Below are 72,089 nucleotides of genomic sequence, written 5' to 3'. Positions count from 1 at the left end.
ACCCTGGGGTCCCTTTCGCCAAACCTGCAGGCGGGCACAATTGTGGGCTTACAAGCGCTTCCACACCCTTCATTCCCCTTCTGCTCAGGCACTTTCCTTGAGGTCTCACACTCAGGCTTAAAGAGTTTCCTGCACCCTTCATCTCTGGACCTCTTTGGGAATGTGCTCCTTGGCTCTCAGTCTTGCGTTAAAGGGGATCCCCAATCCTTCTTTTCTCAACTTTTTGGAGGTTCTCTTCCTTGCTTATCAGTCTTGGGTTACTGCTGCCTTCTTCTCTGATCTTCTTGGGGTCTCTTCTCCTTGGGTATTTGCCCTGTGTTAAAGGCTTTCACATTCAGTTCTTTTCTGGTCTTCTCCGTTGCCTTCTCCTTTCCGATTCACCCACTCTACTCAGTGGTCGAAGTGAGCGGGAACGGTTGGGAGCAGCATTCCACTACTTTTACTTTTTACTGTTAACAGTTCCACCTCTTATTTTCACACTTCTCCGCTTTAACACGCAGTAGCATCTACAACTAAAATGAAATATGCTTCAACTCAATTGGCTGTCAACGAGCATGGCTGCAACCCTTGAAAAATGGTTGCACGGTGCTCCCTTACTGCCTACTCTGTTCCTTGTCGGGGTCAGAGCTTCACTACATTTTTTGGTACACTTCTACCACTGACTCTACTGAGGCAACATAATTTGCCTCCCTTGAGTTGCCCCAATGATGGGCTTAAAGGTTATCTCTGTCGCCTCTACAGACTGAAGCGATTTGACCATATCAAACCAGCATTACATACTCTCCACTGGCTACCCATCAATAAAAGGGTTTATTTCAAAACATTGTGCATCGCCCATCGTTCATAGCACTGAGGGGGCCATTCCTCCTTCACAAATTTATACACTACACTCTTTCCAGAACACCTGTGTCCAGAAATACTGCACTAGTGCTAGTCCACAGCTTCAACAAGAAATGACAAGGAGGATCCATTTTTCAGTTCTGGCCACAAAACTGTGGCGCACCGTACCCAAACCTCTCCACCTGGAGGTGAACAACCTGATTTTTAGGAAATAGCTCAAGACAAGGATTTTCAACCAACCACTTTGAACGAAAGGAAAATATTAGCAACCTACGAAAAACTGTGCACCAGAAACTTGGGCTAATTTACGACAAGCATTCTCTGAAACTCTTGGCACTACCAATTTTACTCATGGAAGCTCGGCTACGTGACAGTGGTCCACACTATTATATCAGTGAAATATACCACCAAAAGCCAGAAAGTGACAACAGCCACAACCCCCTCCCCCTCCGCCCCTCTGATTCCTCAAGTAATCGCTCACTACTAAAATCTTGCAACCTTACACCTCCCACAGTCCTCCAGATGACCTCCTAGGTCTAATGTTCAAAACAGATTCAGACCCTGTCCATCTTCTATCAACAACCATGCTGTGAATTTGTTCACTCTGCAATTTGTGAGCTCCCCATATGGCTAAACAGCCTGGTCGGTACCAACTACAAACAAACTAGAGATTTTCATATCGACACAAAGGTAATGGAAACTTCTGACCTGAATCCACCAAAACCAAAGGTTTCTGCATCTGCCTTCCCGATATCCGACTAACTAACCCTGCTCTCCTTTCTCACATAGCCATGGGAGGCAAGACCAACATTATTGTTAGAGTGGTGTTTTATAATACTACTGCACACTACATTACATTACCCCTACGCAGGAGTCCTAACTCCTACCCTCTTCACCATCCATCTAATCAGTTCTATGTGTAAATGTCACCAGGAAAATATAGTCAAGTGAACAAGTAGTCCGCAAATAATAACCCATCTAACCCCTATTCCTGCTTAGTTTATGGGAAACTACACCTCCCATTATTCCTCCCCACATTATATTGACAACAGTACTGAGCCAAGGAAGATGAGTAATGAGGTCAGAAAGATTACCTCCCTTGACTACTATTGGCTCTGTCCCTGTAATGGGCCCAGGCAGAGTCACGCACGTAGTCCTAACAATACACACCTGCCACTTGTTAACACTCCCTTTGAGAATAAAAGGTGGCGAACAGACACGCTTTGTGCGGGACTGGGTACGAGAAGGAACATCTCTTTCTGGGCTGATGCGAACCAGGCTGTGCTGTGGAAGTTGGACGGCCAACGGGCTGATCCTCCGTTGCAAGGATCGAGAGAAATCCAAGCAAGAGTTCCACACTTTCAGGAAGCCATAAGCCTTCCGAGACCGAAACCGAGTGAGCGGAGGAAAGAAACCTTCAAGTTGCCAGGAAGCTGCCCGCAACACTCCCGGGTCCAGGGAAGGAGCAAAGGAGGTGTTGGTAACAGCCTTGACTGCTGCATAAATAAGATGAAAGAAAACCAATTAACATGATCGGAGAGTTATCGAAGGCAACAAAGTCTGGTTTGTGTTAAAAGCAAAAGTAACTGTAATCTGAAAGTTAAAGGATGCGCGTCTGCTGATAAACCGTAAATGGAAAGGACAATTGTTGAATCACAAAAGAAAAGGATACAAAGAAACAGAGTGGTCCTGCGAGGCAAAGTGGAACAATTGAAAGTCTCGGTGAAATGTTATGAGAGTTGAAAGATATTACAGCGTGGACCAAAGGAAAGAATGTAACCGCGATAAGGAAAGAAAGTTGAATAAGAGGAACGTGAAGTATGTGAACTCTGAATATGCTTTCTTGGGCAAAGTATATGAATTTTTGGGAAAAGGCCAATAGGGCAAACTAAAGAGAATAAGAACAACAATTACCAAGAGGCGCTAGTGAAAAAAAATACCAAGAAGTATTGGTGTTGCATATGCACTTTGAAAAAAGGCCAAGAGGGCAAACTTAAGAGAATACGAACTACAAGTACTAAGAGGCATTGGTGTTGCAAAATGAGGAAGATTGTGAATTGTAGAATTGTTGAAGTGGTCATGCAGTGGTCTATGTAAAATCCTTGCAGTTTCCAAAGTCTTCGACAGTGAAAAGATATCTAAGATAAAAAATATATGGGAAAGGGAACCCCTACAAGAAAGAGAAAGGCTCAAGTCCGGCAGAGGGAAGCCTATTTAGAACTATGTGATAAAGTGAAAGAGGAATGGACAGGCTTGAGCCTGAAAGAGGGAAGCCTGTACAGAACTGTGTGAAAGAAAAGAGACAGCTCAAGCCCGGCAGAGGGAAGCCTGTGCAGAACTGTCTGATAAAGTGAAAGATGAATGGACAGGCTCGAGCCCGGAAGAGGGAAGCCTGCGCAGAATTGTCAGAAATTGATAAAGTGAATGTGAACGGAGTATTGATGACAAGGCGGGCAAAGCCTAAGGAAGTGATCGAACTACCAGATGTTTGAAGCCAAGATTGAACAGTTGAATTGTGCCAGTAAGCCAAATTGTGCAAGACTGATAGAACTGTGCCATCCACCTATCCTTTATAAGATACTCCTCTCTAGACCCCGTGGGGATGAACATGGGGAAGGGAAATGTTACTGAAGCCATTCTGACATTTCTTTTGAGACACTATTTTTCGTTTGTATTCCCTTAACACATTTGTCATTTTGAGAAGGAGGGCAAGGTTAGGTTTTCTTAGTATAGGCCTTTTTATTTTGACTAGACTGACTTGGACATGTTTGTTATTTGTTTAATGGTCGAGACTACTCCCATTTTAGAGTTAGGGCCAGTTAGGAATTCTACCAACCCAACTAAAATACTAAATAAAGGTTTTCAGAATGTGTATCTATTGTGTCTGCGTCTACTACTCAATACCATGCCTTCCTTACAAAGTCCCTGTGGGCAATGCAGAGTGCTTTGAATTTGATAAACTTTTTTACTGGTAACCAGACCAGTGTAGGCTTTTCAGTGCTGGAGTGATGTGGTCTCTTCTGTTTAGTCTTAATAGGATCCTGGCTGCTGTATTTTACACCCTTTGGAGTTTCTTGGTAAGTCTTTCCGGCATTCCTAGGTAGGGGCTGTTTGCGCAGTCAATTCTTGTTAGTATCAGGGATATGATTGTGAGGGTTCTGCAGGGGAAGGAAAGATAGGGGAGTAATCTTCTGGGCATTCGTAGGAGGAAGAAGCATTTTATGGCAATTGTGTTGACTTGCAGTTCCATTAATAGTCCGTTGTCCATGAGCAATCCTGGTTTATTTACTACACCGGTAGTTTCTGGTTGTGTTCCCATGCTGATCCGCCAGTCTAGTTGTGGGTTCCCTGCGTCAAATCCTGCGGGTGAGAGCATTATTTCTGTTTTTGCCAGGTTCAGGTTAAGGTTGTTCGTTGTCATCCAATTGTAGATGTCTGCGAGGCAGTTTTTAAGGCTGTTATTTTGTTCCTGGGTTTTGTTTGTTTTCACAATCAGTTGAGTGTTGTCCGCATAGCTGTAGGCAGTAAGTCTGTGGGTTTGAATGATTTTCATCAGTGGACACATGTAGATGTTGAAAAGCATCATGGAGAGCATGGATCCCTGTGGGACTCTGCAGGATATATTTTTGGTGGTAGGCAGGTTCTTTCGGTTCGGCTTGTTAGAAATGAGGTAAGCCACTTTAGTACGAATTCCTTTTTGCCGCATTTCATCAATATTTTTATTAGTATTACATGGCTGATTAGGTCAAAAGCCACTGAAATATCCAATAGTATGAGGACCGATTGGGCATCGTCGTCTGCATTTATTTTCAGGCCTTCCCATATCGATAGAAGTGCTGATTATGTTCCTCTCATTGGTCTGAAGCCAACTTGTGACCGGTTGAGTATTTTGTTTGTTTTGACGTATTTAAGAAGGATTTTGTACACATGGTTCTCCAGGATCCTTGCTGGGTAGGGCAGGATGGATATCGGTCTGTAGTTGCTCGTGTCTCTGTGCTTTGCGGTTCCTTTTTTTATCAGTGGATTCATGTATGCTGATTTGAAGGTGGGCGGAACTATTCCTCTTTTGAGTGATAGATTTATTAGGTTCTGAAGCGTGTCAATGGGGTTCTGTGGTTGAGGATTCCTTTGAAGATGTTCAGCAGGCAGGGGGACCCTTGGGGATATTGCAAGGTTTGTATCCTTGATCAGTGTGGTGAAGGTTTCTTCTGATATTGGTTCTAGGCAGGTGAGTTTTGTTGTAGTCTGTGATTCGCACGGTGTCTGTGGTCCGGCAGTCACGGTTGTATTTGCCCGGGCTAGGTTGATGGTCTCCTGGATTGTGTTTATTTTTGCTCTCAGGTGGTTGGTAATGTTGTTACAAAGTGCTTGTGTCAGGGTGATGGAATTCTCGCATGAGGCGTAGTAGAACTTTTTTGCTTTGTTGATTTGTACAGTTTAGGTTGTCTTTGGTGTTTTATTTTGTCTCATCGTGTGTATTGTTCTCTGCATTTTTCTTCCATTTTGCTGTTCTTTTTTTAGTTCTTTCAGTTCTTCTGTGAACCATTTTGCTGCCAGTTTTTTTGGTGTTGCTTTGAATATTTTAGCTGGTGTCAGTTGGTCAAGGGCCTTGGTGATCCAATTGTTGAGTGTGTCTTCTGCCGAGTCTATGGTTGTTTCATTGGGTGTTGTTTCACTTGGGATGGTCGAATCTAGTAGGTTTGTTAGGGCCTCTAGGTCTAGGATCTTCCCGTTTCTTTTCCTGCTGGTATGGAGTATCTCCTTTCCGGCCGTTAGGCAGGTTTGGGATGTGATGTAGACTGGTATTAAGTAGTGGTCGTTACATACAATTGGTGTAGGTGGTGCGGATGTGCATAGTCCTTCCCTGCAGAAAATTGCATCCAGGGTGTGAATGGGCATCGTGGGTGGATCCATTTACTATTTGCTTGAAATGCAAAGTTTCTAGCAATACACAGAGTGAGTTTGCTGTGGACTCATTTTCTTTTTTGAACCATATGTTGAAGTCTCCCAGTATGACTAAGTTGTTGTGGTGGGTTGATAGCCTGGAGGCCGCATCCCCTAGTTTTGTTGCCAGGTTAGGGTTGTAAGAAGGTGGTCTGTAGATCAGGAGGAATACTATGTTGGTTTGGCCGTTGAGTTCTATCTGGATGAGGAGGGGTCATAGTCTTCTGCATTGGGGGTTGTTTGGCTTTTTACCCACTCACTGACTACTCTTGGCCATGCTAATATCTTTGGCCATTCCCACTCTCTCCACCTCACACACTACCCTGGGAGCTCTTTCAGGCAGCCCTGTCATGCAGTAACTGCAAAAACTGTTTGCAGCTATGAAGCAGCGATTGTACATTTTCAAGCAGTCTTCTGAAAGGCAATGGCTTAATTGCAGACGTAATACCGGTGTAATAAAAAAGGCTTAACTAAGTGTCTGAAACGTCAGCTCACCAAAATGCCAGGGGTAATGGACAAGGCATCACTCACTTGATGACTTCACAGGATTTGACATCACACAACCTCTGACCCTGGCAACATCACAGGAGGTAGCATTGCAGATACAAAGCTATAATACGTTTGAGATTGATTTAAAAAAACAGCTAATTACAAACCCTTTTATAGCTAGAGTAGAATTTAATAGGCTAGAGGACACACAGACGAAGCATCTTAAGCCTGAGGTACTGCTTTACCTGCCAATGTAGCCTTTTATGGCCTAGTACTGCTACCTTATGCCAGTTATTGCCTCAAACACCAGGGTTAATCGTCATACGCTGAATAGTGCCTCACATTCCGTGCTGAGGCCATTATACGCTGAGTTTAGTCGCGTATATGCGCATACAGCGAATGTGTTCCATTTATAGCGCCACATGCCATGTGTACTCATATAATGGACAGCCTCATATGTCCAGATAATGCCAACATATGGCAAGTGCAGCCTTAATGATCTAGTAATGCCTGTTAATGCCTGATAGGCTGGCTATAGTCCCCAAATGTAAGGGAAAGCCTCACAAGTACAGATGCTGCTAATATTTGCTAATCGCTGTCTCGAGTGTATAGTCATCAAGTGCAAGGTATGGCCTTGAATTTTCCAGTGCCCCCATCATGACCTCTCTTCCACTACTCTGACCTCAAAGTGCCTCTTAAGCGCCCGCTACATGCCGCCGCATAAAGCAGCTGACAAAGGGGCACATTTTTGCACCACTTGCAATATTGTGCAAAACAATAGTGTAAGGACAAAGGACTTGTCGAACTTCAAGTACAACATTCAGGTTTATAGATACCTCTGTATGTTATAAAACTACAATAAAGTACTTTGCATGCAAATATTCTGCTGTCACACTGCATTCCTTTTACACTGAGTTAAGGGTGTGAAGTGACAAGTCATTATGGAGTTGCCATAGTGGCTTTGAAATGCGTGTAATTTATGAAATGCTTATCCAGTCCCAAATTTTATTTGCATTTTGAGACTTGTAGTTTTTCTTTCCCCATTTTAAATCAAGGACCACGAGTCCCAGAATGCAAAGAAAAAAAGAGGACTGGATAAGCAATTCCAGAATGACAGGTGGCATGTAGGCAGCAGAAAATATATACTTGCAAAAAACATACGTACACTCCATCAGATCCTTACCAGTCAGGGAATATTTTCCCCAACACACATTATTGATGTTTAAAATATAAACTGGGAATCTTTTAAATCTGACGAGTGAAGCTCTGTGCAAATACATGTTGTCAATAAAACAGGAACACCTATACTGACATTGCATAAATGGGAATGAGCACTCAGGTTTATACGAAAGCTTTTATTGTGCCTTTCAACAGTGATTAATACATGATCATGGGATCGTTTAGTACTAGAGCTAATAGATCTCATGCTTCCTTCAGTACATGGGCAGGGCCATTCTAGCAACACTTTAGCCCACAAGCTCATAGAAGTCAGGCAAGGCTACAAGAAGTCAATCAACCTAGCCCATGCGTACCACACACACAGCTTTCCTCTATGGATGCATGAGCCGTGTTCTACCAGCTCTCCTTGACAGGCTCTCTCATCGCAGCCTCTATCTAAACCAACGGTCGAAAGACCAGAGTCAGTGGTACTACACAGGCAGCCATGGGTCGCAGCTGCAACCCGTGGCGACCCTCAAATGACTGCCATGCTGAGTGTGCATTCAGCCACTCGCTTTATAAACTGCCTCTTCCTATGTGCAGCTTATGGAAATCATGTTATGTCATCTTGCAAAGCATAACGGGTTAACTGGACGTAGGCCAGTTCCATTTGTTCCTCACGAAACCTTACATGACTTTCTGTTTCACTTCTGGAGCAAAGGTTGAATGTGCCTGTAACATTTCTTCCTTCCTCTTTCGCTGGGAATTTAGTATTTAAGTTCATTAACATGTAGACCCAGCAGCAACTTAAGGACACCACTTTTAAGTGCTGATGGAATTTTAATCATCCACGCTTCTTTTTAGTGCCTGTAGTTACTGGGTAAATGTGTGTAATTGCGCAGGAACTACAGGCACTAAAAGGAAGTGCGGATGATGGAAATTCAACAAGTACTTAAAAGTGATGTTCTTAACTTGCCGCTAGGTCTCCATTTTTTGGAACTTAAAGATTGAACTCTCAGCGAAGGAGTAAGGGAGAAATGTCATATGCACATTCAACTTTTACTGGGAAAGTCATTTAAGGTTACATATTTTGTTTTTAAGGTTTAGTGCTTAATTGAACCATAACACATATATAGATTTGATTGTTTTTTGTCTCATTTTCATTGAGTAATAAATGTATAGGTATGTCTTATTTTGCACAGAACTAATCACCTCATTTTAGAGAGTGGAAAAACGTGGCAAGTGGCAACCAGTGCTGCAAAATTGCCACGCTTGATCCATTCCTTGCTTTTCAACCAACACCCCTTTGTAGGCTAACATTTGTAGTTTAGTTGTCCTCATATTAAGTGTGCACCTACTCCCAGTATGTATTACACTGTGGGGCTGACTCAAGGTGTCACAATGTGCTGTCCATCTTTGCTGGCCCATATACGTGTTCCCATATGCATCCTCCCCTCCACAAACTGGCTCACACCCTGATCATTCACCATCATTTATTCTGAAGCACCCTGCAAGTGGATGGTTCTGCATGGGTGTAGGACATGGGGGGGATGGGCGGGACAAATCCCCCCCACAATTTTAAGTGGGGGGATATAATAGCTTTTATCCCCCCTAGAATTTGTACCTTAAAATAAACACATTATAGTGTGTTTTGTGGCTAGTTTCCATGTTCAGGATCGAACCCTGGTTGTCCCAACTGTGGGCGGGAAGCTTGGCTGCAGTGCCATGTGGAGCTGCTTGTAAATATGCTGACAGATTCTGCTGCAGGCCGCCTGTAGTACCACATTTGGCCTTGTGCGCCCCCACGAGACTGTCTTGCTTAAGCAAGCTGCTCTTGTTTGCCAGAGATGTCAGCAGGGTTGGGGCAGGATCAGGATAATTGTGACCACGCAATGAAAATATCACAGCAGCACTGCCGCTCGCCTGGAAATGTTCAAAATAATATTTACAAAATGGTGCAATTTCTTTCATGTGGCTTCTTTCCAAACTCCACACTGTACATTTCCACTTTAAATCACTTCCATGACCAGGTACACCCACTTTTAGTACATTAAGCCATCCGTAGACATGCTGTACAGTAGAAGCCTGCCAGGGTAGCTCAGCAGGTTGACAGACCGATGCTGAGATGTTATATATTCAAAACTACAGGTTGTTAATCGTATGACTTTTTACAATGCCTCATAAAAAAAAGTGTTAATGTGTTTGGCCAGGGTATGGGTTAGGCTGGTTTGCCTGCTTATATTCAGGGTGAAGGTGGGGATATTTCTGCCCCTGTAGTGAAAATTAAAAGTTGCCACCCATGAACCCACTGTTTAATTTCCTAAAAACTGCTGTCAGCACAACAGAAGCATTTATTTGTGATTAACCAGTTTGACAAGCATATACCATCTTTATAAATATAACCTGTGCTAAAACACAGAGGGGCACACAAAATAACAGTATATGTGTTTTGTCTGACAAAAAAACATTTCAAAGAAAACTAGTGAACACAAGCAGCATTTATTAATTTGGAAATTACTTTTGTTTTTTTTATGGAAGTGTGAAATGCACATTTTGGGAAACAATAGTGTACCTAGCATGTAGAAAGCCTGCATAAAACGCAAAGGAAGGAGCACACAAATTACAGGATATTTGTGTGGTAGTCCAACAAATATCTGTCTTTTTGAGACAGCTACTAATAAATAATAAAGCAACAAAGAAGTTTTTGAAGTTTTTAATATAATCGTGAAGGCATATGTTATTCCATCTTTTTATAGAGGGGAAATAACCAGGCCAAAAAAATATGGGTAAAAATTCTGAGGTTTATAAATATCTCCACCTCGATATCACCTATTAGTAGCTCTCCACTGTGGGCCTCCACTACAAGTAGCTCTAGCTAACGTAAAGGTTGAAGACGCCTGCTCTAGCGCCTTCACCTCAATGTCACGTTTGTGTATCTCATTCCTGTGGTGCCATAAAACACCTCACTGGGTCCAGGACCAGAACGCCCCCGCCCTTTGCCCGCAGTTACAGAGCACGCTGGGTGTTCTCCCTTCTGCCCAGTACACACAGTGCCAGAACACACACACCTTTTCACCGGTGTCTTTGTCGCTGTAGTCCTGGGTCAAGGGCTGTGGCGAGGAAGGGGGCGCATTGCTGACTGCCCCCCATTCACATTCGCTCTATCTTCCTTGCTCGCATGCAGTGGCAGACAACACCATATTTTTACCACCGCATTCAGTGCCCCAGCAAACCCCATCTTTCTTTCCACAATGCATACAGTGCCAGCACACATACCATATAACGTTCTTCCCCCAACGCATACAGTGTTAGATCATCCACACTCCCCAACATAATGCATGCAACGCCTAAAGAAAGCACCCCCAGAACCCACGCACCCTAGCTCACTTTAACACTTGCATGCAGTGACGAAACACAGCCCATCTATTTCACTGCACCCCACTACACGCACTGTATGAAGACACACCCTTTCTCTCCCCCATCAAGTGCATGAAATGCCAGAACACACACCCCTCTGACTCCTTTGACCCGAATGCCCCATTTCGGGCCCTGCCTCCTCCCTTCACCCCTTGGCCTGAATGTATGCACTGCCACACAAGGTGACTCGCCCACCGCTCCTGCTGCATGCAGTGCCACAGGGGCACTCGTGGGCCCTCCACCCCCCTTCCACTGCAGTGGTGCCACCCTTGCCCCTCCCCGCACTCCATGGCCTCTGCATGGAAAGCTGCATGTACCATTTCCACAGATGCCCCCACTCATTCGGCCGGTCAGTGCCAGGGTACGCTCTTTGTTGTCAGTCCGCTGTGTCAGTGTTGCTGTCCCTTCTTGGCCACATCAGTCGCCATGCCGACACTCTGTGTCGCCTCCTGTGAGATATTTTGGAAGCTTTTTGATAACAAATTATTCACCTTGAAAGAAGAGCCTAGTCCCAAAAGGAAAAATCTTCCCCTCGTGGCGATATTTTAGCGCTTTTGTATATTCCTGGCACTCTACGATACTCAGTCCAATATTTGGAGTACCAGCATACGCTGCCTCGTACAAACTGGGGGCAATACATGGCCGGGAGAGAGAAGGGGGGAGGGGATAATGGAACTACAGCACGGCGCTGGTAGGTGGAGGGGGTGTCGCATAAAATTGAAATGCGTGCATTTCTTATGCTGTCGTTGAAAGGCATAGCTGGGGGAGTAGAGGCAGTCACATGTCAGGTGGGTCGGGTGCGTCCATGTATCTTTCTGTGGGCAGTAAAAGAAAAACTGATTTATAATATTCCAGAAGTAATATAGATGCTGGTACATCAGAGACTGTGCTAGGGATGGGGCAGTTACATGTTGAGTGTGCCTACATAACCCTCTGTTCCTCTGACGGCGTTCAAATGTCTGCCACGGAATTGTGTAATGTATGAATGCGTGGGTTTTAGAAAGCGTAAACCTATGTGGAAAGAAGCCCCTGTACATAGGCGATGCACCCAGGTGGCCATTATTAAGCACTGGTCCCTCTTAAAGACCAGTAGAGAAGAGGAGTCAATCACATGTCACATGTGCCCAACAGAGCCCTTTATCTTGCTTAGAACAGTAAAATGAGAGACATTGAAATGGGGAAGATTAACATCTGCAGGCTTCCTACAAGGTAGTACTTAAGGCCGTTCTCAAATGGTGCCGACTAGAATGGCTTCATTGAGCCCCTGACAAACTGGTCAAAATATAATAAAGATTTCTCCAAAATGTGTTTACGCAAAGTGCCAAAAGTAAGCTCCACAACTTTCACATCAACCTCGTTTGAGGGGTGCCACCCTCCTATGGATTAGCTTCACCCTCACGAAAAACCAAAGGTTTTTCATAATCTAGAATAGGGCGGGCGGACTAGTAATCCCTCATTACCGCCAGAATATATGTGATCTAATTTGCTTTTAATGGGATCACCACTACCAACATCTGAATTCAGACATCTTGAAGGGTCAGGTGGTTTAGCTGTCCCTGGAACACCAGGCAAGTATCTGCAGCGTGTAAAATACGATGTCAGCTTGCAAAGTTAAAGTAGACTGTCTGCACACGTCTGCTGCGGTGCCCCGTGCCTGCGCATAATGAACGTGCCCAGGCCAGAGGACAAACTGCACGTGCCCTGCCTGCGCAGGGCACTGCTGCGCAGCCTCAGCCTTTGTTTTTCCTGAATGAAGGAGAAGCCAGGCAGAGACACGTGCTCCAGTGACTCTGTGAGAGCGTGTGTTATTGAAGGAGACAGAGTGAGAAGACATACTCCTAGTCCGACTGTGACTCGACCTCCGCCTGAGTCCTCAGCTACCATAAGGTAAGTCAAGTGGCGTGGCCCCCCTCTCCCAGGTGCAGGGTGGCATGGGGAGGATTTATTAGAGGGTATGTGCCATTGCCAATGTCAGGTATACAGTTTCTAAGCACGCGTGGTGCATTGCAAAACTGATCAGGAATCCTGGCCTCTTAATGTTTCATTATGAAACATTAAGAGGCCTGGATGCACTGATCAGTTTGCAACGCACCGCGCTTGTTTAGAAACTGTACATCTGACGTTGGCACACTTTCATGAATTGAAAAACCGGAGGCCATGCCGCCCTCAGGTTTTTCAATTCATGAAAGTGTGCCCCTGCCAAAGAGGAACATCACATTGGAATGGCTCTTCCCTACTGATGGGCAGCCAGGGCTCACATTTAAGCTCCAAGCATTGGCCGACACGGGCTTGCAAGGCTGCACAAACAAAACACGCAGGCAATTCACTGACACAGCGAAGGATCAAGGGTTCACAATGGGAGCCGGTATTGACATGTACATGCAGTTTCTATACAAATGCCAGGCACAACACTGTTTAATATATTATGTATTGCCTTTTTTAAGGAGAAGGGCATGATGATTATTTTTGCTGCTTACACTAGTGCCCCTAAACCGTTAGGTTACTTTGGGATTGTTTCTAGTTTATTTCCTTAGAGTTGGATCAAGCTGATCGCACCTGACACGTTTCTCTGAAAAAAAAATTACTAATTCTATAAATGTATCTATAACTGCTTCCCAAAATGAGACCCGTCTCCCCAGCTGGAGGTGACATGTATTGCTGTGACACTTTGTCCCTCTTCGCACTCACTCAACATGCTTAGCATACATGGAGCAACAAGAAACTCTGTTAGAACATTTACAATTGAGGCATTCTGTTCTAGTGTACACTGCCAACTCAGTCGCTTCTAGGTGATCCCAAGTAAACATATAGAGAAATGAAATGCACAGTGGGGAGGTCACACGATTCGCCCAGGATCACACAATCTGGGAAAGATTAGATGTTCTCCAAGATGTCCCTGTACCCCAGGCCTGGCTTGCAAAGTGCAGACACTGCCTGAGATATCAGCCTGACATAGCATACGAAATTCTCATGAAACCATATAAAGTAAAGTGAGGATGAGCCAATCTCAAGAAGGGCCGCTACATGGGATGTGTCCTCTTTTCTATAGTAATGTCTAGGGTAGGCAAGGGAAAAGACTTGATGTATGCTCTAATATCAGTAGGCCTCACTTAAGGCACACCCCTCCACCTCTTTCCACCAACTCACACCTGCTTGAAGTTTGGATGATACCACACCTAAAGCTTGGTCTCTGACATGAGGGCTACCTGCATTTCTCTAGTTCAAACCCAGCAGCAGCTGGGTCCACTTAACCTTTCATAAATTCAGTAACGTTCAAATGAGGGTAATAATACCTGCTATTGCATTGCCTAGAAGCTGAAAGCAACTAGCATGAAGCACTATGACCAAAGTGTTATTATATTCCATAATACAAACTATTACCAGGACAGACCTGAACGCTGTCCCTGCCCAAAATAAACCATTTGTTGGTGCCCATCCTGTGCATCTCTCAAAAGAAATCCAGCGCAAATCTTCTGTAGGTCTTGGCTAAGCTTCACTGTTTTATTCAGCCTGGCTGTTTCTGTCAGCGTACTTGAGTGGTCGCAGTGCAATCAGATTTTGGGGGTAGAGCCTCAGCAGTACGGGGATTTAGTGACTTCTATGTCTGTCCCCCCTTCCAAATATCCATGCTCCTGACTATTTCTTAAGAGTTAATGCTTGCAGGTATCAATGGGCCCTTTAAAGGTCATGGATCTGGCATGCCTGTTCCAGCTTATTCTGAGAAGCTATATGGAGTGGTTGGTCATGCAAGGCATGCAAGACAAAACCTGTGAAATGTAAGCCAGGATATCTAAGGTACTCTGAAGACTGAGGAAAAAGTGCTGAGTAAGTGTACAGATGAGAGTTGTGGGGTGCTGGCCATGGGGGAATGGGAAGGGAGGGACTGGGCTGCAGTAGAGTGTGGGACTGCAAAGTGAAAAAGGGTAGAAAGGGTGCAGAGGACAGAAAAAGAGAGGAGCAAGGGAAGGGAGAGATGGGAACAAGAATGGAGCGCAGATGAAAGATAGGGATGGAGTACAAGAAGGGAAAACTCCAGGACTCAGCGCCATTAAGTATATGTATGCTTCATTTTAATGGTCAATCAAACAAAAAAGTTTATTAGCCCTCTTTAGGTTGATTACACGTGTTTCGGCTCGCCTGAGCCTTTTTCAAATCAGGACCGTGTATAACGTCAAAGATCCATATGACTGTTGTCAGGTAAGTAATAGCGGGGTCAAATGCCCAAGTCCAAAAATCCTTTTGTTCTAAAATTGCACGTGTCGGCCGGTGTCCATGCTCACGAGGCCTGCACGAGGACGATTACAAGTCGTTTGTTGAAATTATTGAAGATATATACACTATACCATACCTGTCTGTGCATTGATTTGGCCTGATAATACACATAGTGACCCCCCTCTCCCAGGTGCAGGCCGTCATGGGGAGGATTTATTAGAAGGAACGTGGGAGCACAGGCTCGACGCTCTCCCACTGCCCCGGTGTCATCTGCGCTTCTGTCTTGTTCCTCTCCAGGAAGAGACAGTCACAGCAGTCTGTTCCTGCATCAACTCCCTTTTCACTCAATCCTACCTGCAGCCTAGGTATGAAGTCAGGACTAACCTTAAATGAGGTATATATTCACCTCTGACCTGTCCTGTATTGGGAGCTGGTGCTAGGGTGCATGGCATCTTGCCTTGCGAAACAGCATCATGTTATTTGGGCTATTTTAGCAACACCAGTTCTGGTTTAGATAAAGCCACTGACTTAGGGATGTTTACTACAAAGCCCTGTGTAGTTAATAACTTAATTGGAGCTGGGTACATACTACTGGTGTAATACAAATGTCTTAGCCAGGGATGCCTTCATTCACTCTATTAGCACTATGCATTTCCTTCACTGAAGTCTTACTAAAAACCAGCAATGGCAAGTGTTTGCTTGTGTATACATATTGGGCATTTGCCAGGCACTGCTATTAAATGTCCAGGTACTTGCACCATTTTTCAGCTGCTACCATCAGTGGGTACCTAATACCACTATGGCAGTGCTTGGCAAGTGCCTTTTCCATGCCTACATTAAAGCCCAAATGGTTGGCGTTGCCAATGCTTGTTTTAAAACTGTGTGTTTGTTACCCACCACCAGCTGACTAATGCATTGGAGACAAGTTATAATAGCGGTAACCATAAGCCATCTTGGTCACCCAGAAAAAAATAAAGCAGAGCCTCGAGATTCAAAAAGCACTTGTTCCGCTATCCATGAAAATCCAGTAAATACCCTGGTGCCGAGGTATGATTGCAGCCCATACACTGCTGTAAAGGGGCTCAAGTGGAATAGGATAGAATGGGTTGGCGAAACTCCATCAAGCATCTGCATTTAAAGCGCAGATGGGAGTATTAGAAAAGATCTCTCTAAATGTCCAACGCTGGGAGGATTTTATACTCTGAACTGCTTTTCTTTTTCTTAATTTTCTTCAGTGTTGTTTTCTTCTTTTCTCTTGTTTTATACAGTGGTGATATATGTAATTTAATACATACTGCTATTTTAATTTTGTGAAAAGTCGAGTTCTTTAAAAAAGTAAAGTCCCCAAGGTCCCTCCTGTCCCCCCCAGATTTTATGGGTCTCCCACGCCCCTGGTTCTGCTCCCTGTTGTTCTCCTTAAGTGCAGCGTTTCGGAAGCACCCAATTTCTTCTTCAATAAATACAGAAATACCTTCTTATTGTTAACCCCTTAAGTGCTAAGAACGAGTATGCTCGTCCTATTTGCATAGAATTGCATAGAGCTCAGCATTTGATCTGCCTTTGGTTTTGGATCTCTGGTAAACTAGTGGTGGGTGAAATTGGAAACTGGGCCACATCACCACGGACAGCCCGAAAGGGCATGGCCACTATGTGGTCACCAGCATCATCACAAGGTCATGCACCTTTTTTTATTCCACGCCTTCCCCCTGGGTAGCCGCAATGTCAGGCTGAGGGTCATCTCCGCTAGGATCTACTTCCCCAGGATAAAGTCATTTCAAGACACTGCAGTCCACAGGAAACCACATGTTTCATGTACAAAGAGGAGCAGGCTCACAGATAATACACATGGCCATGTGCCCAACAGCCTCCCTTTTAATCTTTTTCGCATCTGTAGCCGTACATTGTCCGAATCCCACCAATCCCGCCATGGAACAAGAGGGCAAGATGCGTTTACCAGAGGTTTAGATATGCTTAACTTGCTCTTTCTTTCAGCAGTCGCAAGTACAGCATACCACTACAAGATGGCAGACTTGCAGGCTGATCCACTTTGTTGCTACAGAAAATGGTAGTACCGGCAAACCAGAGAACCAGGAGTAGCTCAAGAGCTGCCGAGATGTGGTAGCAAGGCCTGTTTGGATGCGCCGCTTTGCGGTGACTCCAAGCTACAGACCAGCTGGAGGAGTTGGCTTCTTTCTTTGCAGCCGGGGTGATGTTGGCCTTGCCTCCCTTCCCGTTTGCAACCAATACATTTACAAACACATACATCAATGTCCATGGCGGACAACCTGCAAGTTACATGCATAGTGTGAACATTGTTGGGGGAAAAAAATCTGTGGCCTTTTTTACCCAAAATGTTGGGCGCTTATTTGTTTTGGTGCACCCTGGGCGGGTCGCTGAGGGATAGACTACGGCAATTCCCATACTTCGCTGCGGAATGGTGGATCAAGGGAAAAATCTGCTGCCTCCTACATTCCGCCTCTGATGCACAATTTGGATTCATTCACTAATGACATCAATATTTGTAGCAGCACCACCACCAACATACGTGTTGTTGTAAATTTAAATGAAGGCATGAAATGAACATGTCTGCCCAAAAGGGCGAATTCTTCGAATTCCAACTGCAGTATGCCTATTGCCTGAGAGTAATCTGCGCCCCTAGCAAAAGGAAAGAGAATGCTGCTGCTACTCTTGATTTTCCCCGCCATCCATCGCAGAATAAATGTCAATAGCCCAAGGAATTTGGTCAAGAGCTGAAAAACTTGGTCAGGTGATTTATGGAAGCACTGAAATCAAACAGCAGACTGGTTTTAAATGTCTGAGGTGCAAATGTCTGAGGTGTGTGTGGTTCTTAATTTCCTTAACAGAAAGCCTGTCAGAAAACACACACGCACGCATTTTACATCTAAAAAGGGCGTTTACAGTGGGGACAGTGGATAGCCTAGGTTTTTAGTGGAGAGACGGAGAGGAAGGCAAGAAGAGGCCGGGGGGCTGTTAAGCAGCGGGGGACACAGGGGAGATGGGGCCGCATGAAGAAAGCAGGGGGCGTGTGGCCAGAGGGAAGAAGAAAAAGGACACACACAAAAAACTGTACGAAGAATGGAGGGGAGTTAAGGACAAAGGGTTAAAGTCGGTAAAAGTTGGGGGCTACTGGGGAGTTTGCATTGCAAGAGATGGATGAAAAAGGATGGTCTGGAGGGTTGCCCAGAGCTGTGCCCATGGTTTTGATTTATTGAAAACCTTCCAGCCATCACCTTTCCGTTTTGCTAAAGTCACCCCGAGTGGGACGGGTATGCCCAGACGTGGATCCCAAGTCTGCCGGGCCTAGAGACCCAAGCTACTCCTCACTGATGACACCCAACAAGGCTGAAACATGTCAGGGGATGCTTGTGGTCTCATGCAGAAGGGATGTGATCTAGCAGTTCGGGCTGGACTGCCCCTGTTGGGGTAGGACCAAGCCTGATTTGCATATGGTTTTCCCCTTCTGTAATGGGTTGCCAGGCTGAAAAACGATGGTCTGGAGGGTTGCCCAGAGCTGTGCCCGTGGTTATGATTTATTCAAAACCTTCCTTTTCGTTTTGCTTGAATATTTACCTCCAGAGCAGGTACTAAAAAAAAGCAAGGAAAAAGCGGACCAGGGAGGGAATCCACTCTGATTTTAGCAGCTGCTAACTTTGGGAATTGGGGCCGCTGCCTTCACCACCTCAGTTTACTTCGCAGCTCCTTTGCGCAAACTGGCTCCTAAGCCGTCGCAATGCAAGTCTGACCGTGAAAGTGAACACATGGAGACAGGCTTACAGTCCCTGCACTACCACCTCAGCAATAAGCACGATTTGGCACTTGTGCACTTCATTGCGCGCAGAGGTGCAGCAGTGTGCAAACACCATCTAGTTCACACAATTTGCTCTAGGGCATTTGTTCAGTTTGTGCTGCTTAAGACCATTTATAAACATCTTTTATAGTCTTTGGACCACGTTTGAGCATGTGCTAATTTTTGTAGCATTTGGTACTATTTCCTGCAATATCTGTGATTCTATGTATATTCCCTTTACACACACCGACTACTCACTGATTAATCTAAGCGTTAACACGTGCTAAACATGTATACAATGGAAGTGGATCAATATTTTTTGAAGTGCCAGTGACAAGACAGTCAACCATGGTATTCTCACAGGGGATTCAAATATATTGTTTCTGAAATGTTCCATTGTTTGTACAAATATTTGGAGGGGGTGCTACCAGGTCTCTGAGAAGCATAGGGGTTGTGATGCTCCCCAGGGAGAGCCAGTTGATGTCAAACCCCACTTTTGGACTAAGGATATCCGTGGTGCTCTTCTTGTGACTTGGTCGATGGAAAGCTTAGATCCAACCACCACATTCTTAGTTTAGCGAGTAATAGTAGCGCCAAATGCCCACTACCAGCACCATGAAAGCTGATGGTGGAGTGGTGAAAGCTGATGCTGGAGTGGGTAAGTAATCCTTCATCATTACATCTTCCTTCGGCTTCCTTCTCAGAGCTATTATCTGACGAAAGTACTACTGCTCTGCATGAGTACAGGCATGAGTAGTAGCTGAACCTTCTTCTCAGCCCTGTACTGCTACTAGGCCAGCAGCCCTCACGACCATGAAAGTAAAAACAGACAGAGCCCAATGGGTGTACCGCCTTCTCCTTTTGTGGTAACTTGGGTGGATGGCAGACTATACTCTTAATGAGGGGTGTGAATGTAATACAGTAGTAGCACTCCAAACAGCAATACTGCAAAGATCCCAAAATAAAACCATGTCCTATCAGGGTTCTATAAAAATGTACATACTTTAATTCTATGTCAGGACCGGAGGCGAGCATTATGCTATACTTTCTTTACTCATGCTCCTCAGCAGTTTCAGAATTAACAAAAAGTTATCCATAGCATAAAACAAACAAAAACGTTTCATTTTCCCTCTTTTTTTACTTTTTTTTAACTTTCTGGACTACAACTACCTTTAATTATTCTCATTCCTGTAGTCCCCGCCGCACTCCCTGCTCCTCTTGTGTCACTTCCTGCAGGGTGCCTTCCTCTTTCTTTCCTGCTATTCGGCAGGTTGAGTGTTTTTCCCCTTCTTTAGTGATATGAATGGCATTTATTTATGTATTATGGTGCTGTGTGAATAGAATTAATTACATTTCGCCATAATATTGAAGCAGCGCACACTGTGAATGGTCAGACGGGCATGCGTTTGGTGTTTTATTGTGTGTGAGATATGATGGACACTTTGCTTCTCTGAGCTGCAGCACACAGTGAGAAAGCCAGCACGCAGTAGGGGCTGGCTGAGGGACCGCTCCCCTCGCCCAATGTAGAGCGAGGCAGTGCCGGGGGCCGCGAGCGTGCTCTGGTCCTCGCCCTCTGCGCAGCTCAGAGAACAGGGATCCCGACTCTCAGCTGGGAGACGCGACCGCTTTCAGGGGCGAGCGGGGTCCCTGAGATATTCACCTCACTTGTGGAGACCTGCTTGCCCCCGCGCCAACTAAGGAACCTCTGAACCACCGTACATGAGAGCCCTGTGGAAGAGCTGCGCAGGCACGACCCACTTACAGTTGTGCAGCGCAGCCGACTCCACAGAGCTCAACAGTGTTGGATTTCGGCCCGCAGTTATTGAAGTGAATAAAAAAAAGGCAAACAAAAGAAATAGTAACAATCATAAAGACAGAGGTCTGATAGAACAAGCAACGCCACAATTGACCACAACCTGCACCAAGCAAGTACTAAAAGCTGCCAGCAGCTGCCATCAGGAGAGCAGCTTGCCAGTGTTTCAGGTTAGAGGCATCAGAGCAGAGCCACCAAAAGGCAGTGTAGAGGAGCAGACCTGTATGTCAATGAGAGATTAATGGATGAATAACAGGAAGACACTGTGCATGACACCAGGTATCATCCAATACTGCATTGAGTGTATGAGAGACGTTGCGCACTCAGACAACCGTATCGAATGTACCCTCATGCTGAGGTGGTCGCAGGTGATTTTCAGGCCCCACTGAATATGGAGGAGTTGTAAAGAAGATCTGACAGGTGCAAAGTGATGTCATAAGGAGAAGATACAATGACGCACTGAAACGATATAAGACTACATAAGAATGAAGATGTAACTAAAGAAACAAGAGTAAACATACGTTCAAGTAAGAAGAAACCATATATACAAAGGAGATAAGTAACACAGTGAGTAGTGAATGTATATATGCAGAAACGCAGGGTGGATGAGCCAAATAGAAGCTTGCGGCAGTAGAAGATATGACATGGGTGGAGCAGCCATGTTGAAAAGATGGACCCCGGCTCTCAATGATAGTAAGCAAAGAGTTTGAAGGAGAGAGACCAGAGCTGCAGAGCTGACAGAGGCTGAAAATACAAATTCATGCATGAACAAAGAACAACTGCTAGCCAGAGATCAAGGATGCCACAGAGAGAAGCTATTGAAGGGTGCAAGGGGAGGTACAGGACATATTTTGCTTAGATTATGTAAATGAACAAACATTTATGAATGCCAAGTATTGACAATAAAAGATGCAGAAAAGCCATTGTGAGGTAGAGCAACCAAGTCTCCAGAGGCCAAGAAGATCAATGACAGCCAGCTTAATTGAATTAAATAGCACTAAATAAGAGGTTGAAATTGATAAAATCGTGTTCTCCTCACACGTGATTCAGAACTCGAAAACAAGGCCTTTTTGTTAAGCTCCAGACGAAGGTAACGATGTACTTCAACTCCCTTAAAAGTCCCAGAGAAGAGAACAGCCTGCAAGGTCAACTACAAAGAAGAGGCCTTGGCTTCGGGCCTGACTGACGAGAGATGATGGACTAATTAGGCACGTGGGTAGTAATATGACGTTGTTCTCTGCACCCGAGTTTCGTTTTGCTTACGTGCCGTTAGTGAGCCGAGTGTCCAAGGTTGGGAGAGGATGCCAACCTATCATGAGGGCCTATATAACGATGAGCATGCAATGTTGCATGAGCCAATCCGCTACCATTATACTGCTATAATCTTTATTTTACGTAGTTAGAGGGAAGTTCGAGGCTTGCCTACCAGGGAAGGAGCAGCCAATAAAGTTACTAACACTTATAAACTCTATAAATTGATATGTTCCCCTAACCAATCCCTGTCCCCAACAGGTTTTGTGTAACCAATCGGCTTTGTGAGTGTGTGGACTACAATTAGTTGTTTTCCAGATTGCCCTACTTCATTGGACTGATAATAAAGTAGTACTTTGCCATATTCTTTGAGTCTGTCGGGTCATTTGGGTCCAAGACTGTTTATTATGGTAATCCCATTCTGCACATAGACACGTTCAAAAAGTGGTACTGCACAGGAGCAACCCTCAGAGATTTGTACTTTTCAGCTTGCAATTTCAGCCGATAGGCACAAGTGAAGCAGCACCCTATTTATTATTATAATTTTCTTTTTAAAGATGTTGGATAGTGAATACGGCAGGTGGAGTGAGGAAGGCAAACAAAAGGCACGACTCAGACCTTGCCCTCAGTTTTAAAAGGGTGCTGGGGTACTCCATAGCTTTAGCAGTGGCGCAAGTGGTCAAGCCCATTCAAGATATACTTGACTCATTGAAAACCCTGATTGGGAGCAGCAAGCTAAAGAGTGCAGGAGTCAAGCGCAGCAGCACACCCAAGACACACCCTCAAACAGAGGAGCAAGATCAGGGAGTATCACAGACTCAGAAGAGGAAACTCTCTTCTACCCCCATGAGCCAAAATAAAACAGAGCAAGAGAGTACCTCTGAGGCGTCCAGCGCATTTGAGAAGCTCAGAGAAGCTTTTACACAGCAGTCAAACGTGTCAAGCCTCCAACCCCCATCCCTAGGGGAAGGCAGTATGGGAGACCCAGACCCTGTGTCAGGAAGCGATAAGTCAGTATCAGCGACATCGGCAGGCGACAGTGTGACCCAACCCTGAGAGGAGAAGCATACAGGGGACACTGAGGTCGAATTGGCAGGCATATTTGACCCTGATGCGATCAAGCATCTGAGGTCTTCAGAATGGCTACTCTGCCCCAGGGTGGCCAAATATATGGCACAAAGTCTTTGCACTCCTTTAGAAAAAGATACAAGACTGAGGATGAAGTCTGAATAACCACCCCCGGAGCTCGTGGGAAGAGTAGCGGAGACCCCAGAGCTCGATCCAAAGATGCTCTCTTTTGTCACCAAGTCGTCAAAAGACATGCGCAAGGGCATAGACCATTCCTGGTGTGACTGCCAGGAGAAGGTGCTCGATTTGTCAGGTCCAATAGCAAAAATCATGGACCTGGTAGAGAGTTCCATGGGCACGGAGGAGCCAGTGAATGCATTAACACTGGGCTGCTCGGCACAAAGGGCAGTGTGCTTGCTGGTAATGCAAAATGTGCTCTCTCATCAGAGTTGTGGAGGAGCCTTCTGTTAAAGATTGACAGCAAGCTGGGAGACATCATCACCTATGAAGTTGGGGAAAGAGACCAAGGTCTGTTATTTGGGGAGGCCTTTGATAAAGAGATGGGCAAGTTCGTAGGAACATACACTGCCCTGGAAAAAGCCTAAGTGTCCATAAAAAAGTTATTTCCCGGCAGAGTTTTTGCAGGGACCGGCTGTTAAAGGGGTTGCATGGCCGGTCATCACGCCTCGCAGAGAAGGCCCCAAGGCCATAGAGCCCAGTATTGGGAGTCCAGGCAACACGACTCCTTCTTCCCAGCGAGAGGACAACCTGTAGGAGCAGCAGGGGGCGCAGATATACCAGATACGAGTCAGCGCAAACAGGTGAGGAGCCAAGGGGAGTAAAACCCTCCAGTGTGGGGAAGGACTGCTTTGTTCATAAGCGAGTGGTGCAAGCTATACAGACTGCAGCAGGCTTCAGACTAGAGTTCGTAGAGCATCCAGAGCAGTGCATGGTCTCTCCGAATATGGTGAAGAGGAGGAGCTTTTCCATCTAGTGAGCAGAGGGGCGATAGAGCCAGAAGGGAGAGACAGGCTCATCAGCAACCTATTTCTAGTGTGCAGGAAGGACAGGGTGAGGCCGTTGATAAATATGACAAGCCTCAATGGGTGGATTTTCTACAGTCATTTCAAGATGGAGGGCATCCACCTCCTCAGAGACATTCACCAAAAGGTGGATTGGCTAGTGGAAATAAACTTGAATGACGTTCTTCGCGATATTCCCAGGGCCTTTACATTACAGAGCCCGTCAAAGACTAAAGATAAGACATCTCCGTCAGGGGCTAAGGTATCATCAGCTAGTCCCCTTAGGCCAGGAGAGCAGATCAGAGCTGCAGTAGTGGCTGCAGAACGTAGAAGCCTGGAACGGGCGTGCAATCTTCACGATGTTCCAGAGTTGGTTATAGAGTCAGATGCCAGCAGATGTGGCTGGGGAGCCAGGTGAGGTTCTTTAGAAACAGGAGGAAAATGGAGTCCAGAAGAATTGAACTACATATAAACTGTCTGTAACTCTTAGCAGGGTATTTCATCAGAAAAACATTCACCAGGGGGGAGGTGAACTGCTGCGTTCTACTCAAGACAGACAACATGTCTGCAGTGAGGTATATAAACCACCTGGGAGGGACGAAGTCCAGGATGCTGGCCGAGCTGGCAAAGGACTTCTGGCATTTCTGTCTGGAGAACCGAGTTTCAGTCAGGGCATTGTACCTACTGGGGGAGCAGAATGTGATGGCAGACTGGAACTCCATGTATCTTCTAGACGCAAGCGACTGGAGGCTCCATAGGGAGGTCTTCCAGAAGTTAGCACTGCTCCGGGGACTGTTAGACATAGATGTATTTGTGCCAGACTAAACACTCAAAGTCAAAGCTTTTTTTGGAGACTAGATCCCGACGCCTTGGGAACGGATGCATTTCTGCACAACTGGGGAGGTGCGAGACACTAGGCCTTTCCACCCTTCGCGATGGTAGCCAGAGTGCTAGCGAAAGTGCGCAGGGAACAGGTGGATGTGTGGATGATGGTCCCAGCCTGGAAGTCACAAGCATGGTTTCCAGTTTGATGGAACTTTTTGCAGAATTCCAGCGGTCTCTTCCTCAGAATCAAGACCTGATCCAGAACCTGGCAGGTCCATGTCATCATCTGAGGATGAAGGGTGCCCTCCCTCTGCTCACCTGTGTGGCATCAGGGCTAAGTGGGGCATGCCAGGCATTTCGGGGCTCGCTTGCACAGCTTATCAGAGAGTCCTGGGCTCCATCTATGCCCACAGCTATGATGCAGCATGGAGTAAGTAGCAATCCTGGTGCCGGCGGAACAACGTTCATTCCATTTCCACCCTTATAGTCCAGGTGCTTAACTATCTAGCTGCCCTGGCAGACGAGAGTAGAGTGTTCAGAACTGTGGGAGTTCATAGGTCAGCAATCTCAGCAGGTCATGACTTAATAGACAAGAAGCCGGTCGGGGAGCACCCGGCAGTAGTGAGATTGCAGAGAGGGGTGAAGGTCTGATCCCCACGGACTCCAAAATATGAATATCTATGGGAAGTCAACAAAGTGTTAGAGTTATTCATAGCCTGGCCCTGCAACGCAGATCTGTCCCTAGTGCAGTGTCCGGGAAGTTAGCCATGGTGCTGTGTCTGGTTTCATGTAGAAAGGTCTCTGATGGTAGGACATTAGAGATAGACAGAAAGATGTTCTTCCCGGAAGGAGTAGCCTTCAATATAGTAAAAAATGACAAAGACTAATTCGAAAGTCCTCTCATACCCATACTTGCCTGGGCAGCCCAAGGTTTGTGTCTTGACATAGAATGAAGATAACCCAGGCATGGAGGCGCAGGGAGCCAGGATTCTATTAAAGACACAGAGGCGAGCATTATTCCCACCCGGCATACGCAGGGGGGAGTATGAGATAATGTTATGCTATGCTCTGTGAGGTTCTGATTTGTGCACATGTGGCTGTGTATACCCACAATAATATGACATTTTGTTTCTCACACAGGGGAGGAGCACAAGAATGATTGGACACTGCAGATTGCAAGAAAGAACAGGTTTCGAATTCCACAAAGAGTGGTCAAGGTTGAACTGGGTTCGTAGTTCAGAGAGTACAATGTATCCCGGTTGGCTTAGTCTCAGTTGCCTCAGAGACAGTTGGTGTTTTGGGACAGTTTGGAGCAGTTCAAGAAAGAGAACGGCACCCTGCAGGAACTGACACCAGAGGAGCCGGGAGTGATGAGGGGACTACAGGAGAGGTGTGAGACTGCTTATAGGGAGTTGTAGTCCAGAATGCTTTGGTTTGTTATGGATAGAGTTTTGTGAGTTTTGAAACTGCTGAGGAGCATGAATAAAGAAAGGTATAACATAATGCTTGCCTCTGTGTCTTTTATAGAATCAAGACTCCCTGCGCTTGTACGCCTGGGTAATCTTCATTAAACACTCAAGAATGTAACTAACTAGCTAGAAAACACAAGCAAAAACCAAGCCCTGGAAGAGAACACAGAACATGCAAAACTAGTGTATATGATAGCAGTCTGGGTATTCCAACAGGGGTGATGAGCAGCAATGCCAGTGTTCAAAAGGATCTGTCTTTGCAGAGAAAAGCAGGGAAGAGGGGCTAAAAAGTCACTAAGGTCCAGAAAGTGGACCAGGGGGACAGGGCTTCCTCGGGGTGCCATATTCTTGTCTTTGTGGGCTCAACAGCTTTGACCCAGGCTTTTAGGAGCTTCCTGAGGCAGTGATTCAGTGTTGGGTTGGTGATGTGATCGACTAGGTCCAACATGCAGTGCCGTTCAAGCATCAAAGGCACGTGGGACAGGCAGGCGATGTCTAGTACAGTGTGGCTCACAAGCAGTTCAATGCAGGAATCAGGGCCCAGAGCTGCCCCTTTGTCTCTACCTCAATCTACTCCCCAGCATGCACTCTTCTTAACCTCGCTGTGCCACCGCCTGCTACCGATCACTCACCTTTGTCATCAATAGAACTCCGCTGCACAGAACATCCCACCAATGGCTGGATTCAACTTTGCCCTGAAGAGGTGCCTTGCAAAGATTCCGGAAAAGACACAGTGGAATCATCCCTCCCCCGAGGTCCATTCCCAGTCATTTAATGAGCTGTAATGTGTAATCATTGTGTGCACTGTAAAAAGTGCACAGTGTTCATTCATGTTGCCGCCGTGCTCTCCAGTCTCTGTGTGACTGGTTTCCCATCTTCAGCTCCAGATTCTGGTAATTTGCAACAAGCCGTTTGAGCGACCCTTGGGTATCGCTTAACCCCTCCAGGCTTGGTAAGCTCAAGGCCTTGGATCATCTACCGCCATGTTCTCTTTATCCCCACTCATAGACCCTCCACCTGGCTTTTCCAAAGCAGGAGGCAGGGCACCTATTCTGCATATTACAGACTTGGTGGATGGAACTGGAACACCAAATGTCTTTTTGGACATGGCTGCTGACAATAGAAACTTGGTTTCTTTTCTGTTTCTCCACCATGGATCCCACCTTTCGCCCTGTGCCGGCGATGTGAATGTGTTTTCTGTGGGTTTATCTGTTTTAAACTCTCCCATTGTAATCATGCCATTTCCTGCATGATCCCTCAGTCCAGGGGGACCTCCTTGGAGGCGGAACAGAGCTCCATCAGATGGATGATGGATTCCACATCTCCCTCATCGACCATGCCCTAGGATTGCAAAGCACCCAGCAATGGGACTGATCTGACTGCCATATATCCATTTCTAAACTGTTTCTTTTCGAAGCATTATGTATCCTCTCGCAAATGGAACAGTGCAGGGAAGGTGTGAAAAAGCGCCTCCTTTTTACTCCAACTGCGAGTCTGAAACTTACATTTTGGAATTACTTTAAAAAGGCATGACAGTTTTTTTCATACTGGGGCCCACTTTTTAGTCTTGTGGCGTGTCAGTGTTTGGACACATAACGCATTGCATGCAATACAATGGGGGTGTATAACTTGCTTGAACGGGGTATCATACTAAAATGTCGACTATTTAATGGTGACTTTACCATTACCTCGCCTTTGCACCAGGACAGAGGAGTTGTGTAGCCCATTAGTCGGTTTAACGTGAGTCAGGTGTTGTGGGGGTGTCCCCTGCTACCATTAGTCGGTTTAACGTGAGTCAGGTGTTGTGGGGGGTGTCCCCCGCTTCCATTAGGTGGGTGGCGGGGGACAAGAAAGTTACAACCAAAAAAAGGAAAAAATAAATAAAACAAGAACCCTTGGGCGCCAGCTCCGACCCACGTACGTGAGTGGGAAGTGATGTAGCAGGGATGGCGGGGAGTCAGCAGTACACAAAAGTGGGCCGCCAAAAAGCTAAGTAGGTGGGGGGGAAGCAGGTAGGGGGATGCAGGGGAGAAGTGATCTATGTGATCACTGCGCCTCGCCGTAATGGAAGTCGGCTTTTTTAGCGGCAACATTTTCAGCGGCGCAGTGATCACGCAGATGAATTGGAAGGTAATTTCCCTGCACTCGCCATGAGAACTGTTTTCCAGTGGTTGAGCACATGTCTGTTTCGTCCCAATTGTAATGCCCTGTAGATAAAGGAGCCAGGCCGGACTGAATTCCTTGCCTTCTTCATCTTGCAGCCAATGGAGTTTAAAGAAGGAGAGACACTTGTTTTTTCTCTCTCTATGTAAAACATATGTCCTGATCTGTGAGTGATTTTCTTCGCTGCTCGGTTATTGTTTGACCACCAGCTGAAGAAGTCGTCTCTGGGACTACGAAACTTTATGAATCCACCATCTCAGGATAATATTTTCCGATAATCCATTAAAGGGAATCTGAACTTAGCTTTTGTTTGATTTTAAAACTGGACTTAATATGATGTCAACCCGTTTCCCTGTACAAAATATGCCTATAGCCGCCTTTAGATTGGAAGAGAAATCAAGAGGACACCCCAGGTGGTTCTGAGAAGTGTCTCGCACAGCCTATGAAGCACAATCACGTTTACAGAGGAGGCCCAACAAGGCTGTTGTTGTTGATGGTCCCCTTGTTCAGAGGAGAATTGCCGAGTGTGGCTGTGCTTTACTGCCATTGTGGGTGGGAGCATATGCAAACTGATATTTCTTCTCTGTGAAAAGTGCAGTGAGTTCTGACATGGTTATATACCCTCCTGAGTGGAACACATTTCACAGAACATGGTCTTTGACACATGTTTGGTCTTATTAGAGATGCTCTCACACTCTGTTTAATTTATAAAACTTGGGGGTTCACCCTAAGTAACCAAAGGTAATCCAGATATGGGCCCCTTGCTGACTATTCCTCACTGAGAAGGCGCAACAACGTTGAAACATGTGTCTGGAGTTTCTGATGGTAGGTACTCTTGTTCAGAGGAGATTTGCCTTGCAGTTTGGTGCTGGACTGCCCTTGTGGGAAAGACTGACATGCTAATGGATATGTCTCCTCTGTGAAAGGAGCAGTGAGCTAAAACATTACTGTAGACTCTACTGAGTGGAAGACATTCCATATACCAGGTTATTTGAACCATGTTCTTTCTCAATAGAGGGACCTCCACACACTTGTTAATTGTGGATGATGTAACTGACGGACCATGGCGGCTAGAGAATTCTTTACTTGGGGAGGGAGGTGTAAATATAAGTTACAAATTACCGCTCGCAACGAAACTTACTGATGGAGCCCAAACCAACCAATGAGGATTCAGGGTTTCTCCCCAAAGAAAGTTATTGGAATAATGGGTTAAAATGGTACATAACATAGCACACTTTCAGTGAAAAATTGGGTCGGAAGCCAGATGGTTTGTAATAGTTTCTCATATGGTAACACATGAAAAAAATCACATAGATGCAAGTCACCAACAGTGCACAGTAGCATTTCCCAGTGAATTATGCCTTTCTCCAAAAGATATGCCAGTATAACAAATATTTTCATGCTGGCTGTGCCCATACATTTTCATGCCGGCTGCATCTATACTTGCCAGTACACAAATAAGAAGATAATCATGTACATAGGAACATACTCCTGTTGAGTTTGCAATTAAAAATGGCATGCCACAATGACAAAGCATGTCTAACACGTAATAACACTTATCATGTTTGTTTGAGTAATCATACATGCTCATTCAAAATGATCATACCACAGTTAGAAATGGCTAGACTGGTGGCACCAAAATGACAGTCTAGCCATGTAATAACACTTATCATGCTTAATTTATCATAGATGGCCAGTAACAAATGCCATGCCACGATAATATATGGCTAGACTGGTGGCACCAAAGGCCAGTCTAGCCACGTACAAACACATATCATGACATTTTCTGACTTTGACATGGCCCTTTTTACTGGGCATCAAGGTTAACACAAACATGATGTTTGCTTTAACATTGATACCCAGCAAATACTGCATCCTCTCTCCCTGTATCTCCAAATCAGTGGCCCGATTTGGGGGTCCAGGGAAAGGGTTGCCCGCAAATCAGAGACCCACTCATCAGCACAGTGAAGGGGAGTACACCGGGACAGAGGAGTTGTGTAGCCCTTTTTTGTTCTGTTCTGGCAGTAGAGAACACCAGAGCAGAGAGCTTTGTAGTAGTAGCCCTGGAAGGAGAGTCGACCAGGGGGAAGTCAATGAAGTTCTGAGGTGTGGTGGTGAAATATTACAAAGAAGAGGTGGCAGAACTACTAAGATGGTTATGGGAATTGCTACCATATCATCCTGAAAAACGTATATCACTGTTTTATGAACTGCTGAAGAATTATTCAACATTGATGAAACAAGTGTTGGGTGAATTGTTGCAAACATTTTTAACAAAGATATGTAAAGCATTCTTGATTTAGGAGAAGAATTTGCTTTGAGATCTTGTTGTCAAAAGTGAAAAGAGGAAAACCTGGTGGAATACTACTGATTGAATTCAAGTGGGAACAAGCGGATTTCTATTGGAACTTTTGTTGTCAAATTGGAAACAAAAGAACTGAGTTAGAACTTTATTATAAAACAGGATTTCCTTATTCTTTGAGGCGGTTGAAAATAATCCTGCTTGAATCTGGGGAAGGGGAATTCATCCAAGTTAGAAGGAGACACAGTTGTCAGATTGTGGATGTAACTGTTATATTTATCATTTTGATTTGCCATATATTACCTTATTGATGTGTTGTATGTATATGTGTGAGGGACAGAAGCCATTTGTTAGAGTGTTCCCTTTAATTTATTTTAGGTAGGGAAATCCTCGTCAGGGTATGGATAGTGAGGCATTTTTCCAACCTTTTAAGTTAATTAAATGGCATCTTTTGAAAAACGTCAAAGTTTCCCGTCTCACATTTCTGAGCCCTCACAACTGTCAAAGGGAAACCACGTTTTCCCTTTGACAGTTTAAGGCAGCCGAGGAAGCGATCACTCAGCTGTATCAAGCAGCTGAGGGAGCGCTTAGTGGCGGCTTGTCCAAAATGGGTGTGTAAATGCCCCATCGTCCATTATGGATGAGCTTCCACTGCTAACAGAGTGGCATAACATGTAGGTTCCAGTTTCCGTTTTATTACAAAATGTAACTGACATGAAAGGTAGAAAAACACTTAAAAGGTGTGCTAAATATATTAAACAGTATTAAAAGAACTACAAAAATAAAACTATTCAAATAAAAAAAAAGTACATATCTAAATAGGCCAATATAGGTTCAAGTCTGCGGGACATAGCCCAGGATGTTAAAGTACCCACTGCATGGAAATGCCTCTAACTAGCAAGTCCGAATTTGGCGTCCCAGTAAGAGAAGGCATTAACAGTGGTGGAAAGGAAACCAAAATTGTCCAGGCTACTTTTTCCAGAGTGCCCCCACTTGACACCTTCCTAACCAAAATAGGAAATAAGATCCACTCCTTCAAGGAGAACTGGGTTTGTGATGGGCTCCCTTCCCAAGAAAATGTGGGCAAAATGGATCCAAAAGGCAAATTGCAAAGCACATTTTTCGGTGTTTAGGGATTAAAAGGAAGTATAATATTACATAAACCTGACATATAAAATCTATTAGTTAAGAATTTGGATAACATATTGGGAGCTTTATATCAAATTGTGTTCTACAGGTAACTGTATGTGTGAGGAGGAAGGGAAGGAAGAGTAGTACATGGTGAGTTGGTAAGAGGGTAAGAGGAGCAGAAAAGCTGTCAGTATCAATCTTACTTTGCCGATGTAGTAGTTGAGGCTGCCCCGAGGCTGCTTCAAAGTACCAAAGGCAAAGATGGAGCGGGAAGAATTTGCAGTGGGTTCCTAAGGGCATTTATAATTAACGGGCTATGAAAGAAGCAAGTTCCCCGGTGTTACTTGTTAATGGCAGTTGGCAGGCAGATTCTAGGCATCTGCTAGTCTTGGCCTTAACCTTCAAAGTGATTTCTGAGAGAAGCTACCTGCAGTAAGCTCTGCCCAAAGTTGCAATAGCTGACAAAAGGGAACAATGGTGATGAATTGGAATGAACATGACATCATTCTGAAATAATTGATTCCTGAGAGAAAATGAACAAAGACTGATAGCTAGGCAGAGTGTGCTTCAGGACAAGCCGCATCTCTCTGACATGCGTGTGTAGCATCAGAGAGCCTTCAACGAGACCACTTCCCTTAAGGGAAAAGTCAGAAATGTTTCTTCTGCAAACCTCCATCACTGCAGGAGCAAAGAGGCAGGTTTCAGGTCCTGTATCTATGAGTGAGCTAAGCAGAGACCTTACTTTTGGTCTTGGTATTTTAAGGGGTTCCTAACCAATAAGTGGGATTTGGCACATTGGTTTCACCTACACTTCGGCTATTACGGGCAAGTACAAACATTTTCCCTTGTATCCATGCGGTTCAGAACTAGGGCTTCTTAGTATGGACATGTGGAGATATCTGCCAAGCACTGTCTTTTTCCTCAGGTCAAGACTAGAGCACAACACTATACTAACTGTTCTTCCCAGGCCTAGGAAATCCCGTGGCACATCGGTTGGGCCTACAGTACCAATTTCTGTGAACCTTAGCTCATTTGTGCAGTGACGTCTCATTGTTCCTTAGTGTACCTATATGTGTGTTTGCATTAGCCTCGGCGACTGCGCACGGTCTGTCTAGAGCAGGGACTCAGCAAGGTCAGCAACTCCCTGAAAGTCCCCCAATGCAAGGATTCATGTCTTTCACCCCAGCAGCAGGGAATGTGCTAATGCTACGCTGCATTCCCGCGCCCAAGAACCAAGCGATACAGTGTTTATATCGAATCTTTTATATGTAATGCTGTGTAGTGAAAAATGATATAGTGAATGCGTTTAGGGGACTCAGTAAAGGGTTAAATATTTTTGGGAAACGGTCGGGATGGGTTTTTAGGGGTGGGAAACGGGGGTTTGTGAGGGGACCCCCCAAAAACAAAACAAAAAAGTGCATTCACTATAAATGTTTTCAATAAAGATATTCGAGATATGTGCATTCAATATAAAATATTTCGATATAAAGACACATAAAAAGAACCAACAGTCTCCATCACCCAGGGAATCGACACTCGATGTTACAAATGAGTGTGTAATGTGCTCGTTTAATATAAGTTTGAATTTTAAAAAGCTACTTTCATGTATCCTGTCTTGCGGGAAGCTTTCATTGGGCCTAGCGGTTGCCTTAATCTCAAATTTGCATGGATGAGCTAGATGAGAAAAAAAAGAATGTATTCCTTAGAGGATATAACGCATGAATACTTAAACAATATAAAGAGGCAATGTAGAAATAACGCATATGTTTAATACTAATAACTGCATTAGGCTATACAAATAATGTTCATGTCAATTACAGACCTCTTAGTTAACCACATCAAAATAGTAACAATCATTCCAACCCACGTGACTAGACTTCAAGACATTATGCTCGCAACAACTGTAAATAGCATAACTAATTGCTGGAAGTAAAAAGAGCCCCTTTTTTCTCGATGTGGTGGCTTGCCCTTGCCTCAGACATAGACTTGAACGACCAGTTGCATGAGACCATCGGGCCACGATCCTGTCTAATAGGACATTGTCCACAGTGGAAAACCTTCTTAAGATCCCTGCATGCCGGAATTAAAGAAACCCCATGTTAGATGAAGTACCCAAACCACTGCGAGTCTCCTTACATATGTCTTATAAATCATTCCCCTGAGATGTATACGCCAGGGAGTTATCCAAACACCTCATACTGTTTGATATATCAATTAACCCACAACCAGATGACCGCACCGATATCCTCAGCCCAATTCAGCTGAAAGCAATTATGATGGCGTGACCACATATACAGAAGATGCCTCACTCTTGTCCATCCCATTTATTTATTTTCTCTTCTTTCACTTTCGGCTTCTCTTTTCCACCCATGCCTACTTATATCGACATAAGACTCCCAACCAGGGTGAATTGCAGGCAAGCCAGCGGGCACACACATGTTATCTGCCATACGTCTAGGAGCTATATAACAATATGCCCTAGTCCTCACAGAGACGGCTACTGGCATTGCAGTGCAATGACCATGTATCCTACTTTTATTAATAACGTATTTACTATTTTGATTGATCCGTGTTCTGCCAGCCAGTTGTTCTAACAAAATCACGAGTGGATTTGTTTTTATTGTACATGATTGCATCGTAAAAATGTATTTGTTTATTTGGTACTTGTTTGCAACCTAACAGGGACAATTACTGGAAATACATTGTATCGACTAATCATTTTACCTTTTTGATAACGTATTTGCTATTTTGATTGAACCATGTACTGCCAAGCAGTTGTGATAACAAAGTCACAATTGGATTTGTTTTTGTTGAACGTGTTTGCATCCCTTCTTCTAAATAAAAGAAATATGTAACAATTACAATGCCCATTTCCTCTGAAAGTAGTGCATAATACAAATGTTATGTTATCTTGTATTTCTATAGCGCCTCTTGCCATAGTTTATGTCGTCAAAGCGCTTTGCCTGTCAGAGAGGCAAACGAGGAGGATGACAGAACATTCAGTAGTGGTAGGGAGGAGCAAAGTCTGGTAGATAGTTGGGGTACGGGCGAGGGATAGGTAAGGTGCACAGGAAGGCGTGAGAAGGAAAAGGTGGCAGAGCTATGTGTACAATTGGACCAAATTTATTGTGAGACTCACGTATTCTATGGAGCTCAGCGCCAAGAGGAGAGATAGCTAGAGAGGAGATGTTCTCTGCGCAGGTGGAGTATGTCTGGAAATTACTCACTGCATGGTGAGCCTGGGCACGTTGAAGCTATGCTCAAGAAAACACAGACGGTGAAGCCCTAGCACTTACTTCCCTGGTCCCCCAACAACATTTGGGAGGGGTTGTATGTTAGAAATCCAAATTTGCCAAGTTTGCAAAAGCTCCATGGAAAGCAAGCAAAACAACCTGACATGTTTTGGTTTGCTCATTTATGTCAGGATTACCAAAACCCTAGGCTTGTACGCAAAGTGTTTATGGCTAGACCATGAGCCTTTGACGTGCCTAAGCATGTAGAAAACCATGCCCAAGAAAACCCAGCGTGCACAGCGCCTCTAAGCCATGCCCAGCCAGGTTCTTCTTCTTCTTCTTCTTGGGGCGGCTCCTAAAGGTCGGGAGCCTGCAAGTTCCACATGCAAAGATGATGCTCTCTCCTCTCTGATCAGCCGAGCACGGTGTGCAGTCATAATCTAGAAAACAATAATGTCGAAAAAAAAAAAAGTAGAATATTTTATTTTTTTATTTATATATTTTTTTTGGGGTCCGGGAATAAAAGAAAAGGGTAAAACAAAAAAAAAACATTTAAAAAAGGTAACCCCCCATTCCGAATAAAAAACGTAATAAAAAAATTCGACTTTTTTTGTTTTCGACATTTTTTTTTCTCGAGATTATGACTCGACTGCCTCAAACCTCCGCCCACATCCAAGTCTCCTTACATACTGAAGGAGGAACCAGCAATGCTTAGCCTCTCTCCCTTTTTCTATAGGTGGGAAAGCTGCAAGGAAATATGGGCCCCTTTAACTGAGGGTGGGATTTCGACCACGGCTCCTTGTGAGCAGAAGCCCAATCCGCCCTACCTGGAAGTTCCTGAGTCCTGCTAGTGCCTTTAAGGAGATGGTTATCTTGGTGTGTGGGGCAGGAATCCTCTTAGGCTGATGCTGGACGCTTATGGGAGTTCATTTACATAATTAGCCTTTGACTAGCCTTCTCACCCTGGCCTGCAGTTACTGTGCACTGTTAGGAGAAGGCACCATGTGAATGTTAGACCAAAAGAGGTCTAGTTAACAGGTTAGATTTCCAGGTCTAGCTTCTTTTTTTGCGTTATTAGGGCATTGCTTCCTGGTCTCTTAAACACTGACCATTAGACATTTAAAGCAACACATTATACTGAACCCTCAACATAATATAACATGTACTAACCAGCTAGTATAAAATAAAAGGAAGCTGAAATCATAGCCCCCCTCCCGCCCCCCCAAACGAGTGAATGAATTCACACTGCAGCACTGAGGTAGATTCTAGTTAATGTGCATTTAGCTTTGGGAACACACACACACACACACGCGCTGCTAGACTCACCTTCAGCTGCTCTTGAGCGGACTCTTTGAAATCATGGAAACATGCTCTCCCACGTCACAAAACCCTCAATCAAGGCACTCTAGTAGTGTCCCCCTCTCTTGGGGACGCTGAAATGGGGATCAGCTATCTGAGCAAGGCAGGACCTGTCACAGAATATCTCCCTTACTTTCAGGGCTGCACATAAAAGGAGCTCCCAATAGTGCCCTGCGCTTGGTCGCTGGCCGCCTACACCTGCACAACCTCACTGGATGAATATCATCAAATGAAAAAGTCAACACACGCATGTGTGCTATATCATACGCTTGCGATATTCATGTATGACAAATAAAACAGATCACACAACTTGGAATGTGGAATATGGAATTTTAGCGTGTCACATAAAATAATAGACATTTCAAACTAACAATGTCAAATGGTCTCACAAATGTAACACACGTTCAGTGACTTCACAGGAAATGGATGGCAACCTTTGTGATTATTTAATCCCCAGGCTCACAAAATAAATAAAGGCTCGAAAACCTGACAAGATCGCATTGATCAATTGGCAATATTATCAATGCATAGCAAAAACAAATCACTGGCCTGTTCACAAAGGCTGAATATCATGCTCTTTTTGGTTAACACAAGGATTTATATATCTGTCAGGTTTACTTTATAATGTGATTTGTGTAGAATTCAAGTCATCTTCAAAAAACAAAGTTTTATTGTTTGCTCTCTAATGCCATATATCAACACAAACTTGTATCAGCTACAGCTGAGAAGGTATGAATCGAGCATTTAAAGTACAGACTGGGATCAAATCCGGTCTTAAATAGAGTGTGTAACCACGTACACATCTTAGTAGGCTGTGTTGTTCAAAATTGGGATTTGCATTGTGGGGAGTGGGAACGAGTGATTCCAGGTATGGGTTTTGGGAGGCAGGGAGGTAGGATGTCAGTTATTGATTTTGTGCTGTGGGGTCATGGGAGGCGGGGCATCGTGGATGGTTCTTTGGGTCTTGTGTCGGCTCTGCCCCTGTTTGGCTTAGAGCAGAGCCAAATTCCCACAAAAGACTGTGACCATGAATCAGGTGTCTCTCTCACCTCTACCTCGCTCTAGAACACTCCCATAGATGGTAGGTTATACCCATGACTCATTTTGGGATACTCCATGTTAAGATCGCCATTTAAGAATGTTGCACCCTGAGAGAGCACGCGTCTCTCTGCCATCGATGGAGGGACAGCAGTTTTCCTCACCCATCTAAATGGTCAGCATATCCCAAACACACACACGATCAACTGGACCAAAATGTCCTCTAACGTTGCATTCCTATGAACCAACCCTAAAGCAGGCCTCCCAAACTTGATAAAAGCCCTGAGAAGGCACGTGTTACTCACCGGACGGGAAGTAAACCAATCGGTGGCCGGAAGACACAGGACTGCACTATTGATTGAAGAGCTAGGTCGGGGCCTCCAACCTAGCCTCCTCTCTGTGAGGGCACAAGACCTTTTTAACGATATGACCCTCTGCTGGGTAGGACCAGGCAGATGGACTGATCGCTCAAAAGGGCGGGGAGGACACGCCGCCAAGAACCCAGCTGTAAAGGAAAAAACAAGAGGTGAGCAATTGGAACTGTAAGAAGAATCCTTTCCCTTGATACTTCTTTCTAGTAGTACCTGAGCTATGCCCTCCCCTTGTTTAAGGCAACCGGAACCTCCTATAAGTAAGAAAGGAGAATGTAACCTATACTAATGATAGTGGTCGCTTAGTTATGAGGTATGGAATCATAAATTAGAGAACCCTTACCACGACTGTTGTTGTTGAGTCTGAGTTATCGCAAAGGAGTCCAAAACGGAAGTGCAAAATAAGAAACGGGGTAGGTTAGTTAGGGAACTAAACCCGGGCGGAACGAGGGCCGCGCTAGAGTCGAGTGGGTGCACTCTCTGCAAGGCGTCCCTGTGCACTATTGGAGGATGTCCAACAGAAGTCTGATTGTGGAGATGATGGGAACAACAACCAAAAGAGACACAATGGAATTGGAGAATAGTAGGTGATGGTTTCGGTGGCAGGCAAAGGCAGTCCGTGATGGAGAAAAAAGGTCTGGTACACAGGTAAGTAGTTTTCCAAAAGCGGCAGGCAGAGGCAGTCCGTGAAGGAGAAAACAGGTCTGGTACACGGGTAAGTAGTTTTCCAAAAGCGGCAGGCAGAGGCAGTCCGTGAAGGAGAAAACAGGTCTGGTACACGGGTAAGTATAGTAGGATCGAAGACGGAACTTCTAAACACCGGGATGCAACTTTAATCAGAAGCAGCGTCCTTCCTTGTTGTGCGGCTTAAATCGGGAAGGGGAAAGGCGGAACCGGACGAAACCGAGGTTCACGCATCATCGCCCATCTGCTGAGAGCGGGAGGCGGAAGGCTGGGAATCGTAGTTCAACTTGCCGCAGGGCGCCGCGGAGTGAGACGAGGCCACTATTTTCCAGGGCAGTTGCCATTGGGCGTAGAATGGATTTGCAATGTGACGCATGCCCTTCCGAAGGGCTATAAACCTCCTCCGTGCCTGCCGAGGCGTAACAGCACGTCCCCCAGCAACTGTTTATTCATTCCCTAAAGTCTTGCAAACGAAAGTTCAACTTTTGTGCGAAACGTGGATTTCTTTTGCATATCTGGCCAGAGGGTTTGGAAGTATGTTGTGCGTGTACCCAGCACTGTGAGATGGAATGGCATAAATGGGGGAGCGCTTAATGTTAGTTGCTCGCTGTATGAGGAAACCGCTAGACAACAGTGATCGCATTTCGTGGTTTTATTCTAATTTTTCTCTTCACAGGCCCCTGCAAGAGATCCAGGTTTGGACACATTGGGCGAAAATAGTCTAGAGGGTACCACAAAAGGGGGCCTACTTGCGTGAATCGCAGATTATGAATTTTCCTGATAACCTATGTGAGTAGTAGCTAAGGGCCCATTTTGGGGGGAAATGTGTGGGAAATTATGCCAGAAACAATAGAAAACTGTCGCGCCGGGGCTTTGGCCAGTGCCCCGTGGGCCACGCCAAGGCCGAGACTGAAGGGCACCTGCAAAGGCTACCCGGGGTGCCTGCAGCGTCTGCATGGCATGGGTTTTGTCTCTGTGAGGGGGATATCATAGACAGACAAGAATTTAAAAATATATATATATGTTCTCCATTTTATTATTTCTATGTGCGGGTGTAATTAGGGGTCCGTCTATCAGGCTATCAGGTGGATGTATGTGAGGGGGGCTGTGCGCGTGTGTGTGTGGGTGGGTGTGTGTGTGTGTGTAAAAAGTCTGTGAAGGAAGTGCCTGTGTGAGGTAGCCTTCCATGTCATTAGGTGGTGTAGGTATACAGTCTTTATAACGAGAATGCACATATATTGAATCTTTTATATTGAAAAATATATCGAAAATGTATGTCGGGGTGGGGTAAAGGGTTCAATCTTGTGGGGAAAATGGTTGGGGTGGGTTTTTATGGGTGGGGAAAGGGAGTTTGCGGGGGAACCGCCCAACAACAAAAATGGTTTTATTTTTCGTTATAAAAGTTTCATTATAAGTGCATTCTTCATAACATTTTTCGTTATAAAGACATGTAACCATGGTGTATGTCCGAGGAAATGTGCCGGCCTCTGTGAGCGTGTCTGTTTTTGTCCATCTTTGATTTACAGCTCTGTGCCGTGCAAGGCTAGCTGCTATACATCTGGGGCAACGCTAGAAGTGTACCCAGAAATATAGTGGAATTATGGCTTCAGTGGGGGTTAGGGTAGGGTGGCACATAGTTTCAATGCATGTGGCAGGGTGTTGCATCCGGGGCAGGTTGACAGCTCAGTGGATGGAATGGATAAAAGGAGCCGTGCCCCTGTCTTTCTTTCCCCCTCGGTCAGTCAGCCAGTTGGAACATTCATATTTTGCCCCTGCACGCAGATCTTTACCCCATTGGAACCCATACCTAACATCTCCCTGAACATAACCACTTCATCAGTGGCCTGAAACTTGAAAAACGTGCGCTGCCATTCATAGAATTTGGTAATTTACTGCAAAGTCTACGACCAAAGACGGTAAGTCTTATCTCCTCTGGTCTGAGAGAGTCCTAGGCATGAATAGTCTGTGATCCTCCATAGGTCCCCCTCAAATCCACACAAACACAATAATATGCTAACTCTTCCCTCGGCACCAACAAACGATAGAATGCAGCTATACCCCTCGATCAATTCGGCCTAGCTGCACACATACCTACACACCTCCATGATCACCTCCAACAGTATTTATTATGATTTTATTCTCTTTATTTAATATTATTCACCAAACATTACAATCAGTACATAAGCGAGTATCAAACAATAAACTAATCGATCCAACCCACAATAATAAAATATCAAATTTCAAGCCCATGTCATACCCACCCTTAAGACTCAGTAATAAGACGCAACAAAAAAAGCACTGAAATCACAAGACAAAGATAGACGGCCCCAACCCCCAACATCTAACCTCCAACTTAATTGTAATTACAATAACCAACCTACAATTATCCATATAGATCATTAAAGTTTCCCCAATTTTCCATATATTCATCCTCTCGATCAAGTCTGGTTGACTGGGATTTCTCAAAAAATGAAAGTACTTGCATGTCTAGCAACCAGTTCTCAAATTGTGCCTTTTTTCTGGTCTTCCACACTTTCATTATTTGTTTAATTGCCACCAATAAAGCTCTGGCAATCCAATATAAAGAGTCACAAGCATCTTCACGTCTGCCCTCACATGAGAGAAAAAGAACCGCCATAACAGTTCGTGGAAATACAATTTTTCCCACAATATCAATTCTGTCTAATATATCTTTCCAAAAATCTACCGCCCTCCTGCAATCCGAAAGCATGTGCAATAAGGATCCTGTCATTCACCGGTCCTGGAGGTACTGTCAGAGATGGAAGTACACGTAGAACAAATTTCATGGTCTATTCTTCTTCCAAGATGGCCACCGCCTCTATATGGGTGGGCCTGAGCCATCTTCCCATTGCGTTGTATCCGTTTCTCTAGGAGGACTCTCCATATTTCTCAGTGCTACTGTTTTTCTGCCTTTTTGATCCATCCTAGTATTTGCCTTTCTCCTTTACCCCTTGTGTTCTTAATTCTTGCTCTTGCCACTTAACCGCTACTATTCTACATTATTTCCTGGGTTTGTGGATTTGGTCTCTGTATTTACGTCTGTCTCATGTAAGCCTCTTTACCTCACCTTGCTCCGTTTCCGCCTTGTAACCTCTTTTTCCGTCCTGGCATACTTCGGTATTGCTCCTCTTTGAACAGCGGTGGACGGCATTCTGATGATCCTTTTCTAAATGTCTCACCATGCTTTCGGTGTTCACTCTGCCGTCATACTGCACGCTAGCAGTATCACATCTTCTCTCGCACAACTCCGTTTGACTGTTTCCTTAATAGCTGCTACACCCGCCCTCGCGGTGCTAAACGTCTGGGTTACAGTTCGCTGGAATTTTCACAATTCTTTTCCTATTACCTTTCTGTTTTCTTTACTGTGTGATTCCTTTCTGTTCTGTTCGGTTTCCACGCTGGAAGGCTCTGTTGGATAGCCTGTTTTTCTGTAAGGAGATCTTCTCCCCATTCTGGCATTCCATTGGGAGCTTATCTCTAATAGTTCCATCGTAGCTTTCTTTATTGGTCACTCTGAGTGACTCTTAAGAAACCATCAGTACTCATGTTGTTCTCTGGGAGTAATTCACTGCCACTCAGCACTCTTCAGCGAAGTTGCACTTTAAGTACTTTTGGAACAAGGATTTATTCAATTGGACTGCAATACATCTATCAGGGTTTTTTCTGCCAAGAAGGCTTTTTTCCTGCTTATTGGGGGCTTGCTCCTTGGGGTCCCTGTGGGCCTGGGTCTATTTTGGGCAAAGTTGGATCCTGAAGCAGCTCGCTCTTATTTACACCAAAAGAAAGAGAAGAAAGTGAAAGAACCCAGGAAATCTCGGAAGAAGTAGGACTCGGAGGCCCAGGTCAGCACCTTTGAAGAGACAGGTGAGGAGGACATATGGGAGGGATTTGTGGAGCGTGACAGATCCCTTCATATGTTGACAAATCCAACGAAGGTCACTATCCATGAAACCCATTGCATACATCTTCTCTGGTGTCCAATAGATACGACCCAAAACACATTGGTGAATATACCGCAATTTCAGATCCATTTTAGCCTTTGCTACTACCCTCCATTCCTTTTCCCATTCAGTCACAGACAGATCTCTCCCCATTTCCGAAGCCCACACTAGGCGTAACTTCTCCTATGAGACCTTCATGCATTCCTCGTTTGGCATTAATTTAATATAAGTCAATACCATACGGGGCGGATCATCAAACAATTCACATACCTTGCATTTCCGTGACATCGGTACATTCAACAACTGTCGCCTAGCAATGATTAATTGCGCTAAAGATTCATACCGTCCAAATTCCCTGTTTCCCAGGCCATATTGTTCCACTAACTCAACAAAGGGAACCATTTTCTCATCCTTTCAAATATCCTCAATTTTTATAATACCCCTGCTAGCCAAGCTTCTCCAATTTAACATTTTGTTTATCAATTTGCAAACCCTGATTAAGCCCAATTGAGGACCGAACCTCATTTGAATTTGGGTATAATTCAAGAACGACCATTTAGCACAATTAAAGGCCTTCTCTGCATCTAAAAAATAAGAAATATATCTTTGGCTTTGGAGTCAGGTAATCCCATTATATTTAATAAGGTCCGAATATTATCTTAATCATACCTATTTCCCATGAATCCCACTTGTGAATAATAATCAGGTCTCATATATATTTAAGTAGGTGAGTTGCCAAAATCTTTGTAAACATTTTAACATCAACATTTAGCAAAGAAATAGCCCTGTAGCATTTCATGGTATCCTTTCCTGGTTTCGGTATCAAAGTGATTACTGCTTCTCGCAAAGATGGACAAAGCACCCCTCCCTAACGAAACGGATTATATAAATTACATAGTTCTGAGATTAATGTAGTATTAAAAGATTTAAAGATTCCATCCGGCAATCCGTCCATGCCTGGAGATTTGCCCAAGTTAAGTTGATTCATAGCTTCACCAACCTCAAATGCAGTGATCGGTGCATCCAGTGCCTCTCTCCCTCCCTCAGATAGACTTGGAATTTCTATTTTGGCAAACAATGTAGCTAGCTTACTTTCCTCTGTAATCAGTTCTTCTGAACAAAGAGTAGCATAAAATGTCCTAAAACATTCACAAATTTCCTTTCTTCTAAGCACTATTTCACCCTCCCTATTCTCAATCTTCTGACTGAACGACCTTTCAGTCAAATTCTTTAATTTGTTTGCCAGCAAACGTCCTCCTTTTTCCCCTTCTTCCCAAAATCTCTGTTTCATAAAATATGTACCTTGTTCAGCTTGTCTTTGTATTTCTTCTCTCTAGTTCTGTCCACACTTATTTTATCTTTCTTATTCTTGGATAAAGCATATTTCCTTTGTAAACCCTCCAACCCCATCTACAGATCTTTAACTTTCTCCTCTCCTGATTTTCTTGCCCTTGAAGTCCAATTGATTAGCTCCCCTCGTATAGTTGCCTTGAAAGCATCCCATACAACAAAGCTATCAGCGGAATCCTTATTCTATGACAAGACAGGACGCTCGCATTATGCTTTACTTTCTTTATTACTGCCACAATAGCTTTTCAACTTATAACTTTTAAAACTATAACATTTGTGCTTTTTTTCTTCATACATGAAAAAACTGCAAATTTGTGGTTTGAAAGTCCCCAAACAAAATCTTTTCCTTTGTATCCAACATAAACTAAGACTCCCATGATCCCATGGGGTCTGGTAGTCCTGACCTCTCCTCCTACACCTATCAGCTTGCAGGTCAGCCTATAAAAACCCCAAACTCCTGGTCCTTTCCTCTTTCTTTTTTGCTGCCTAAAAAGATAAATACTATACATTATTCCGATATAGCCATAAGCGCCTAATTTGATATTGTTTATAAGAAACAGTGAAATGCTTGTGGAGCGCGTAGAGAGCATATATTAAATAATTGAGCAAGTGCCAGCAATATTTAGTTGTACTCACTCGTCGGAAGCCGTGCATGTCAGGGCCGCGTATTCCATCATGTTTCACAGGTAAGTAGACTATTTAATTCAAATTTAATTCAGGCTACCGGCCCCGCTCCTCTACGCAATACAGTCGCGCCAGTGAACCCGGCGAGCAGTAGGACCCAGAGGACCGGGAGGACCTGACTCTCCCAGCATCCCCTGAAGTTCTCTCACGCTTGCGCACGCAATTATCATTGCGATCGCGGAGCGGAGAGAAAGAACAGCCTCATAGTACCACGAAAAAAAGAAAAAAAAATAAGAAAACGAAGGGGGATTATTCAATTCAAAAGGAAGGCTGACAAGAGAATCTTTCCTTAAAGAGTGGCAGATAGAGCACGTTGCCTGTAAGTATTACAAAAAGAAAAAAAAAAGACAGGGGCCTAAGCTGCCTAATCCCCTCGACTGACAGCCCAAATGTTGCCCCTGCAAACACCAGGAGATGGCACAGTGCAAGAGCCCCAGTGTAACACCTTCCACCTCACCAGAGTGGTCAGAGGAAGAGTGGGAAGAGGGTCCTTATCAACAAGATACAGACCTCTCCCAGAGTTTTAAAATGGTACTGGGCGACTCGCTTACAAAAGCAGTTTCACAAGGAGTCCAGCCTATTACGCAGAGACTGGAGATTTTAGAGGCTATAATAGCAGAGCAGCAAACACAGCTTGCCAGGAAAAGAAGGGCAGAAAGTCCCGAAGACGGACCGTCAGCCAGACACCCCACATAAGGGGTTGAATTTAAGGGGCGTAAAGCAGCTCGGAAGAGCAAACACTCTTTGACCCCCTCGAGCAACTTGGAAAGGGAGGATACTGCTCCCCAAGGACGAAGCGAACCTGTCGCTAGGCTAAAGGGAGCCTTCCTGGAGAAGAAAAGAGAATGACAGACCCCCTACACTACACCAGGGGTGAATAATCCAGGGGACAATGACAAGGGCTATATGCCTGATGATGAAGGTGGTGAAGAGAACAACACCTGTCGGCATGCCGAGGATGAAGTCGACCCTCAGGAGTGGATAACACCACAGATATGTTCGACCCTGAAGCTATCAGGCACCCGAAGTCCTCAGAGTGGGTGCCGTTGCCCAGAGTAGCGGCGTACATGGCTCAACACATAAGAAAACCTCTAGATTGAGAAGTGCGGTCACGTATGCGGTCGGAGTGCACAAGGCCAGAGTTGCCGGGGAAGCTAGCAGACACACCTGACCTAGACCCCAAGATGGTCACTTTTGTGATGAAGACGACGCGGGATTTCATAAAAGGGGACGACCGCGCATGGCGAGGATGCCAAGACAAACTCCTCGACATCGCTGGGCCATTAGCTAAAATAATGGACCTGGCAGAAAAAGCAAAGGACACCGGAACACCAGTAGATGTTCCCGCCCTTGGCAACTGGGTCCAATGAGCAGTTTGCCTCCTGGGCAACGCAAACTGTAACTCTCGTCCGAAAGGAGAAGATGCGTTCTATTAAAGATTGACAGTAAATTGAGCGATCTAGCCTCTTACGAGGCAGGGGAAGGTGCCAAGAGCCTGTTATTCGGCGAGGCATTCGCAAAAGAGATGTCCCAGTTTGTGGGTGCATATTCAGCGCTGGAGAGAGCCCAAAGTTCAATAAAAAAGATCTTTCCAGGTCGAGATTTTTCCGGGACCGGACGCTATAGGGGTTGTGTTGGCGGTCACGCTACAGGCGGTCGGTTCAACTACCAGCGCAGACCCCAGGGGCCGCACGCCCAATACTGGGAAGGGAAGCAACAGGATACCTTCTTCCCGACCAGATCCAGGTTTCCCAGAGGTCGTAGAGGGAGGGGATCCTATCGCAAACACAATGCCTCAGGAGGTGAGTACAGTGAGCATTAAAGTGAGAGGGAGAACCCTCCAGTTTCTAAGCGCATGGCAGACGTTGACACGCGATGCATGGGTGCTGCAAACAGTAGCGGGGCTGCAGCTAGAATTTGTGGGAGACCCCGTCCAGAGCTCAGAACCTTACCCCATTCGAATGTCAGGCGAGGAAGCAGTGTTGTTGCAAAACGAGATGCTCAAATTAGTAGACAAAGGCGCTATAGAGCGAGATGGACAAGGAAGACCAGGGTTCCTCAGCAACATGTTCCTAGTACACAGAGGGGACAAAATACGACCTGTTATAAACCTAAAAAGCTTGAACAAATGGCTTGTATATAATCACTTCAAGATGGAGGGCATACATCTACTCCGAGACCACCTCCGTTCAGGGGACTGGTTAGCACGCCTGCATCTCAAAGACGCTTACCTGACGATTCCGATAGCTCAGGAATTTCAGAGGTTCCTGCGCTTTCGGTGGAACGAAGGGACATGGTGCTTCACATGCCTTCCGTTCGGCCTAGCGTCAGCACCCTGGGCGTTTACCAAGCTGATGAGACCAGTAGCAGCGGCCATAAGAGAGAGAGGGATTTGCATGATTATTTACCTAGACGACATTCTCGTGCTAGGCCCGGACAAGGTAACTCTCCAAGAACGTCCAGTGTATCTTCATGCTCTTGTCATCTCTCGGATTCTTGGTGAACTTAGACAAATCCCAGCTAGTTCCCGTCCAAAATCTAGAATTTCTAGGGTTCAATATAGATAGGATCAAGGCAACTATCGAGCTTCCTCATCACAAGGTGAGGGCAATAAAGAAGGAGCTCAGACTAGTGATAGCGAGAAAAATTGTTTCTCTTCGGACCCTCGCCAGGGCAGTGGGTCTGCTTGCAGCCTCTATTCACATGATTTTTCTGGGCCCGCTCCACTATCGAGCACTACAGAGGCCCAAGATAAGACATCTGGAGGCAGGGCTCAGTTTTCACCAGCTAGTGACCCTAGATCAAGACGCTCTTATGGAGCTCCACTGGTGGCTCCAGAATATGGAAGCCTGGAATGGCCGAGCGATCTTCGAGGACACCCCAGACCTCATTATAGAGTCAGATGCAAGCAGGTCTGGCTGGGGAGCACGATGCGAGCACCTAGAGACAGGAGGGAAGTGGTCAGAACAGGAACTGCGCCTACACATAAACTGTCTCGAGCTGTTAGCAGGTTCATTCGCCCTCCGCGCCTTTACGAAGGACAAAGTCTAATGTTGTGTGCTGCTCAAGATGGACAATATCTCTGCAGTGCGTTATATAAACAAGCTAGGTGGAACAAGATCAAAAAGGCTGGCAGAGTTAGCGAAGGACTTCTGGCATTATTGTCTACAGCATCAGATCGCAGTCACAGCAGAATACCTGCCGGGGACTCCCAACGAAGTAGCAGACTGGAACTCACGGTATCTTGTAGATTCCAGCGATTGGAAGCTACACCCGGAAGTGTTCAAGAAGTTGCAAGATCTCTGGTGTCCCTTAGACATAGATCTGTTTGCGTCCAAGCTGAACGCGCAGACACAGACATATTTCAGCTGGAGGATAGACCCGGGTGCAGCTGGCATGGATGCCTTCCTCCAACCATGGAGCGGAGCGCTTCACTATGCCTTCCCTCCATTTCTCATGATCACGAGAGCACTCACGAAGGTTCGCAGAGAGCAGGCAGAACTGTTAATGATGATCCCCATCTGGAAATCTCAGCCCTGGTTTCCAGTAGCGATGGAACTTTCTATGGATTTTCCGAGGACAGTTCCTCATCGGCCCGGACCTTCTACTCGGTCCAACCAGACAAACGCACCCGCTAATAACAGCGGGCACATTGTGATTGATGGCCTGCAAAGTTTCAGGAGTAGGTGGGAGTTGCCAGGCATTTCGCAGCTCGCTGCAGATTGCATCAGAGATTCCTGGGCGCCTTCCACCATTAGGGGCTATAACGCAGCATGGAATAATTGAGCCTAGTGGTGCGCAGAGCATAGTTTGGATCCCGTTTCTGCCCCTGTAGTGCAAGTACTAAACTTCTTTGCAGAACAATTTCGGGAGGGTAGCGATTTTAAGACAATAGGAGTTCTTAGATCAGCAATCTCGGCAGGTCACAACAAAGTAGAGGGTAACGCCATAGGCGAACACCACACAGTCCTGTGACTGCTTAGGGGCATGAAATTGAGAAGGCCACCGGAGCCGAAATACACAGTGCTATGGGATGTCAAGGAAGTTTTCCAACTTTTCCTTGGATGACCAGAGAACAAGGATCTTTCCCGCTCACAGCTGTCATGCAAACTAGCTATGTTATTATGTCTCACAGCATGCCGAAGAGTATCCGATGTTAAGGCACTAGAGATTGATAGAAAGATATTCTATCCAGATGGGGTAGCTTTTACCATAACTAAACGAACAAAAACAGATTCATGGGTTATTTCGTACCCCTATTTTGATGAGAGTAAAAAGTTATGTGTAGCGCAGTGTATCAAAGACTACGGAGCCGCCACAGCGCAATTGAGACCGCAAGGTGTAACACAGTTGCTAATAGCGCGTAGAAAGCCTTATCATGAGATAGCAACAGCGACGATTGCTAGATGGGTGCAAGAAGTTATGCAATGGGCAGGGATAGATTTGTCCCGGTTTGGCGCGCATTCTGCTAGGGGCGCAATGGCTTCTAGAGCTTTCTCAGCAGGCGTGTCGCTTCAGGATATAATGAAGTCAGCAGATTGGTCCTCTGAGTCGACCTTTAAAACATTTTACTTCAAACCTGTGTCTGACATAACGAATAGAGTGGTGGCGAGCTTTGAACAAGCATGATGCGAGCCTCCTGTCTTGTCATAGAATAAAGATTGCCCACGCTTACAGCTCAGGAAGTCTTCATTCTAGTATTGAATGTTCAACTTTGTCTTGATACCCACCCTCATGGATTCTTCTCCGTTTTTCATAGGAGACGACCAGAAAGCAGCCTGCTCGCAAGCAAGAAATAAATGATGCAAGGTCACGTCCCAGTCGCCCATAGAATTCCGTGCAGTTGCAGTTCCAGGACGCTGTCCACAGTTCCGTTGGTAGTCGTTGTTAATCAACTATAAGACTGTTCGAGTTTGTTTCAGGGTTTTGGAATGGAAAAGAAAGAGGAAAGGACCAGGAGTTGGGGGTTCTTATAGTCTGACCTGCGAGTTGATAGGTGCAGGAGGAGAGGTCAGGACTACCAGACCTCATAGGATCATGGGAGTCTTAGTTTATGTTGGACTCAAAGGAAAATATTTTGTTTGGGGACTTTTAAACCACAACTTTGCTGTTTTTTCATGTATGAAGAAAAAAAGCACAAATGTTATAGTTTTAAAAGTTATAAGTTTAAAAGTTATCATGGCAGTAATAAAGAAAGTAAAGCTTAATGCGCGCCTCCTTGTCTTTAATAGAATGAAGACTTCCTGAGCTGTTAGCGTGGGCAATCTTTATGCTCCATGAAAGAATTAACAATAAAGGTATTAATAGTCTCACACACTTTCTCAGCCTTCAAAGTTAATGTTTTAAGCCGCCATTTGGTACCATTAAACCTACGTTTATCTTGATTAATTCTTAGCAGAATGATCTGAGAGGCAACGCTCCCTATATTAGTGTCTAATATATCATCAACCAGCCTATCTGAGATTTGAAGATAATCTATTCTGGAATAGAAGTGGTTAACCACAGAGTAAAATGAAAACTCTTTATCGTTAGAACGTTCTCCAAATATCAATCAGATCGAATGTTTCAACAACATCCTGAAAAGCCTTACTTAGCCTCTGGCCAGTAAACCGACAATCAGACGATCTATCTAATTTGTAATTCAAAACACAGTTAATCACCGCCAATCACAATACAATCACCATTCTTACTCCTTAAGCTCTTAGTTAAGTCTGTAAAAAATCCAACCCCATTTGAACATGGTCCATAGATTGAGCCCAGAGTCACCAGCCTTCCCTCATGTCTCGCATCCACCAAAATAATATGACCTTCCTCATCCATCAAAACACTTTCGATTGCTATGCCCAACCTTCTACGAAACGAAATTCCCACGCCTCTCGACTTCCCCGAATAACAGTTCAGCAAGACTTTAATACATTTTGCATTATTAAATATATTGTCAGAGTGTTCTATCAAGTGCGTTTCTTGTAAAAATGTCATGTCTGCCTTCTCCCTCCGCATCTTGGCCATAATCTTCTTCCTCTTCATTGGACGATTTAGTCCTTTCACATTCCATGTTACTATTTTCAATGACCCCATTATGAAATAGTGATGAAAAGGAAATCCCTATCAGTCAGCCTTACATCTTTAGGATTTATATCAAGGCCTTGGATTATCACTAAAATTCTATTCAGAGACAAAGTAGTGTAGGTTACCCATTCACACAAAGACTGGACAAGACCAACATAACATAAAAACACAAACACATTTAGATTGAAAAGTGACCACAAATATATGGACAATTTATCAGGAATATTATATACAAAGCTCATACAAATCCGAACTGTAATCCCAGAAACCTGTGCCGATCAAATACAAAAACGATATCATCCCCCTTCCCATCCCAAACTATTATGAAACTTTTCTTCTGCCTTGAGTAATGTTTCCCCACAAGTCTTTAATACCACCACTATACCAACTGCCCAATCTCATGAATAGTTTATTATTAATTAAGAAACTATACAATGACCTCATTCTAATTTTACTAGGGTTAAACTGCGGCGACATTGGTTAAGGAAAAGGGCTGGATGGCCCTGTGATAATACATGGGTCCTGTGCCTCGGTGTGCTTTGCATTGTTCGATGGCTTGGAGCAGAGGAGGTGGTGCGCAGGCCTTATGGAAATCGGGGCTGGCTGGCCGCAAGCCCATCCTTTGATGTATAGCAGTGAGGGAGTCTGGAGGGAGGAGGAGTGTCTGTAGTACGTTAGGTTGGCGTGACCAAAAAGCCAGTGAAAATTGGCTCTTATTAGTGGGAGGCCATCGCTCCGCAATGAGATCCCACCCATCCTACTCTTCAGGAGGGTGCATGTTCAGACAGAATATACGCATTACTTCCATACATGTTTGCTTCATTCAATACAGTCCATTAGCCCCACCGCCACCTGGTTACTGTTCTACGCTCTGTCTCTCCATCCCTCTCCCACCTGAGATCCTTCTACATTATAAGAGCAGCCCGGAATCACCCGCCGTAACTCAAACGCCTCGTTGACACATTGTAATACGTGTCAATATCACATGGTACACTGCTTCCTCGTTGTTTTTCAATGGTGCTCTTTCTAATTTCCATCTCCGTAGCATCTTTCAATATTTAAACAGTATTTAGGGTGCAGCTATTTCCCATGAAAATCGGCCTAGCTGCACGCATAATCCCGTTCACAAACTCTGCAGCCAGAATGCAGCTACCCAATCCCGCTGGCTTTCCTGCACACATTCTACTTATCTCACACAACCACCGCACCACACCTAGCACTAGAATGCAGCTACACACCACTTAATCTGCCCTGGCTGCACACATACCGAGTGCACCTAAGCACTTTACTACAGCGCTTTGGAATCATACCAATGGTAAAAGGCGCTATACAAATGCCCAATAACATAACATAGACCAAAGGATCCACCTTGGGATATGCCTTCTGATGCTATCCGAAAGGTAAGCAGGACAGCCCTACGGATGCATTTGAAGGTTACTGTAATCATTCCTTACCATTCCTTAACTAAACTACAGATGCACATATCATGACTAAACTATACAAACACCATAATAATCATTCAAGAGAAATTAACATTATTACCCCTATACCCTTTAACTTTGAACAGTCCCTCCCGTATTACCCCTGAATAAATGATATTAGCACTTACCTATAACATGCATATTCCTACCCTAATCTACCTAACCATGGCCCACATTACAACCCAGGCGTTAAGGGGTTAACGGAGCCGTAAAAGGTGGCGGCGCTGTTAAACCCTTAACGCCTGATTACGAGGTCCCTTTGCGGGTTGGAGACTTCAACGCCTGCTTTTTGCAGGCGTTAAAAACCAACCCGCAAAGGGACCTTGGTGCTAAGTACGGTGCCGCAATTTGCGGCACCGTACTTAGCGCCTTCCCCATTCCCATTGAGCCCTATGGGGCAAAAATGGGAATGGGGAAGGGCCATGGCGGCATGGGGAATTACCGCCCCGCCAACCTCGGAATGGGGCTGTAATTCCCCATTCCGCCATGGCGGAGTCGGTAAGTTACCGGCATGGACCATGGTGCTATTAGCACCATGGTCCAACGCCAGGGTTGTAATGAGGGCCCATAACTATCTATAGTTGTGGAAGTAATTAAAGCTAGGTTACCATGAGCGACTAAGCAGTTTAATACCCTTTCTTATAAACCAACTATTATCAATTAACTCAATGCCCTACCCCGTACACCTCTAATGCCACATGGAGAGCCTCACCCTCCAATCTCATAAACCATCCCTTTGCCCTTCCCCCTTCTAACTAGCCTCTAAAGTTATTTCTGAGAAGCCATAGACCGCACAAAATGGCAAATGTATGTCCCTTGAAACATTGCTTAACATTAGCAATACGCATAGCTATCTCCCATTCATACACTCCTATTCCATTGTGTCAAGTGACTAGCAAATACATAACCGGAGCCTCATGCTACTCCTAAAGGTGCGGGCAAGCAGTCATTGAATCAGGACCTCCATGGTTCATTAATCAGAGTCTGTGGGAATGGAGGAAAATTAGGAGTGCTCCAATTATTGTCTCCATAATTCTCTATGTCCAAGTGATTTGACACCATAACACCTCATATTGAGGAAAAAACCAACAATGGTCCTGGGCCATTAAAAAGACAGATATGTTTTAATGAGGAACCAGACCCTATGCCCACATAATCGACTCATTCAGGAGGCCATCACTCATTAGAGCAGGCGCTTTACGAACTTAACCATCACTTGATCATATTAACCTGCTCAGGCCATGAACATCCCTGCACCTCCTCCAGTGCCCCTCAAGACATCTGTGTAGCAGTTGTAACCCTCCCCAATACTCTCAGAGCCATGCTTCAAATCCGAGGAATCCAGTCAGCCTCCCAAGTTATAAGTAAACACAGTCAGCTCACGTGACTCATACTGCCACCTGACTGAGCATTGATACACATAGGAGGAGCCTTCTACCCGTTACAATCCGAAAAAAGGAAACGCAAGCGTGAGAGCTTGTAAAACGTCCTCATTACCTTCAGAATGACTCCCACCCCCCATCTTCACCTCTGCTTCTTGACAATTTAAAAGCAGATTTACAAAACGAGCTTTATATATAGGCTGTAGTCAAGAAATAGTAAGTCACTTCTGCTTCTTTTGACAGGCGCTGAGTTTATATAGCCTCACACCTTCCATTGCAGTGGCCCGCGATACGGGCATACTCAGATTGGACCCCTGTAGATGACCCGGATTACTGCATCACAATGTGGACCGGCCTTCGTTCAGACGTTTCCTGCACCAGAAGAGGGTCGAGGTGGGGCCGAATCAAGGGCATTCATTTACATTGAGAGGCTGGAGCAGAGACGCACAGCCTCCGGATCTCAGGGCCACATGTATCAGTGGACTTCGATTCACCGAGACAGCCACTGCAGCGCCGATCAAAGACCAACCAAGACATGTCATGGACAGGTGCTGACCATGACAGGATCCCCCACCACGGTCACATCTAGCAGCTGTTTCTTTTATTTTTAAAGTAATTAGCCCTGGGGCGCTGCTGAACAGCCGAGCCGTGTTGTCGGAGATCTTTTAAGCTCTGGTCTTACATGGGCAGCGGTCCGACACTGACTTGCTCAGGAGGAGGTTTGCATGCAAGATGCCTGGGCACATCCTGTTTCACTACGGGGTGCCTTCGGTGTGCGTTTTCCCATGGCACGACACAAAATACTTGCAGCCTGATGTTAAATGTTGAATGTTAAAGGTTTTTGTCCCGCGCACCGTCACCAACGGAGTTGGTCCCCAGGCGCTCTGGAGGATCTGCAAACGAGAAGGTGGGATGGGTTAGTAAGGTGGAGAGGGAGTAGGATAGTGAGAGAAATGGCGTTCTGTTGGCAGCTTCGACTCGGTATACACTGTGTGCTGAGCTTTGGTGTGAGTATCGGATCGATGTCAGTCCTCGTGTGCTGTTGGTGCAGCTTATGTGTTGTTGCAGTGTTGTGAAGTGCGTGCGGGTTGTTGTGCAAGTTTTTTGAGTGAGATAAGTATGCAGGAATGTTGACATTTTTTGTTTTTTTGTTTAGTGGGTTATATTACATTTAACATGCCAACATTCACAATTCTGTCCAAGAGCGGCACTCGCTAACCTTCACAACTCCATCCAAGTGTGGCACCTGCCAACCTTCACAATCCCATCCTTATGCAGCGCAGGCCAGTGTTCACAATTCCATCCAAGTGTTGGACATGCCAACATTCAAATTCCATCCAAGTGTGGCACACGCTAACACTCACAGTCCCATCTAGATGCGACGCAGGCCGATGTTCACAATTACATCCGAGTGTGGCACATGCTAACATTCACAGTCCCATCTAGATGCGATGCAGGTCAATGTTCACAATTCTAAGTGTGGCATATGGTAACATTTACTGTCCTGTCTAGGTGCGACGCAGGCTAAAGTTCACAATTCCAAGTGTGGCACATGCTAACATTCACAGTCCTATCTAGATGCGACGCAGGCTAATGTTCACAATTCCAAGTGTGGCACATGCTAACATTCACAGTCCTATCTAGATGCGACGCAGGCTAATGTTCACAATTCCAAGTGTGGCACATGCTAACATTCACAGTCCTATCTAGGTGCGACGCAGGCTAATGTTCACAATTCCAAGTGTGGCACATGCTAACATTCACAGTCCTATCTAGATGCGACGCAGGCTAATGTTCACAATTCCAAGTGTGGCACATGCTAACATTCACAGTCCTATCTAGGTGCGACGCAGGCTAATGTTCACAATTCTAAGTGTGGCATATGGTAACATTTACTGTCCTGTCTAGGTGCGACGCAGGCTAAAGTTCACAATTTTAGGTGTGGGACATGCTAACATAAAAATTCCATCTAAGTGTGGCATATGCTGACAATCAAAATACTATCTATGTGTGGCACATGCTAACATTCAAGTTCCATCCAAGTGTGGCACATGCTAACATTCACAGTCCTATCTAGGTGCGACGCAGGCTAATGTTCACAATTCTAAGTGTGGCATATGGTAACATTTACTGTCCTGTCTAGATGCAACGCAGGCTAAAGTTCCCAATTCTAATTGTGGGACATGCTAACATTCAAATTCTATCTAAGTTTGGCATATGCTGACATTCACAATATTATCTATGTCTGGCACGTGCCAACATTCACAATCCTGTCTAGATGCGACGCAGGCTGAAGTTCACAGTTCTAAGTGTGGCGCTTGCTAGCCTTCATAATTCCATCTAAGTGTGGCACTTGCTAACCTTCATAATTACATCTATGTGTGGCACACGCTAACATTCATTCACAATCCTATCTAGATGCGAGACAGGCTAATGTTCACAATCCTTAGTGTGGCACATGCTAATATTCAAGTTCCATCCAAGTGTGGCACATGCTAACATTCACAATCCTGTCTAGATGCGACGCAGCCTGAAGTTCACAGTTCTATCTAGTTGTGGCACATGCTGACCTTCATAATTCCATCTAAGTGTGGCACAAGCTAACATTGGTTGCACCTTTCTAAATGTGACGCAGGCCAATCTTCACCGTTCCCTCCCGGTGAAGCTTGAAGTGCTGACGCTGAGTGCAGCAGACTACCTAGCTTGTGCTACCTGATCTGATTGCTGTACCGCCTGGCCTGCATGTTGACAACGGCAGCCCATGAGTGGAGGGAGCTAGCTGGGAGAACCGCAGAGGCTTCACTGTGCCGGTCAGCCTGCCTCACTGGACCCGGAGCGGGTTGCGGCAAGCTTCAGTGACATTGGTAAAGGAAAAGGGCTGGATGGCCCTGTGAGCATACATGGGTTCTGTGCCTCGGTGTGCCTTGCATTGTTCAATGGCTTGGAGCAGAGGAGGTGGCGCGCAGGCCTTATGTAAATCAGGGCTGGCTTGCTGCATGCCCATCCTTTGATGTGTCACAGTAAGGGAGTCTGGCGAGAGGAGGAGTGTCTGTAGTACGTTAGGTTGGCATGACAGAAAAGCCAGTGAAAATCGTCTCTTATTAGGCCTTTGCTCCGCAATGAGATCCCACCCCTCCTAGTTTTAGGGAATATACTCAATACTTCCATACCTGTCTGCTTCATTCAATACAGTCCATTAGCCCCACCGCCGCCTGGTTACTGTTCTACGCTCTGTCTCTCCATCTCTCTCCCTCCTGAGATCCTTCTACATTATAACAGCAGCCCGGAATCACCCGCCGTAACTCGAACGCTTCGTTGACACAGTGTAATATGTGTCGATATCACATGGTACACTGCTTCCTCGTTGTTTTTCAATGGTGTTTTTTCTAATCTCCATCTCCGTAGCATCTTTTAAGTATTTAGGGTGCAGCTGTTTCCCACGAAAATTGGCCTAGCTGCACGCATAATCCCATTCACAAATGCTGCAGCCAGAATTCCCACTGGTTTTCCTGCACACATTCTACTGATCTCACACAACCACCACACCACACCCAGCACTAGAATGCAGCTACACACCACTTAATCTGCCTTGGCTAAACACATACCGAGTGCACCTAAGCACTTTACTACACTACTCTCTTTGCTGACCTGGACTACGTTCCCAGTGGGCGGTCAACCCACAGCGCTTTGGAATCATACCAATTGTAAAAGGCACTATACAAATGCCCAATAACACAACATAACATAACATAGACCAAAGGATCCACCTTGGGATATGCCTTCTGATCCTATCCGAAAGGTAAGCAGGGCAGCCCTACGGATGCATTTGAAGATGAAGCAGAAAATGTTAAGCTGAATTTGCTCCTCTTCTGGAAGTCCAGTGGGTTCATGAAAGGAACTTGGCCAGGATCTTTTTTCTGATGTCCGGAACCAATCATTTTTGGGCCACCAAGAAGCCACTTGGACTACTTTAATGCCCTCCTGTAGAGTTCTTCCACAAAACCTATGACCAACTAGTTCCCAAGACTCCTACTAGACCTCCACACTTGTCCAGTGACATGAAGGGACAAAGCCTATATAACAATCGGATTTTAAAAGAGCATCCCTTGCAAATTGCTTGGACCTCTGTCATCTATAGCATGTATGTATTTGACATGAGATAAGAACTTGACGAGGTTTACAAAAATCATTTCCCCTTGGCTAAGATGAAGCCAGCTGCAGTCCATCCAGGCTTTATGAATGTACGATCAAAGATATTTTCTTTTTGCTGAAAAATGAAGAGGGGTGCGTTCACTTCAAAAAGAACTTTTCTAGAATGGTAAAAATGATTTTAGAAAATAGTGGAGCTGTTCAGTAAAAACATTTAAAAAAGCAGACTCCTTTCCAATATTGCTTGCTTACTTTGACCTCTTATCTGGGCATATCATAGACAGTTTTACTGTGTAAGGATGAATGTCTTTTTAAGGAGAGCTATGTTTGTGAGGGATGGTTTTTATGAAAAGGTGTGTCTGCATGAGGAGGGGTGTATGAGTGAGGAGGTCTGTATGGGGTGTATGAGTAAGGAGGAATGTCTGTGAGGAGTACAGTCTGCGCAAGGGAGGGAGTGATGATGTACTGTGTCTGTGTGACAAGAGAAGTTTGAGGCAGTATAGTTGTGTATGTGAAGAGGAGAATAGAGTCCTTTTGAGGGTGCTGAGATGATCTCCTTGTGATGAGGTGTATCTGTGAAGAGAGATGTCTGGAAGAAGGTCTGTGTAGAAGGTTGTGTAGGTGAGGAATGTCCTTATGGAGAAGGGAGTTATGTGGTCTGCTTGAGGATGAGTGCCTTCGCGAGGGTACTCTACATGAGGATCATCTGAACACACAGGATGAAGAGCGTGGCTGGAAATCTGGAAATAGAGAAAATGTAAACCAGCAAGCCCACCTCATTTGGAGGTGGAGGTGAGTCGGGAGTTTGCCTGGAGTGATGTGAGCGGGCCTAAGGGTGGAGTCACGGCCAGCAAGCAATAGGCTTGTAAAAAGTGAAAAAACATGCACGACTAAATAATACTCCATTCTATAAAGATGGCTTGAAATGTACAGATCACATAATAAACCAAACTCACAATATATTAAATTCATTATAGCAACACTAGTGTAGAAGCCTGTGTACACAGGCCAAAGTGCAGGTTTACATTAACATAGTAGGACCACTATATATTCTAAGGCAAGTGATCCCTCTAGCGGTGAAAACAGGCAAAGCTATCTGAATTGGCATTGTCTCTAGATATCCTAAGACAACAGCTCCCTCTAGCTGTGACAACAGGCGAAGTTACTGCATCGGAAAAACATACAGGTACAAACATGCATCTGGCCTTTTATTATATTGTTAGATGTTGAGCAAAAATAGTATGATTGTATCTTTATTCTCTCCATCTCAATGTAAGTCTACAATTACTATCAAACCTACATCAGTAAATTCCATATTACATGCAACCAGTACTCACCCAGTACATGTTATTCATTTTATTCAAAATATACCGTATGGAGAACATTTGCGCATTAAACAGTTTCCCCTTCAGCGCCCAGGCAAAGTACGGTTCATCACTGCATATAGCTCCAATACAAAAACATTAAAAACTATTTTGACTAAGAATTGGCATATCCTTACATCAGTTGATGACATCTCACCATTCCTGGATGACAAATCATGTCTTACTTTCAGCAAAGCCAACAGTCTAAAAAACATATTAAGCCATTCACATTTTACAAGGAATAAGAAAGAAACAGGCATATCCCAACTATGGAATTCAGCAAAACTAAATTGCAATTTCAAATTTGGTAAATGCATAACATGTAGATACTCCATCAATGGAAAACAGGAAGTTCTTTTACCAAATGTCACTATAACCAAAATCAATGATTTTGTTAACTGCAATTCCAAAAATGTGGTCTACGCTTTACAGTGCATCTGTCAGAAAATCTATGTGGGAAGCAACACCTGTCATGCCTGCGCCATGAGTGCATACATTGGACATCAATATGGACCTTATTTCCCATTTGCGAGCCTTTGGTGCTTTTCTATTTTTCCCAACAAACTACACTTACCACAATGCACTTGGCTATAACCATCTATTCCTGGCTATTCCTATTCGTCATCTTCGGAACTACAATCCCCAGAAGCCCTAGGGATCTGCTCTGCTTCCACCAATTCAGGAACAGATAGGGAGGTGGCCGATTGTCTGCCGGTGTGCTGATCCAGGTGTGACCAATTAGCCTGCCTCTGTGCTGGGCAGGGCGGTATAAAAGCTGCTGCCTGCAGGGGCTCAGTCTCTTGCATTAAGAGTCATTCCGGCACCTTTTTGCTTCGAGCTACGGATCTTGTATGCGGTTCCTCCTTACTCCGGCTTTGGATCCAGTGCCCTGCCGGGCTCTCTACATTGCAGCTGATCACGCTCTGCTGCTTTCCAGCCTCCGCCCTTGCCATGCCGGGCTCTCTGCTTTGCAGCCGATCACGCTCTGCTGCTTTCCAGCCTCCGCCTTTGCCCTTCTGGGTTCCTGCCTTGCAGCCGATCACGCTCAGCTGCTACCTTCCGCCCTGGTCTTCCAGGCTCCTGCCCTGCAGCCTGCCTCACTCCGGCTGCCTACAGTCCTTGTCCTCTGGGCTCCCTGCTCTGCAGCCTGCCTCACTCCGGCTGCCTACAGCCCTTGTCCTCTGGGCTCCCTGCTCTGCAGCCTGCCTCACTCCGGCTGCCTACAGCCCTTGTCCTCTGGGCTCCCTACCTTGCAGCTTACAGTCCTCTGCAGCCTTCTACAGTCAGCGGCCCTGCTCCTCTGGGCTTACTCCTTGCTGCCGGTCCTTCTGGCTCCTTGCCGCGCAGCCCGCTTCTCTCCGCTGCCAAAAGCCCTTGTACTCGGGCCTTCCTACCTTGCAGCCGATCACGCTCCGCTGCTTGCTACCTACAGCCTTTGTCCGCTGGGTTCTCAGCCTTGCAGCCCTCTACAGTCCTCTACAGCCTACTACAGTCAGTGCCCCCCAGGGCTCACTCCTTGCTGACCGGCCCTTCTGGGCTCTGTGCCGTGCAGCCTGCTTTACTCCAATGCCTTAAGCCCTTTCCCTTTGGGCTCCCTACCTTACAGCCCTGCTCCTGTGTGCTTGCTCATTGCTTTCCTGCTTCTCTGAGCTCTCAACCTTGTTCCTTACTGTCCTCTGCTATCCAATCCTGTTACACGACTTTCCCTTCATTTCCTTCTGCTAGTTTGCTATTCACTTCCTTTTTCCTGGATTTGTCTGTTAGTATCTTCTCTTGTACTGTTTGTAGACCCTTCTGTACAGAGCTTGTCTGTTGGTTTCCGTCAGGCAACCTCTGCCCCTTCCCTTGTCTCGTTTCTACGTTACAGACACCCATAGCTGTTGTTCAAAGCCATGAGCAAACAACGTGGGCCTCTGTTATAGCAAACTGTGCAGAAGGCTAGAGTTTTTCCTAAGGTCCGTGGAATACTCTTTTCCTATATCTGCATACACCCCTAGAGGGAATCTATTTTGTTCTACCTTATTCCTTGCTACACTTGTCTACTCTTTGTTCTCATTACTTTCAGCTGTGTGTGTACTTATCTGTCCACCTTACTTCGGCACAGCCACCCAAAACCCTTCCTGGGTGTCCCGTGCCACTCCTAACAGAGTGCCATCCATGACAGAATGCAAGAGCAAAAAATATCTTGTTCCATAGGCAGGAAAGGCACACACAGACCAAGGATGCTTTCCTTTCGGGTTAAGAAACCTTTGCAAGAATCTATAGTTTCCCTAAAGACATCAAACAAGAACCTTAGTCTAAAGAACAGTCTTGTCTTAGTAAACAAAGATTTACAAGCACGGTACTACACTCACTAGCTTGCTGACCCTGCTTCCATGTATAACTATTATGACATTTGCGACTATGATCCGCAGTCCTTATCTGTTGAAGAGCTACAGCAAGATAATGAATTCTTACAGATCTTGTTAGCCCAAACAGTGAAGAACACTCCTGCGTCTTTTGACATTTCTTCTAACACTGTTACAACCAAGGATATAGCACTCATTGTGGGAGACTCTAAACCAGAGTACGCTGTTGCTAGAGTGATATGTTATCAGCTTGGCAAGCTCCCCAGACTGCTGGAAACCCTCATTTGACAGGACACGGCATTAAGTATCCTGAGGTTAGTCCACCTGGTCCTGGGGACAAAAGACCAATACTGACCATCGGTTGTCTTAATACTTCCCCAGTATCTACTAACCATAATAACCTTAAGGTCAGTCTTCCTATTGCTACAACCGAATTTTCTGCTACACCAGATTCTGAAGCTTTAGATCAGGCTAATGGAACATACCTGCTTCAAGAACAACTCCTACGCCTTAAAAGACAGACAGAAGATCTCTATAATGACTTTGTTTATTTACATAGTAAAAATTTAATGAAGGGACACAATATTCCAGACCTTCTGACACTATGTCCTACACCCGATATTCTGTCTTTAGAGATCGACATGATAAGGCCTGGAATTGCCACGCAGAAAAGGATACAGACTTATACCAAGCAGATGGAAGACCTAAATTTAGCATATGCATCCCTTCTAAAGTCTGACACAGCTCTTTCACTTTCCAGCCACAGTAACTCAGGTTGTTGTACAGACAGTAAAGAATTAACTCCTTCGGTGGGCCAAATCACTCACACTGCCATTACACCACAAGACAAGTGTAATCTTCTGATTAGAGATCCTTCTGAGTCAAAGGATTGTTCCGCTCTTACCCCTGACTACTGTCCTTTACTCACTCTTACAGCCTCTTCTGAAGTGATCAAATCAGAAATGTACTCTGCTTCTAAGGGTTTTTGTACACCAGACCACGATTCTAATTCTGAACAATACCCAGTACCTGTCTGGAATCCAGCCTTTCCATCAGTCAATACCCCAGACCCACCTAGCAATCTGAGCACACCCGCCTTTGAAGATCAGCCTTCAGAACGTCTACCCTATCCTGACCCCACATCTGTCATACTACCTGTTACTGTATCTGCTAACCCAATCTCTGCTGCTCCTCCTGCTAATACTTCTAAATCTGCTACTGTTGCAGCATCTCACATCACTCTTTCTGCAGTAGAAGCACCCCCTTCCTCTCTGCCTGCAAGGACAGAACTTGTTGCTAAATCAGATAACTTTTCTTTTAGGACTACAGTTCCGTTTGTTCCTGCTGGTTCCTCTGCAGCACTAGAACTACCAGACTCTACTCTGTCAGTCTCAGGTGCGTCACTGGCCGCTGGTTCTCCTATGGCATACACACACCCAGTTGCTACAGCATCGGAACTATCTACAGCCATTCATGATCTCCCTGCTGCGGTGGCTTCTGAACTTCCTACAAATCTTGGAGAACCCGCCACTGTGACTCCTGAATTTTCTGCGGCTAATCTTGACTTTGCCATTGCTGCTTCTGATGCTTCGGAAAACCTTCCTAAAGCAACTAACTCTGCTGTACCTCTGGCTCCACCTTTCAACACCTTACTGTTGCCTTTCAAAGCAGGATTTGCCATGGAGCCTGCAGCAGACATTCACAGTTCCTCCATTCATGAACACACTGTTGGGTTTTGTGCTCCAAAGACTTTGTCTTTTCTGAATTCCACCTCAAAGATTCAGAACATTGTTACTGTCTCTGTCTTTCAAGGCTCTCACCTTGCAACCTCAAACAGTTTTTGGTGCCTCATGATGTGCCTTTTTGGAATAAGACTCTTTCACGGTGTGACAGACATTCTTCTTGTTGGTAAACCTTCAGGGAGCCTGGAGAGGGGCCTGGAGAGGGGTATACTGTCATGCCTGCGCCATGGGTGCATACATTGGACATCAATATGGACCTTATTTCCCATTTGCGAGACTTTGGTGCTTTTCTATTTTTCCCAACAAACTACACTAACCACAATGCCCTTGGCTATAACCATCTATTCCTGGCTATTCCTATTCGTCATCTTCAAAACTACAATCCCCAGAAGCCCTAGGGATCTGCTCTGCTTCCACCAGCTCAGGAACAGATAGGGAGGTGGCCGATTGTCTGCACGTGTGCTGATCCAGGTGCAACCAATTAGCCTGCCTCTGTGCTGGGCAGGGCGGTATAAAAGCTGCTGCCTGCAGGGGCTCAGTCTCTTGCATTAAGAGTCATTCCGGCACCTTTTTGCTTCGAGCTACGGATCTTGTATGCGGTTCCTCCTTCCTCCGGCTTTGGATCCAGTGCCCTGCCGGGCTCTCTACATTGCAGCTGATCACGCTCTGCTGCTTTCCAGCCTCCGCCCTTGCCCTGCCGGGCTCTCTGCTTTACAGCCGATCACGCTCTGCTGCTTTCCACCCTCCGCCTTTGCCCTTCCGGGTTTCTGCCTTGCAGCCGATCACGCTCAGCTGCTACCTTCCGCCCTGGTCTTCCAGGCTCCTGCCCTGCAGCCTGCCTCACTCCGGCTCCCTACAGCCCTTGTCCTCTGGGCTCCCTGCTCTGCAGCCTGCCTCACTCCGGCTGCCTACAGCCCTTGTCCTCTGGGCTCCCTACCTTGCAGCTTACAGTCCTCTGCAGCCTTCTACAGTCAGCGGCCCTGCTCCTCTGGGCTTACTCCTTACTGCCGGTCCTTCTGGCTCCTTGCCACGCAGCCCGCTTCTCTCCGTTGCCAACAGACCTTCTACTCGTGCCTTCCTACCTTGCAGCCGATCACGTTCCGCTGCTTGCTACCTACAGCCTTTGTCCGCTGGGTTCTAAACCTTGCAGCCCTCTACAGTCCTCTACAGCCTACTACAGTCAGCGGCCCTGCCCCCCAGGGCTCACTCCTTGCTGCCCGGCCCTTCTGGGCTCTGTGCCGTGCAGCCTGCTTTACTCCACTGCCTTAAGCCCTTTCCCTCTGGGCTCCCTACCTTACATCCCTGCTCCTGTGGGCTTGCTCATTGCTTTCCTGCTTCTCTGACCTTCAACCTTGTTCCTTAGTGTCCTCTGCTATCCAATCCTGTTACATGACTTTCCCTTCATTTCCTTCTGCTAGTTTGCTATCGACTTCCTTTTTCCTGGATTTGTCTGTTAGTATCTTCTCTTGTACTGTTTGTAGACCCTTCTGTACAGAGCTTGTCTGTTGGTTTCCGTCAGGCAACCTCTGCCCCTTCCCTTGTCTCGTTTCTACGTTACAGACACCCATAGCTGTTGTTCCAAGCCATGAGCAAACAGCGTGGGCCTCTGTTATAGCAAACTGTGCAGAAGGCTAGAGTTTTTCCTAAGGTCTGTGGAATACTCTTTTCCTATATCTGCATACACCCCTAGAGGGAATCCATTCTGTTGTACCTTATTCCTTGCTACACTTGCCTACTCTTCGTTCTCATTACTTTCAGCTGTGTGTGTACTTATCTGTCCACCTTACTTCGGCACAACCACCCAAAACCCTTCCTGTGTGCCCTGTGCCACTCTTAACAGAGTGCCATCCATGACAACACCATACCTCTCAAACAAAGAATCCAAGAATATTTATGTATTATAAAACAAGAAGACATCAAATTCCCACTGGGTTTCATGCACAACAACATCATCGTGGAGTAAACAAGGAAGCCATTAGATTCTATGGCATTGAGAAAGTCTCACCTTCACCGAGCGGAGGCAATCTAGAAAAAACATTGAGAATTAAAGAAGTGAAATGGATCTGTTTATTGGATTTCTGCTACACTTGCCTCAATGTTGATACGGAACTGACAAATGTTCTCTAATAATGATGCCCAACTATCATTAAATATTAAAATATACTAACATTCAAAATGAGACCAATTTCATCTATCAGAATCTCTCCATTTCCATTGATGACATGAGATCCAACATTAGACAATCAAATTAGTTTCATGTTGATTCTAAATTTTCAGCAATAGAGTTAAATACCTAATCACTCCGCCCACACTATATTTTCTTTAGCCCAAGTTTCAATCTCAATACTAGTTGTAAACTCCAAGTCCAACTGCAATAAGAATCAAAAAATACTTGGTCAACAACAACAAAATGTCGACAATTTGACAGTGAATTAGTCATTCTTGTGGCCCAATCCATCATGAATAAATACAGCGGTCATTTTGGATTCTATCACGGTTATCATGCCGCGTGTGCCGTTGCATTAACGAAACGCTAACAAATTGCATTCAATTGAAGGTAAGCGCTTTTAATTTTATACATACTCTTCTAGATCAGACATAGGGGGTCATTCCGAGTTGGGCGGTAAAGGAAAAATGATGCTGGTAAAGGATTACCGGCATCGTTTCCCTTTACGGCCCATTCTGACCCATCAGACCGTTATTTACGGCGCCGTAAATTACGAGGCCGTAAATAGCGGTTTAGTGGCGCGCGCCCGACACTCCATACCGAAAATAGCGCCATGGCATAAACCGGAGCTGATCCAGAGTAAAGCGGACATGGAAAAAACGGCCTCCACAAGGCCGCAAAGTACCTTACCATCATGGAGTAAATACCGGCATCGCCGAGAAGGTGTTAAGAACCATGAGCAGTGTTTCAAAGAGGCACAGGTGCACTCAATCAGCACAGGTGGAGGCAATGGAGTCTGTCACAGCACAAAAGGAGCACACCCACACACCCCCTCCCACACCAAGATGATACCAATTGTAGCAGCATTCCTGGAGCTGGAGGCCCTGCTTGCAAGGCAGCAACTACAACAACAGCAACAACAACAACCACAGCTCCCACCACAGAGGATACACAGGAGGAGAAGGAGGGTGAGACAGGCCCAGCATGCCCTACCGGTGCAGCCACCATTACCACGCCGGCAGCCCCCAATCCCCCGCATCAGAGCCACCCCCTTCAACCTCACACCAGAGCAGATCCACACCCTGTACCGGCTTGACCGGGACACCATTACCACCATAGTGGACATGACGACATAGTGAGCCGCATAGAAATCTGCACTGCCATTCCCCCTCTACTGAAGATAGTGTCTGTGCTCCACTTCCTTGCCACAGGCACCTACCAGCATACAGTGGGGCACATGCATGGCATTTCACAGCCCATATTTTCCCGGATACTCAACCAAGTGCTGGATGCCCTCCTCAACCACACAAGGGACTACATATCCCTACCACGGACTCCCCAGGAGATATATGATACCAAAGTTGCCTTCCATGCACTGGCAGGCATGCCAAATTGCATAGGTGCCCTCGACTGCACCCACGTTGAATTGGTGGTCCCGCATGCCATGGAGGTGCCGTATCGCAACCGCAAGCAATACCACTCCATCAACGTCCAGATGGTGTGTAATGCCAGTAAAGCCATCACACATTGCAATGCCCGATACCCCGGATCAACTCATGACTCCTTGGTCCTGCGGAACTCAACACTACCACGCTACATGGAGCGACATGCTGGACGACGTGCCTGGCTACTTGGTGAGTAACCTGAATGGGCCATGGCAGTGCATTGGGGCTGTGAGTAGGTTGTCTGCATACTCCACCTGTGTGGGAAGGGGGGGGAGATGCATACTCCACCTGTGTGGTAAAGGGGGGGGATGCATACTCCACCTGTGTGGGAAGGGGGGGAGATGCATACTCCACCTGTGTGGGAAGGGGGGTAGGTGCATACTCCACCTGTGTGGGAAAGGGGGGGGAGATGCATACTCCACTTGTGTGGGAATGTTCACGCCAGTGCACGATGTGCACCTCACAGAACACTGTGCCCTAAGACAAGTGACACGGCACATGACCACCTAACCACACAGTGCTGAATCCGAGGCGACACCTAACACTACATGACTAACAGGAAACCTGGCCAAATACCACAACACATGCACCACTCATTCGCGGCCCTTACACACCGTAAGGGCATCCTGCACCATGCAGTGCAATAGCACCATGTCGCTGACTCCTGCATCACAACACACAGGACAGTCATCCCTGGGAGTGCATAGAAGTGAGTCTAACAGGGATCCCACAGCGTGTCACTGGTCCTGCACCCCCATAGGATTGCTGCAAGTCACCATGGTAGGGATCAGTGCAGAATGACGAGTATGCTACCAACTACAGCCAACACCCCCCTGTCACCAAATCTCGCGCATGAGATCAATGAATGCAGTCCAACCATGCATGCATATACGACGCACATGCAACAAGACGTGAGTGCACACCATGACCCATCAGGAAGAAGCTACCCCCCCTTCCATAATTCCATTGCACAGGACACATACCCGGGCCAGTAATGGGGTGACTGTATCCTGGGACATGTGTGCATGGCCAGTAATCACCTGCTGCCATGTAAGACTTGTACAGTTCTGCACCATGAATGTACAAACACTTATCTTCATTCCACTCTCATGCAGGTGATGCTGGCTACCCTTTGAAGCCGTGGCTCATGACCCCGGTCCGCAACCCACAGAACAGGCATGAGGAGGAGACTACAATAGATCCCATACCCGTACACGGGTGGTGATAGAGCAGACATTCGGCCTGTTGAAGGCACGATTTCGTTGCCTCAGCCGGTCGGGTGGGGCACTCATCTACAGCCACAAGAAGGTGTCCAAGATCACCATGGCATGTGTAATGCTGCACAACATGTGCATCCGTCGGAACGTGCCACTGCCCCCTGTCGTGGAACTGCTACCACCAGATGATGATGAGGGGGAGGAGGAAGGAATGGCAGGACAGCATCACAGTGCCGATGCACAGGAGGGACGTTCCGTGCAGCAATCATTGATCCGACAATATTTCTGACTCACAAGTCAGCTGAGGATGTGAGGATGACAGGACATTGGGCACTGGGTGTGGGGATACATGTACACCATGCACTGTGAGACATTAAAGGACACATGCACAATGATCAATGTCCACTCTGTTTCTTAGGGATGATCAACCAGTGTATTGAGTAATAATGTTCAAACGTGTACAACAAAACCTCCACCCTCACCCCCCTCCCCCTCTCCCCTAACTCCCACACACACCCTCACTCCCCTCCCCCTCCCCCCAACTCCCACACACACCCTCACCCCCCTCCCCTAACCCCCAACTCCCACACACACCCTCACCCCCCTCCCCCCCAACTCCCACACACACCCTCACCCCCCTCCACCTCCCCTCACAACAACCCCACAATAGTCCCATTGGTACAACATAGGCAACATGTGTGTGCCAGCATGGTCAACGTGCACTCCCAGAGCCGGTGGGATCCATGTTGTGGCGGCGCAATGTACGCAGTGAGCGTCGGACGAGGCTGGTCTGCGTGGACGAGCTTTGGGAGGGTGGGTCCACCAGCTCGGGCTGTGGTGTGGGGTGTGCTGCCTCCAGGGCATCTGCGATCTGGCCCAGCACCTCGCAGAGCCGGTTTGTGTTCGCCGTGATCAACTCGCCCAGAGCCTGAAGGTCATTGTGCCACTCCAATCTAGAATCACGATGGTCCCTGATGAACTCCTCAATGAGGCCTATGAGGTGCTGGGAGCGCAATAAATCCATGGCCGATGTGGTCGATGTGCTTGGCAGGCTTGGTATTGGGCCTGCAGGTCTTTCCGGAGTGTCTGCAGGGGAAGTGGATTCAGGACAGGCAGGTTGTAATCCTTGCCCTGTGAGCCCTGGGGTGTCACTCTCCCCGGAGTCGCTGTGTGCCACCTGGCTGTATGATGATGTGTCAGGGGTATGGGCAATGTCATTGGTATCCTCTGCGTTGGCTCCGGAAATTGATGGTGGGCTGTCTGGCACATCGAGGAGGCACATGGCTGCATGCTCCCCAGCCACACTGGACTCCTCTGAGTGCAGCGTGGGGCACGTGTCCAGCGGCACTGCAGGCATGGGTAGGGGTGCAGGTGGGGGTTGTGCACCCTCCATGGGGGTTGCAGGAGCAGGTGGTGTTGCTTGTGTTTTTCTCCTGCTTGCAGGTATACGTTGGGCCCTGCCTCTGCCCCTGGAGGTACTGGCCCGGGTGCTTTCCTGGTCCTCGCTGTCATGCCTGCTGCCTGTGGGGTGGAAGAGAGAGACGGCATGAGCAATGATTTGGGTGTCAGCATTTGTACATGCCTATGGTATCACAATGGGATTGCAGCGTTTTGTGGACAGTGATCTGGGCTTGGATGCTAAATGCATGCAGATGTCTGGGTCACTCATGTTGGCGGCGTACTGTGATGACTCACATTCACAGTGTTTACAATCACTGCCCCGTGTGCCTCACAGATTCGGCCTCTTTGTGTGGTATGGGCCATACGGGTTACAGCCTTGCACCTGACATCAGACTGGGTCCCACTTGTTACGGCATGATTTCATTGGGGGGGGTTGCCCAACTATGACGTGACACCTTGCCCAGCCCTTGGCAGTGACTTACATTAGGATTGCATGTTCTGTCTTGATTCATGACACTCACCTCCGTCAGCAGATGACGCTGCACCGCACTCCATTTCGCCAACCCCTTCTATGGCTTCTGTGCCCATCATGGCCGCGCACGTTTCCTCCCACGGCATCATTTTGATGGGGGAACCTGGCCCTCCTCCTGTCTCCAGGGCCTGACTTCGGTTTGCCGAGAGGATGGCCCGCACCCGGAGACAGAGGTCATCCCACCGTTTCCGGCAATCCTTGGTGGTGCGGGGGGTGTTTCCTACGGCGCTCACCCTCTGTGCTACCAAGGCCCAGATCTCTTTCTTCCTGACGATGGTGGGCCCACGCATATCACTGCTGAATACAGTGTCTGCATGTTCGTGCAGGGTGTCCACCAGTATCTGGAGCTCATCCTGGGTAAAGCGCTCCTTTCTTATGCGTGCGGCCCCCTTTTTTAGTGTTTTAGGCATGATGCTGGTCTCGAATGCCAATTTCTCTCTTCAGTATATGCCTCCAGGTCCTGTATGGAGAGGATGGCAATGGATTGTGATTTTAAAGATGGCCGCCGTGCTCCTTCCCGTTCCTGTGCGGTGACGTTTTTTCCAGTTCCGTTCTTTACCGGTGACCGTAAATAGCGGAGACCGCTATTTACGGTCACCGCTGATTACTCCATGTCGGTAGTGTTATGTACGGTGCATTTGTTGGCGGTAAGGGCTTTGGGGGCACTTTTGCAGCATGGCGCTAACGTTCATTACCAGCATGGCGGTAAGCGCATGCTCGCGAAGTCAGAATAGGCCGATTTTTACGGTCTAGTGCCAGCACGGAAACACTCTTAATGCCATGCTGGTATTCCCCTATACTTACCGCCGAACTCGGAATGACCCCCATAGTTTCCCCTGCTAAATAACATCCCATAACAGGGTACTGAACAATTACTTATGTTGCTTTTCAGGCACTCATTTTCCAACAGGACAGCCCCATCTGCCTACTGGGACGACATTTAATCATTGAGAACAGCACAGAAAGCCATCATTAGAGCTTACTTTTAGAGTAGATCCTTTTTATATTTCTAACTACATGGCCTATTATGTGTGTTCTGTATAAACATGTAAGCTAAAGCGCATCATAATATTCAATTTCAGCATCTATGTCATAAAAATGACTAAATCCTCCTGAAGAAGCGTTGTAATATCCAACGGGGAAACACGTGTTGAGGACAGATGCAGTGGAGAATATTCCTTGTGAGGACACACCCAGCTGCAAAACGCTCTTTTTCAGCCAGAAATCACCCTCATCTTTAATCAAACAAAGTAGTTACCTCTATGACAAAACAATAGAGGTCAGAGACAAACACTCAAATTTGGAATTAAGATTAAAACTTAATCAAAAGTCAAGTATCTTCCAATCATAAGTCAAGTAAACCCAGGACATTACCTCTATGATTAAACAATAGAGGTCACAGAGCAAGATTAAAACTTTGGAATCAAGATACAAATTCAATTTAAAGTCAAGTATCTTTCAAGCATAAATCAAGCAAACTCAGGACATTGGAGGACACATTTGGACTTTACCTATTAAAACTGTTGACATCTACACCTCTCTGAATGAATAGAGTGTACAGATCTCAGAAAAAATGACATTACAACCTGCATCAATAAAAGCTCTCATTGGCGCAACTTACTAGATCTCCTGTGCTTTATTTACTTACAATTACTATCATGCAAAGTAATGTAACCCTTATGCACCCCTCATGTTTCCAATCACCCAACAGTTGGCCCTTTTTATGGGACATGCCTCAGATCATAGTCCCTTCCCATCACCCCCTCACTGCTGAGTTTGCAGACATTCATTGTTCTTCTCCATGTGATCTTCTTAAAAAAGGATAAACCCAGAACAGAGCTCTGGTGAGTTCGGAAGTTGGTCTCCGGCACCGGAAACAACTGATGACTGCAGGTGCAGAGGCTCGGCCACAGGCTTTCCATTTCCTCTGATTTGTTATCGCGAGATATAATGTTTGCTGGATCACACCTCAGGGGGAATCCAGACCTAATGCCTCACAGATAAAGCGGTTCTGATGGGCAAAATAGTCTGTATTAAGAGAGTTTTGCTAAAGTGGGATGGATGTGCTGGCTGGGATAATTGTGAGAGGGAGGATGTCTGTGTGCGGAAGAGCCTGCGGGACTGAGGGATGCCCAGAGGAGCTCTGTGAGCTACCTTTTAGTTCTAATCAGAGTGCATTGGTTGGAAAGGGATCTCTCT

This window comes from Ambystoma mexicanum, chromosome 6q (assembly GCF_040938575.1).
Source record: "Ambystoma mexicanum isolate Mex_15411 chromosome 6q, UKY_AmexF1_1, whole genome shotgun sequence".
Taxonomy (NCBI): domain Eukaryota; kingdom Metazoa; phylum Chordata; class Amphibia; order Caudata; family Ambystomatidae; genus Ambystoma; species Ambystoma mexicanum.
This window is presented reverse-complemented; position numbering follows the sequence as displayed.